Here is a 70,999-nt window from a genome sequence, read left to right as displayed (position 1 = left end):
GAGCCTACTTTTCCCTCTGGATCCATGCAGTGGCTCCTCCACCTGATTTGGGAATTCTGGCTGCCTTTTCCTCCCCTCTCTATGAAGCAAAGTGGGAAAAGTTAATGGCCTATTGCTTAACGAGCCTATATTACTTAATTATTTTGCTTGACTTCCCCATTAATGGGTGCACCCCACAGTCAGAGCTGTCCTTTTCCTGAAGACATGGCTCCTGGAAAATCCCTTCTCCCCTGCTGACCTGAGGTCCATAGGGTGGCTGGAGGACATCACTTTGAGGCTGGACTAGATGACTTTAAAGTTTCTTCAAACCCAAATCATTACTTTGGAGATATTTTGGAAGAAAAGATGGAAGAAATTGTAAATTTGCAGCCTTGGAAAGTGTTTTTCCTTCATGGCTTTGGCAAATGTGTGTTCCTCTACCCCTGTTTTAATTCTCCTCTCTTGCACCTTTCCTCTCTCCTCTTTCCTCCCTCTTGCTCTCTTAGCAAAATTACTCTTTTCCATGGACTGTGGACATCCAAAGGGACCTCAGGAGCTCTCTAATTCTACCTTCTTCCTCAAAGCAGGGCCAGACTCAGAGCTGGATCCCAAATTTTGGACGTGCTTACAAGCTCTGTGGTATAATGATGGGCACAGATGTGAGAGCAGGCTGTGTTTGGGGCAAACCACAAAAAATTTCCACAGCAGTTTTCCAGCACTAAATTCCCATTCATCCAAATTCATTTGACTTTGTGGGAGAATTTTGATTTTGAAGGAGTTGGACAGCAAAATCTTTAAGTTCACACCCAAAAGGTTTATTTCTTATTTTCCCTGTTGGTTATTCCACCCTTTCCTTGCATTCTGGATGCCCATTATTTGTATCACTTTTTCCTGGTGTTTACACTAAATTTTCTACTTCAGTCAGGTCACTCCCGTATTTCTGACTCCATTTCAAAAAAACTTCCACTTGGTGAAAAAACTTGGACTTTTCTTTCTCCCTCATCTGGAACAAAAGCAAACAGAAAACCATGAGGACATTTCATTCCATGAGACAAGAATTCCGCCTTTTTGGACAGCTTTGGTTGCTGTCAAGAAGAAGGGAAGGCTGGCTGAGACAGCTCACGAAAGCTTTGGAACTCCATCCAAAGGCTCCAAGCTGGCAGTGCATCCCCAAATCCTTGCATCCTCTGCCAGCATCGTGAGGATGGGATCTTTCAGGGTCCCCTCAAAGAACTGAGCATGCAGTTCCCAAAATGCCTGAGGTCTCTAATTCTCCTAGGCTCCTTTTGAAGAATCCCAGACTTTTTGTTTCCCCCCCCTTGTTTTTCATTCTGCTTCAGATAACCAGAGTGGGCCCCTTGCTCATTGTTCTCTGTGTCACCTCCCACCAAGAAAAGCGAAGGAGAGGGAGGGAAAAAAGCCACATGAAGATATTAAAACAAGCAACTGGAATGTCTACAAACTGGTGGGAGAGTTTATTCCTAATTCACATATCCCTATTTACTGTTGGAAACAGCTCTTTAGCTATTTATGGCATTCTGAGCAATCACTCCTGGTTCCTGCTCAGCCTCAGCTGGAGGATTGGCTCATGTGCCTCGTGCTGTACTTCAGTGGGGTGGAAAAAAAAAAAAGCCCTAAAAGTGAGTGTACAGGAGTGAGCAGAACTTTTGGGATGGGCACATCTGGTCCCCACGTGGCAGCCCAGCCTGGGGGAAAGGCTGCTGACAGAGAAAAGCAGCGTGCTGTGGTTATGGACAAGCTGCTCTCACTGGTATATTAAGGATATATAGGCACATCCATTATATATGTGTGTGTAAATATACACAGAGATTCCTCTTGGGCAAGAAAGAGCTTCCAGTGTTTTGTTTCCTGAAGCTTGCAGATCCCTGGGGAGCACTGATTTATCATGGAGCAGGAATGCTCTTCCCCATGTGTTGCTGCAGGGCAGAGAGGAACTCCAAAACCCCCTGGGTTTGTCAGGAAAGGTCCTGAAAGCAAAACCAGAATGACCTGGGATGGGAGGGACCTCAAAATTCATCCGTGCCATGGGCAGGGACACCTTCCACTGTCCCAGGGTGCTCCAAGCCTGGTCCAGCCTGGCCTTCCAGGGATCCAGGGGCAGTCACAGCTTCTCTGGCCAACCTGTGCCAGGGCCTCACTGCATTCACAGGGAGGAATTTCTTCCCAGTATCCCACCTAAACCTTCTCTGTGCCAGTGGGAGGACATTGCCCCTTGTCCTGTCACTCCATCCCTTGCAAAGAGTCTCTCTCCATCCTTCTTGTGGTTTCCCTTCAGACACTGGAAAACCCCAGAGCCTTCTCTTCTCCAGGCTGGGAAAAATGACACATTTGAAGTGATAGACACATTTAGGTGAGCTTTTTTTTCCCCTTTTGTCAATTTTCTGACCTTTCACACAGAGCACATATCCTGGTGAAGAGCAAGACAAACACTTTACCATCCAGGCAGTTCCCTGATGCCCAAACCCCAGAGCTGGTGCTGTCCTCTGGCCAGCAAAGTCTGCTCCCATGGAAAAGAGATGCTTGGAGGTGCCTCCCCTTAATTTCAAACTCATCCTCAGTCTTTTTGCACCTCCTTCCTTATCTCCAGACTTCCCAGGGACTCATATTCCAGGGACAGAGCAAATAAAGCTTTTGGGATGTTACAGCTGATCAAATGCTGTCTACAGACAACCACATGGGAAATAGGCTGAACTGAGAGTAAAGGAAGGGTTGGCAGCTGGAAAACAGTGGGGGAAGAAAAATTGTGGAATTGGTGGAAAATATTACAAAACAACACCCAGCTCCTTCCACAGCCTGTGCCCAGCCCTGGCCCTCTTGTTTCAATAAAGACATGGAGGGGCTGGAGCGTGTCCAGGGCAGGGAACGGAGCTGGGGAAGGGTCTGGAGCCCCAGGAGAGGCTGAGGGAGCTGGGAAAGGGACTGAGCCTGGAGAAAAGGAGGCTCAGGGGGGACCTTGTGGTTCTGTACAAGTCCCTGACAGGAGGGGACAGCCGGGGGGAGGTCGGGCTCTGCTCCCAGGGAACAGGGACAGGAGGAGAGGGAATGGCCTCAGGCTGGGCCAGGAGAGGTTTTCATTGGATATTTGAGAAAAATCTTCATGGAAAAGGTTGTCAGGCCTGGCACAGGCTGCCCAGGCAGTGGTGGAGTCCCCATCCCTGGAGGATTTAAAAGTCACATGGGTGAGGAGAGGCCTTGGCAGTGCTGAGAGAATTGTTGGACTTGAGGGTCTTAGAGGGCTTTTCCCACCTAAACAATTGTATGATTTACATAGATTTGTTATTTAAATAGGTTCTTAGTTTTATTTTTTTAAATAGGTTTTAGTTTTAATTTTAAAAGGTTTTAATTCCCCCCCTGCTTTTTCAAAGGACCTGAAAATGATCCCTCAATAAGGCCATGATCAATACCAAGGAGTCTCAAATATGTGCATTAGAAGCTGCCATTGGTTGTAGAAACAAGCAGGAAAAAAAATCTCAATACAAGCCCAAATCCTCTATTTTCCCCTAGCTAGCCCCAGAATGGTTTTCAACATTCTCTTAAAGTTTTACAAGTCAAATCATTTTAGTCCAAAACACCGTATTTCTGCAACATCTACTGATACTGAACATGCTATTCAAATAGTGAACAACACGGAATAATTAAGGCTGGAAAAGACCTCTAAGATCATCGGTTCCATGTACGATTTCCTGCTAGCTTTTTCCAGGGGCAAGAGAATGGTTCCATAAGGGCATTAAAGGAAACATTTCCCAAGTATTTGGGGGGGGTTTATACCACAAAACACCCAGTAAATGACAAAGACAACCTGTTGTTAAGAAGTTCCATAAGAATTGCATTTTCTTTTCCTTAGATCAGGCCATAACTCTTTAAACAGAGGGAAATTTCTTTGGCTGAAAATGAAAATAGGGACCAGGGTTTGACTAAAAGGTTCTTAATGCTGAGCCTTCATGGAATCCTTTGGGTTGGGAGGGATCCTAAAGCTCATCTTATCCCACCCCCTGCCATGGGCAGGGACACCTTCCACTACCCCAGGTTGCTCCAAGCCCTGTCCAGCCTGGCCTTGGACACTTCCAGGGATGCAAGGCTTTGTTCATATGGAAATTTCTTTCTATTTTCAAAGAACATGCAACTTTCCCACTTTTTTTTTTTTTCTAGCAGGATATTTGACCCAGCCTAAAGCAGAAGCAACTGGATTATACAGAAAGAACATAAGACTTGAAAAAATATCAGGTTTCCAACCCCCTGCTCTATGCTGTGCACAAATCTGGGAATCAGCAGTTTGCAAGATAGAGAAGCTCCTGGGGATCATCCAAAATAAAATCCGTTTTCCCATTGCAAGAGGGCTGAAAATAGAGCTGCAAATCCAACCCTTTTGGAAACTGGACTGCAGTCTGGATGAGACTCCCCAGATCTGGAGCTGTGGCCACCATTTTGATGTGGGAACCCAAACCAGACCCATTCCATAATGCTGCTTCAGATGTGGCTGGGAAACTGCTGCAAGTGACAGATTTTCCAATGTTTTCCTGATCCCAGAATGGCTGTGAGTCCTGGCTGGAGCCAAGGATCACAAGTCCCGCTAGCAAAATCTGTCAGCATCAAGTCTGGGACCATTTTTCAACACACTCACAAGCCTTTCTGAAACCCCATTCCCAACCAAACTACGCCATGGCAGTTTTCCATCGCTTTCTTGGAGACTGTTTGAAGCACAAAGCTTTGCATCCTTTTGGAAAATCTGGTTTTGGGGGGAAGTTTCCTGCAGTTGCTTGGCTCCCCTTCCAGTAACTGCTGTTAATGTCCCAGGCTGGTTTGAAAGACGCAAAATATTCCCATTTGCAAATGGGGCAGGTTTTAATTACTCCCAGAATTTGGCCTGGAAGGGAAGAGCCAAACTGAGAGATTTCAGTAAAATATTGGGAAGAAATTTCCCACTGTGAGGGTGGGCAGGCCCTGGCACAGGGTGCCCAGAAAAGCTGGATCCCTGGAAGTGTCCAAGGCCAGGTTGGACACTGAGGCTTGGAGCAACCTGGAATAGTGGAAGGTGTCCCTGCCCATGGCAGAGGGAGGAATGGGCTGAACTTTGAGGTCCCTACCAATCCAAACCATTCCTGCATTCATACTAATCAGATAAGAAAAGTAATGGGTTGAGGTACCCAAATACACAAACCAGGGTATGATGTCAAAAAATAAGCCTAAAGCACTGTTTGGATTATAGGACTGTGCTGCAAAACACAGGGAACTTTACTTGGGAGCCTCTTCTCCACCTTGGGTCTTTCCTCTCTTCCCTCCATGCCCAGCCTCTCTCTGCAAGCAGGACCTTTGCCAAAGAATACTTCCAGTCATATCTGAAGGACAAGGCCTGCAAAGCAACGGGGCATTCAAAAAAAGATTGGAAATCATTTCCTTGCAGGAAGGAGCTATCCCAGTTTGTCTTCCCTTCCTTTTGATTATACAGCTCACATCAGGGAGAGTCAGGAAATTATATCGTCTTAGGAAAAATAATAATAATACCAAAAAATTAAAAAGGAAGAGAAGAATATGAGGGAAAAGGAATTTTTTTCATTTCCTGCTAAAACCAATCCTAACAACTTCTTTGAGGTTTCAAAGGCTTGGTTACACTTTTTTTTTTTTTTTTTTTAATATGTTTTACCATGACAAATCCACTTTTCACATGCTCCTTGTTTTTAAACAAAACTTGGACCACTGTAAGAAGGAGGAATATTTCCATCCAGTTTAGTATTTTAATATTAAAAATGGGTGGATAGACACTGACAAGGCAAAAGCCAAAACCTGCCCCAGGATTAATCCTAAGGGCTGCTGAGAGGAGTGACTTGGCTCTGGGTATAAAATCATCGTGGAATGGTTTGGGTTTGGAAGGGACCTCAAAGCCCATCCAGTCCCACTCCCTGCCATGAACAGGGACACCTTCCACTATCCCAGGTTGCTCCAAGCCCCATCCTTTGCTCTGAGCATCCTCTGAGCCAAAGCCACCTTTTCTAGGTAATAAAACAGGAAAAAAGATGAAATGCCACAAAACACAGAATCCATGATTCCACAGTCATTGTTTGGTCAGGCAGCATGGACAATCCTATTGTCTTACCTCTGCTCCTGACAAAACTTGGTGGGGAGGAGGAAGAGAGCCAAGTTTCCTGCTGGATGGAGCTGAATTATTTCCTCTCTGTGTTACGTTAACCACACCAAGGAATGATAGCACCAGGTGGGTAAAGCACGTTCATCAAGATGATTCATGCCTGGCTTTTGTAAGGAGATATTCTCTGACAGGCTGTACCATGCTCAGCTTAACTCCTCCTGGACAGTCCTGGCACTGCTGATTTCCCACAGTTTACACAGAAATTGGATTTTTCTGTGGCAAAAGGCAAGTCAGGGTGTGCTGCATCCGTTTGTATTTTAGCAAAGACACAGAGACCTGACACAGAGCAGAAGGGAGCAGCCCCCCAGCTTTCTGACCATCCTTCCTTTTCACAGCTGTCCTGCACTTGAAAAACAGCCACACAAACCCTCTCATGCTGCTGATGCTGCTGCTGCCTTGCACTTTCCAAGGAGAGGGATGTGGTCTGAGCACCCCGTGGAAGAGGGATGCCCCATCTCAGAGCTTCCCTAAAACCCGTGGGCAATCTCCCTGGCTGTTGGTAATGGTCCTTGAGCGTTTCCCTGTAAAAGAAACAGGGAAGATTCTTTTTCCCTGTAAAAGAGTCCCAGCTGTGGGATTTATCATGGAATCAAGGGCTGGGCTTTGCTGGGTGGCCTGGGGTGAGACAGGCTGGGAGAGCTGGGCATGTTCAGCTGGGGAAGGGAAAGCTCCAGAGACCTCAGATCCTCTTCCAGTGCCCGAGGAGGATCCAAGAGAGCTGGAGAGGGGATTTTCACAAGGACTTTGGTGCTGTGACAGGCAGCGATGGCACAGCACAGCAGCCAAACAGTTCCCAGCCTTCCTCCCGTGCTCCTCTCCCAGCCCTGCTGCCCAGACAAGCTCCTGATTACTCATTTTTCACATCCCTCCCCTGGGAGTGCTCCTGAGATAGGAATCTTAGAGCAACAGCCGCCAAAGCCTCTGTGAGCTTTGCCCCGTGGGCTGGACAAAATCCATCCCTTATCCCCGATCTGAGGAGCATCCTCGGACTGAGGGGGAAGGAAAGCACCAGTTGTTTTCTTTTGCTGTTACTGAAGATTAAAGCAAAGCCGGGAGCACGACAGAGGGTCCCCCGTGTCAGCAGGAAAATGGAAAGGGGTGGAAGCAGCCTCATTAGCAGAACAAGGTACCACACGCCGGCTCCCACATCCAAAGCCTCTCTCACTCCCTCCATCGCCTCCAGGAGGAGCCTGCAGGAGTTTCAGCTCCATCCCGGAGCTGCAGGAGCCTCACCAGACCAGCATCCAGAACAATCACATCACCACTCTGCTGCTACATCCCAGCAAAGCAAATCCCTTCCATCAGGCATCCCAACGTGGCAAATGCTGGGGTAAATCAGTATGACTCTAAGTGGCAAAGGAACCACAGGGTGACACTGAATTGGTGACAAAGCTTGTCCCAAGCTCATTTGTCTCACACAGCAAATCAAACTATATCTTCTAGAGTGCAAACCACGGCTCCTCATCCATGTCTTTTTTCCAATGAGTTATTCAGGCAGGCAAAACTCCTAAACCATCTTTTAAAGGTTCAGCCTTTAATCCTAAAAACCTCAGCTGAATTTCCATATCCATTGAGAAATATTTCAGCTGCCTCTTGGGGCAAGGCAGAAGATCGTTCTGCAATCCCCTGTGGACCATGGAGAAATGTTGGTCCCGAAACCTGGACACCATCTGTCTTAACATCATCACTCAAGGACAGCTGGAGCACTGACATACTTGAAAACCCCCTCTTTTTTGTTGTTTGTTTTTTCTCCCCCTATTTTAAACATTTGATTTAATGCTATGTATTAATATATTTGATATTTAATTATATATTTATTATTTATAGCTTATATTTATATCTTAATATGTTTATTATTTAATATTTCACCCCTTCTTTCAGGTATCCTATAAGATGTAGGAGCTGGCAGACAGCAGTGGCTTCCCAGCCTTCTCTGCACCACTCACTGTCTCAAAAACCCTCTGTGGCATCCCTCACTCTTCTCCTTAGTAAATTAAACATCCCTGATCCGTTTAACCCCCTGTGGAAGACTTTCCAAGCTCCTCATCCTTCCTGCCTCTCTTTGCTGGCCCTGCTCCAGTCGTGTTTCCACCTGGCTTGGGGGCAGGAACGTTCCCCAAGGGGACAGTGTTGCTGTTGAGTTGTAGGACATCACTGAGATGCCCTCAGGGTTGCTCTCCAATCCTTAAAGCAGTCAAAGACCTCCTGGGATGGGAGATGGAGCATCTGGGAATAACCACTGCCAGGGTTGAAGGTGGAAATCATTCCAGGAAAGTGTAAAGCTGGAAATGCCTGCCATGGGAGGAAAAGGTGAAAGAGTCAAACCTGCCTGTGGGATGGTCCTTTTGGGAAAAAGGGTTAACTCTCCTATAGAGTTAAAGGGTGATGGGGGAATGACCACCTCCCCTACATCCTCTGCCAGAGATAGCAAATATCCCAGTTTCTGCCATTTTGGGTCTCTTTAAGATGGTGTTTATTGCAGCCCTATAGCTGAAATTGAAAATATTGTCTCTGGCACGGCAACAGCACAGCACCAATGCACTTGGCAGCATCCACCAGGTCCTGGCATTCCTGGTACATGGGCACATTCAGGGACTTCAGTTTCAGGAAAAGGATGGGTTTGGCAACCCCTCAGGATTGCCAAATCAAGAGTAATAAGATTAGTCTCAATCAAAAGTTTTTTGCCATGCAGCATCCCTACAGCTAGGGAGAATATTTTCCACTAATTTTATCAGGTTTTCCACTCAGAAAACAAACCATTTTTTAAGGAACAAAATGAAACCAAAAGCAAAACCACTCTGCTTTCCTCACAAATCTTCTTTCCCCTTTCTCTGGTGGGGAGGTGGAAAATTAGATGAGCATTGGGAGGAAAAAGTATTATTTAGGATAATAATTACTCCTCATGAAAAACTGGGAAAAAAAATAGCACAACTGAATCCAAAAGAGCTGAATTTCCATGCCTCTCCTGGGGTCACCTCCTCCTCTCAGCCTTCTGCCCTGCAGTGATCCAGATATTTGTGCTTTCCCACATCTCCACAATTTAAGGGCTTAAACCCAAATTTTGGATTTAAACCCAAAAGGCCGAAGTTGCAGGCAGAGGAACGGGAGGGAAGAGGGAATTGGATCCCTCCAAAGGGAACTCCTGCCTTGTGGAAACTGGGATGGCTGAGAGCCTCTCTCAGCTCATTGCTGCACAGCAGAGGAGCTCTGGTGGTCTCCATCCAAGGATGGGCAGATTTCCAACTTGGAGACCCTCCATTCCCGAGTGACGGCAGCTGCCGGGCGTGCTCCAGGCAGGGGGAACACCCAGGGATGGAACACCCGGAGATGGGACTCAAGCACATCCCTGGGGAGAGGCAAGTGGTGGCCAGGGCTATTCTGGCACTGCACAGTAGCCCACAGCACGATGGAGATGATCCCTGGATGAGATCCAGATGTTCCTGCTGGTTTTCTCTAAAGCTTCCCAAGAGAAGACCACACAAAAGAAATTAAGGAGGGAGTCCAAGCCCAAGCAGGATCTAACCAGTCCTGCTTAAATTCTGATGCAGTATCCAACTGGCCTTCATCCCAAGATGGGATGTGCAACTAAATCCGGCCAAACTCCAGGACACCCATGGGGTGGGCTGGGCTGTCCCTCCTCAGACAAGGTGATACTCCTAAGGTGAAAGTGACACCCCCAAAGTGAAGGTGACACCCCCAGCAGATGAAATCCTGCTGCCCAAGGCTCTGGGACAGCTGTTGTATCCATCCCTGGAAAACCAGAGGGATTTTCCTACCTGTCACCAATCCCTTTCTCGGGGTTTTCCATAACTCTCCACACATGTGGAAATTTTATTTTCCCTTTCTTTTTTCAATTACATGTCCCATTAACCACCTGCACTTCCTGTTTAGCTGAGATTCCCTGGCTGAAGAGGGAAATAAAGCAATGATCTTCATTGCAAAACTTCACCAGTTGTTTGTGAAATGCTTTCACTAGCAGGAAAAAAAAAAAAAAAAAAAAAAAAAAAAAAAAAAAAAAAAAAAAAAAAAAAACCACCCTGGGAAAAAAGCAATCCCTTGCTGAAGATAATTTCCACCCCATCACCTTCCTGATTTGCTTTCAAATAAATGCTTGGGGAAATGGAAGCCTTCAAAGTGTGTCCAGCTCTAAGCTCTCTGCTGGAGTTGGCTCCCAAACTCCTTCCAGCAGTGCCAGTGCTGCTGGTCATCCCCACTGGCCATCAGACTGCAGGGTCACTCTGCTGACCACACACAGCCCAAGTGCAGGAAGGACAAACCTCCCCTGGGGGCCAGGAGATCTCCCTGTGGTGGAACCTCAGCAAGATGTGGATATTTGAATCAGAGGCCTGAAGATGATCCCCTCAGGCCTGCCTTGGCTCCAGAAGTCCTTTCTAAATAAAATTAGTCAACACTGCTCAGGTGGGTTTTTTTAAGAGTTCATCAGCCCCATTCCTGGCAGGACCACTCCAGTGAGATTTGCTGACCTGATGGAATCCTGCCAGGAATGATGGCTCTCCGTGGTTACTCCTCAAAGAGATGGACAGCAGAACTCTGAGCAGGGCAGCCCCTTGCCGTTCACCTCTGCAGAACCACGTGAGGAGGGGCTTCACCAGATTCCATGAGGAATTTGGCTGGTCCCCCAGCCATAAAAACCTCTCCTCTCCCCAGCCCAGCCCACGTGAGTCGTGTGGGATGTCTCAGAGACCACCCAGCTCAAGCTGCAGAGCATTCAGTGACTGATCAAAACAACAATTGCTTTAAGTGAGCCCCTGCTCCTTGCCAGGAAGATTAGCAGTGAGAAAAATTCCTCCTGTAGGGAGTTCTGCAGCCAAGGGCTGGCCTTTGGGGTTCGTGACCGACCAGATGCCCTATGCTCACTTAACAGCTCTGGGGGAAATGTGGGAAGGATGGTGAGGCTGGGGACTTCCCTGAAATCTTGCTTTTGTCCTCCTCATTCCACAAAGGGAAGGTGATCGTGGCGGAATGGCCGGCACCCAGGATCGTTTATCAAAGATGTACCAAGGGAAGCATCTTCTCTCCCTCCAGCCCACTTGTTCCTAAAAACAAACCACCCAGAGGGTACTGGGGAAGGAGGAAGCATCACTTCATTTGTTTGTCAAACAGATTTCCACCAAGGACCCCCGAGGACGGGGCTCTATGTGCCGAGTGAAGAGTGAGGTGGACAATGAAGAGCCACGAGCCAAAACAGTGGATCACGGAGGGAAATGTTCCACGGAGGTGAAAGATGAACACCTCCAGTACTTTTGCTTTGCTGAAATGCAAAGAAAGGACATAAGAAGCTTGAGGCTCGTCCCTACACAACTTCCAAGTGTTCAAAATGCCCCGTGGAGCTTAAATGCTGTGTCCATCTTCCAAACCTTCCCAACATTTGCCCTCAAAATAATCCAGGAATGGTTTCATACATGTTTTTGCTGGAAAGAGCACTTCAGTGCTGGACCAAGAGAGAACTTTGTGCTTTATGCACAGAATTGCATTTTTCTGGCTGTATTTTCACTCTTGGAGTCTAATCAGAGGTTACTCAGACAATTTTATGGCATGAACAGAGCATTAATGTTAAATTAAAAAAGATTTGTCACATCAGAATCACAGCAAGAGCTTGCACAACCCCTGGCCCAAGATGCAGAAGCTGATGGATGCATCAGCTACTGAAGCCTTGTTTTGTTTTCTTCTATTCATAGACATTAAACTTCCCTTTCCTCATCTCCAGCCAGTTTCTAATCCCTCCTTAAGCAGCTGCCTTGACACCTGGTAAAAGAACAGTAAAGTGGTGGGACAGGAGAGCAGGCAACAGCAATAATTAATGATTAAAATAATTTCTCTTCACCTCAGACTCTTAGGAACCTGCCAGAAATTTTTCCAGGTTGGTTTGGAACCACATGGGATGACAACTGTGCACAGATAACCATGAGAAAAAAGGCATCAGAACACTTTTGAAATTAATTAATATGTTCAGCCACCATCAAGCCTTCTCCTAAGAGCCCCAGGGCCCAGTTTTCCTGCTTTTGATCCATTTTAATCACTAGCAAGCACCCCGAATTGCATTGTGCTTGGCCTCCTCTGGATCCCTCATGGGATTCAGGGATGGTGCCACCCAGCCAGATGTTTCCAGCACCTTTTGACAAGAAATACATATTTTTCTTTTATTGGACACCCTGGCCAGAGAACCCATGTGGAATGTAAACTCCGTGTGGAGACATATATATTTTCTCTCTCTGTTTATAAACACAGGGAGTCCAGTTCTTCCCCCACCAGGGTTGGATGAGCCCAGGATTTATCAATGTTGGAGAACATACTCCTTATTTACACGGCAGGAAGAGGAGAAATTGTTTGCAGGAGAAAACAAAAATTTTATTAGGCAATTCCCATTTGCATATGGATTTGAATACACATGCAGCACAATATTTAGATTCTCTGTAATAAACAGACTTGCCTCAACACCCACAAGAGCAAACCTGAAATCCAGAGGGGAAGTCAGGGAAAAATACTTTTGTATTCCCCAGAGGGAAGCAAGGCTGCTCAGAACTGGAAAATTCCCTTGGCAACACCTTCCTTTGGCAGCTGCTCTGGCACCCCTGAGCCAGCCCTCAAATTTTCTCTTGGAGTAACCTGGTCTCATGGAAGGTATTGGAATGAAATGGTCTTGAAATGGTCCCTTCCAACCCAAACCACTCTGGGATCTGTAATTCCAGGTTCCTTTCCCTTGCTGCTTCTCCTGCCTCACTCCTGGGTCTTGTTCTTCCCCACAGAGCTTGTCCCAAAAGTCACCAAAGGCAGATTTGCTGGGCTGGGCCCACCTTCTCCCACCCAGCTGCTCTGACACCTGCCAAAATCTCCGCGTGATTCCAACAGTGTCAGGCATGTGGCTTCTGGTCACGGGCTTAAAACCAAAGTGCATTAATTTGATAATTGGCCCTCATACAGATGAGGAAATAAGGATGGTTTGCATCAAGCATCCTTACATGACATCAGAGATGACACCAGTGTTTTGACATCCAGAAGATTATGGTATTTGTAGGGCTGAGCTCTCATAATGATGAATTTTAGGGCTGAGCTCTCACAGTGATGAATTTTCTGGTCCTGCTGTTATTGTTGAAATAACACAAATCCACTGGTAGCAGATTAAAACACTCTCCATATACATTTGTATGTACACATTTATAAACATGCAAACACAGAGAGGAAGGGAGAGATAAATATCTGCAGGTCACAAGTGGGCAGTTTTAGGAAGCTTTAGGACACAAGGAAGGATTTTGTTTAGAGTAGAATTTCCCCCTTTGTCCCTCCAGGATGAGATCTCCAACATCTGTCCCCTGTTGCCTTCCAGTGGAGCCAAAGGCTGCTTTGAGCACAAGCCCCTGCACAGAGGGGTGACCCTTTGGCAGGGAATTCACCTCATTTCAGATGGATGGGGAGCTCTAACTGAGCTCATCCCCTGCCTGATGGGGCTGCAAAGGTATGCCAGGGTGCTCTGCTCCTCTGTCATGTTGATTTAAAGGCCTGGGGATGAAAACTGGCCAGAGATAAAGTTCATCAGTGGTGCTGCATCCCCTTCCCTCCTTCCTCACTGTTTCACAACTTTTCACAACTGTATCTGGACATGGGGGGAGATGCCTCATTCCTTTAACCCATTTTTAATTCTCTTATGGAGGGAACCCGAGATCATCCAGCTTAATGAGGCTCAGCGTGTTTAGAAAAGCAGAGGAGGGCAGGAAAAGGATAAATGCACACACAATAAAGCCCCAGGAGAGGGAGGAAGCACAAAGCAGACACTGCTGGGAACAGGAGAAGACTAAAATATGGCAATCCCAAGCAATTGAGTCAGGAGAGCATCCCTCCAGGATCAGGCAGGAAAACCCAAAGGTTTTAACAGCAGAACCAGACTGAAATGGGTCCCAGGGGAGGACATGAGGGGTGGGGGGTGTCTCCATGGCCCAGGCTAAGCCTTTTCCCTCCAAAAAGCACTGCTGCCACACTCCTCACACACATCCATGTGGGTGATTCATCCTGGGACACCAACAGCCTGGAACATCTCAACATCTGGTGCCTTCAGGACAAGCAGGTGGCCCTCAGCCAGAGATTGGGAAAGGTGCCCCAGGAAGGGAAAGCTGTGGCAGCTCCACTTCAAGCCCAACCACTCTTTTGGGAGATTAGGATCTGCCAGCAGCAGGAAAAGATTGATATCGATCATCTTCCCTTGCTCTGGAATATTTCTTTGGGGAGGTAGTGCCAAGCCACATGGAAACACAACCTTCCTGCATGCCAAGCCTTCCTGCAGGCCAGCTCCGAAATCCCTGCTGGGTTTGAGCAGCAATCCCAGCCATGAATCACACAAATTCCTGTCATAAACGTCTGGCAGCCTGACTTCCACCCGAGCTTCTGAGGAATGACAAATGCCTGCCATGTTCCTGGGAATAAAGCACAAGAGCCCTCCTTCCTTCCATACTCCTTTTGAGGGGAGTTTGGGTTTCTCTCACTGCTCCAGACCGGCTGGAAGCAAAGATGGGACAAAGATGTGAGGATAAAAATCCCCAAACCACAACAGTATATCTATTTATGATACTCCTTTTCTTTTTGCAGCTGTCTCTTGATCCCAGCCCAAGCCCATTTTCCCCATTAGCACCAGAGAACAAGGAATCCACACTGGATGTTCAGTGACACCACAGACCAGAAGATGAGCTGGACAATCATGGCAGTTGCTGTCACAACACAAATTCTGTCTACAGGGTTGGTTGTTGTTACAGTTCTGGCTTCTTTTTTCTCTGCCAAGGTTGGGATGAATAATTCACAGGAAATGTAGATGTCAAGTTCAGACTTGGATGTTTATTGTTTCTTATCTATGTACAGTCTCACAAGGCAGGAGCTCCTAACTAGTAAGTTAGAAAATGAAGGCAAAATGGAGAGCTTCTAACTCTTTCCAAGGTTATTTAAATGATAATTCCCCCAATAATGAGATAACTCATATATTATTTATACTTTTGACCCAGCAATGACCACCCAAGGCCTGCAATTTCAATTACACAAAACCACCCAAACCCATGAAGAAGAAGGAAGAAAGACTCGGACAACACCCTAAATCCTCCATCTTGGCTCACACACATTACTGCATACTAAAACCTTAAATTCTAGGTTTTTCATCCTGTGAGAACACACAATACCATTCAAACTGCACACCCACAACCCCAGCGCCATCACTCAATTTCAGAAGCCCGTTCCACGGCCTCAGGTCAAATGTAGTGCTTGCCTGAGAGTCAGTGCCTTTTAGCCCAGAAAGCCTGAAATTTTCAGCCTCCAGGGTTCCAAAAGGTTGTCACCCAGCACCTTTGGATAGATCCTCCCCAGGGAAAGGCCAGATAAATTATCCCACAGGATTCCAGGATGTGCCATGAGTCCCTGGCATCCAGTCTGTGCACCAGGGACAGGGTGGATGTGCAGTCTGAGGGTTTTTCCACGGTTTTTTTTGCTTTCCTGAGAGAGCCAGGCTGACGTGAGGGACCAGGGGTGCAGGTCCCTGCAGTGACCCGAGCTGGGAGACAGTGCCAAGCATCCCCAGAGAGGTGGCAGCAGCAAACGTGCTGTGAAAGCCACTGGAAAGCCTCTGCAGGAAGAAGTTTTCCCGACTTAAGAAGCATAAAATCAAAATCCTTCCCTGGACAATGTCCCTTTTGTTTTAAGGAGGAAAGTAGTCCTGAAAAAAGCAAAGTTTTTCTGTTGCAAAACTTGAATAGGCGAGCCCTGGGAGCCTGCTGAACTCACTCTCCACAGCCATCAAGAGGAAGGTGAAGCTGAAATGCTCCATCCAGGAAAGGAAAACAAAACCTATTTGTTCCCTGCCGATTTTCCTGCTCTTTTTTTTTTTCCCCCCCTCGGGAGGAGGGGACCCTCCTGCTGCAGTCATCCACATGGGGAGCAGGGCCTTTTCCTACTGGGCTCCACCTGCCTCCAGTTCAGCCACCCTTTCCCTGCCAATGTGGGTCTGCACCATCCAGCCCTGTTTGTGTCCCAGACACCTTTTCCCTGGAAAAGCCTCCCAACAGAGACCACAAAACACAGCAAACCAACCTTTCCCAGTGTAATGAACACAACCCTCCTGATTCAAACCCTCTGACCACGCCAGGAGAAAGGGGAGAAGAGCCAGAACAACAGGCTGGATTCCCTCATCCCAAATTAAAGCACAGGTACCCAGCTGCTGGAGATATGCTGGGAACCAAGGATGCAAAGCCTAAGGGTAGTTTTTCCACTGGGTAAAATGAACTGCACTACCCAAAAAAGTTAGCTGGAGATAAATAAATGAATAAATAAATAGAATCTCTTTCCAGACCAGCCCAAGGTGAAACTAGAGGTGTTCCTCTCCCAGTGAAAACAGGGAATGTTGGGGAAGAACCTGCATTCTTGTGAAGCTAAGCACCACACAAATCTCTCACCTGCACATCACAAACACCCCCAAGGCCAAGGCTGCTCCCAGAGCAGGTGGGCTCCTCACTCCTCCATCCCCAAAAAACAGGTACACAGGAATGGGTGCCATGAGAAGGAAGGGAGCAGAGCAAGGGACAGGAGCAGGGACCACCATGAACCCACAACGACTTTCCCTACCAAAGCTCCTATTCAGCAAATGGACCAGGACTGAACAATATTTGGGTAATATTTGTAGATTTGGGACAGCCAAAGGGCTCACATCCTGAGTCCACTCTCTTGGGAGGCCAGCAGGACTTTTACCAACACCACTAGCAGCAGCAAACTCTAGAGCTGGGCTCCTCATCCAGCCACATGGAGCTGTTTTAACTCAGACACAGCAGGAAAAAAGAATAAAAGAAATAAAAATCATTTGCTGTTTTTGTTGGGTCTCTTTTTTGCCAGGTTAGTGAGTTAAATCAGGGGCTGACAAGTGCTGAAGCCAGCACTAGATAAACAGGGAGAGCAGGATTAGGGCAAGGGTGATAAAAAAAGGGAAATCTCCACCTCTTTTTTAAAGACATTGCATTGTTAGATTGCTTCCAGCTGCCTTCCCCAACCCAAACCCTGGGAGCCAGGATGGCAAAAAACAGCTACCAAAGCCACCAGCCAGGAAACACAGAGATTAAGAAAGAAAATAATCAGAGCCAAACACAACCTGCCCGAGGATCAAACTCTGGGCTGGGCAGCCTGAGAGCTTGATAAAACCATGAAGAAGAGATAACCCACTTAAAAGCAGAAAGGGGTTGTCTGGAACCATTGCCTTTGGCCTCAAAATCCAAATTCCAGCCCCAAACTCTCCCCTGTGGGAGGAAGGAAGCAGCTGGCCAGGAGCAGAGGGTGGAAGGCTCTTCACATTTTTCAGTCTGACCCTCAGAAAGACAACCTGGGAAACCCAAGAATTCTCCTCTTGATGCATCCCCAGACACCTCCTCAGATGACAGGGAGGTGACACCTGATGGTGATGGAGACAGCCTTGCACAGGCTCCTGGAGCAAAAAGGGAACACAGAATCCAACAGTTATCCCTCTTCTAGGTTCTGGCACCCACATGTGTGACAGATAAGAGTGAAATAAGTCTTCTCCAGGGGGCTGGAGACAAGAGGCTCTCCTGGAGTGCTTCTTCCCACAGACAGGATTGCTCAGCTGGACTCAAAGCAGCAGCAGTGACATTTGGGGTGGGTGGAACAGGAGAGAAAATAAAAATTACTGAGAAATGGTGGAACACCTTCAAAAATAAAGCAGAAGAAAATAATTCTTCTGGAGCAGATGGAGGACTCCCTGACTCCTTCCAGCTTCACTGGCTGCACCCACTGAGGAAGGACAGGCCCACAGCTGCCTCCACTTTACAAAATCCCTTTTCCCTTCTCCAGACCAAGCAACTCCAACATTCTCATTTCTAACTGTGCCTTTGATCCTTCCACCTGTACCAACCTCCATCAGGCTCCTCCTCAGAAGCTTAGGGGGCTGTGAGTGTTGGAACCCCTGGTCACTGGGAATTCCAGACTTTCTGTGCTGACAGGCACTGGCCCCCAAGAAAACACTGCATTTGACCTGAGGCCATGGAAAAGGCTTCCAAAATTGACTGATAAAATTGGGATTATGGGTGTGTAATTTGAATAGAAGTGTGTGATATCACATGGTAGAAAACTTAGTGTTTAAGGGTTTAGAATATAGTAACATATATGAAGCAAGATGGTGGATTTAGGGTGTAGGGTGGGTCCTTCTTTTTCACCTTCTTCTTCATGGGTTTGGGTGGTGTTTTGTAATTAGATAGAAAAGTCTGCATTGCAGGCCATGGGTGGTTGGTTATTGGGTTAAAAATAAAATAATTTAGGTGTAATTTCTTAATTGGACAGTTTATCTTTTAAAGGCCTGGTAGAGAGAGAGAGATACAGCTCCAATTTTAGTTGTTAAATAGAAGTGCTGTAGCACTCACAGTTTGTGAGGCTGTAATATAAATAAGAATTAATAAACATCTGAGTCTGAACAAGAAACACTGTCCCAGACATTTAATCCTGACCCTGGCAAAAAAAGAAGATAAAACATGACAGGGAGCACCAAGGTTTTATTTATTGGCAGAAGGAACCCTCACCACAGGTTCCCATCACAGGTCTAAAAGCACCTGGTCCCCACACCTGAGGTCCCACTTCTGCTACTACTGTGCATCCCTTGGACCAGCCCCACCTGAGGTGGATCTTGGACACCGAATGCCCAAAGGGATCTTCTCTGGGGGGTTTTATGACTGGACAGGTTCTTCTTATCCCTAGAAGATCCTGAATTCCTAGCACAGGTCCCCCAGATTGTTATTCCATCCCCCTTTGTCCTGGGGAGGAAGTTGCTGCCAGCCTGGGCCAGGCTGGAAGATGCCCTGGAGCCCAAGAGCAGCCACATCATCCTTCCTCACCCTGGAAATAATCTCCCTGTTGCGTCTCCAGGGATGAACTGCCAGCGATTCCCATCTCATCTGGGAGAAAAGTGAAGAGCTGAACATCTTCTCCCTTGGTAGAGAGATACAGAGTTTATAAAACTGCAATCAGTGCAAGCACAAATTATGTAGAATCAGTCAAGAGTGGGAAATTGCCGTCAGAATTTCTCTCTTTTCTTTTTTTCTTTTTTAAATTTAAAAAAAAAAAGGCAATTTAAACCCACCGTGGCTGCTGAGCTTTCATAAAAGCTTTCCAAGCCTTAATTTCTGTGTTGTGTGTCACCACAGAAGACACACGAGATGCAGTGAATCCCCCTGAGTTAATTTGAATTATGCCACAAAACAGATGTGTGCTCTGGTGCACGGAGAACCTTTTTTCCCTCTTCCATTTCCAAACGACTCCTGCCTCATCCCATTAGCTCTTCTTATCCCACTGCACCCCCTGATGTGACATAACGAGTCCTGACACCCTCATATATCATCAGGCAGCAGCTCCACATGACTTGGGAAGAGCAGGAGTGGTGCTGCAGGTTTGATGGGAAGCTGGGGCTACCGTCTTAAATTTGGGAAAGGAGGAGATTCCCCTTCCTGAGCCAATTAAGGTTTTGCAATCAGGCAGATTGCAGGAATGAAGGTGGAATTGATGGGTGATGGGTGAATCGTGTGGAATTTCACCCTCCGGGCTCGGCTCCCAGTTTGTGGGGAGAGACACAGATGGAAGCAGAAGCTTTGCAAGCAGGTTGAAATTATTCCAAACACCCAGCCTGGCCTCCTGTGTTGGGGTGGAAATTCCCCCACCAAGCCCAACAAGGAGGAATCTGCCACTGCAGCATGGATATACACTCAGGCCAGAGCTGAGATAAATGCACAGGGTCCTTTGGAGACACCTCTTCCAATGGTTAAACCCTCCTTATCTTGGGAAAGCAGTAATTTGATGCCAATTTCCTGACTTCAGTGCCTGGCTGGGCCACAGAATCCCAGGAAGGCTTGGTTTGGAGGAATTCTTGGGGCTCATTCCGCCCCCTGCCATGAGCAGGAACACCTTCCACTAGACCAGGTGTCTCCAAGCCCCATCCTGGAACATTTCCAGGGATGGGCATGGGCTGAGGACACCTCTGCATGGAGCTTTTCCTTCCCACTCCTGCCATGCTGAGCACAATTGACCATGGTCATGGAAAAGACACCCTTGGGCACAACCTGATGTTGATTTTCCTCAGTTCTCCTCCACTGGAACATGTAAATCCTCCAGCTCAGCCCATCTCTCTCCATTCCTGTTGTTGTCATGGCTCAAACTGACCCCAACACACAACAGTACATTTGCACACAGCCTCTCTTGTGGGGCAGCCCACTCAGGGCCACATTTGATGTCCCCTTTAGGAAAGCTGCTCTGAGAAGAGCTCAGTGTAAGGTGAATTTTCCAGATGTGAGTCACTCTGCATCACATACGAGGGGGAAAAAAAATAGCCCAATTTTACAGCATTTCTGGAAAAGGAATGCAGGGAATGTGTCGTAAACTCTCCCCCCACCAAGTAGGGGGTAAACTGAGCCCTGAGTGTTTGAAACACTGGATTTGGGAAAACTGGTGGCAATTTTTGGGAGGGTGGGGGATGGAGCCTCCTTCTCAAATTTTTGTTCTTCCCATTCCTGGATTTTTTTTTTTTTTAATTGCATTTGACATGACCAGGGAGGTTTTTCTCTGCCTGACTCTGTTGCTGTACCCCAGAATGGGTAAGCAAGGAAAATCCTGTAGCTGTGTATTTATTGTCACTGGCTCCCAGAAAATCCCAGCCCAAACCATTCCCAACGGCCACTCTGCAGAGCACCTTTCTGCCTGTCACATGGAAGGTGAGTGTTTTCCCACTTTGGGAAGATCTTTCCCCACCCCCTAAAAAAAAAAAAAAAAAAAAAAAAAAAAAAAAAAAAAAAAAAAAAAGAGACAAACAAACAAAGCACCCAGCAATTTCTCCTCCCCTCAGTGAAAATATTTTAACGATCCCAGATAAAAGAGCCAAGCCTGACAGGGCACATTACATGTGCTTTTCATGGCTTTGGTTTCTGGGCTGAGTGAAGGAATGCACTTAGAATGCTGCTTTCCCTGCACAAAAACACTGAATTAGCAGTTCTCCCTGTGCAGTATTGCTACATGCAGGACACTACAGGCTAAGCAAAATCCCGTACAGAATGTTCCTATAAAACTGCACAGCTCTTGGTTTTCTCTCCTCAATCCCCTGAGTCCATCAGTTGCTCCATGTGCTGATAGGAACAAGGCTCTCCTCCACAGAGCCCTTTGACAAAAACCTCTGCTCTGCAAGATCCAAGTGGAATCAGGGGCCATTGGCCAGCTGAAAACAATGATCCCAAAGAGAATCTGGAGATACTCCAAGGCCAGGTTGGGCAGGGCTTGGAACAGCCTGGTCTAAGGGAAGGTGTCCCTGTCCATGGCAGGGGGTGGAATGAGACAATCTTTAGGTGCTTTCCATCCCAAACCACTCTGGGATTCTGTGACTGCCTGGTGATCCAATTTTTTTGATCATTTTCCTTAAGACTAGCTTTAAAGTGCAGCAGGAACAAGGAGGGTTAACAAGGTGAGGCATTTTGTCCAGATGAGTATTACCAGAATGACCCGGAGCAAGGGTTGTATTAAAAAAGTGCCTTAATTAAAAAATACAGGTCAGAACTGGTTTTAGCTCCCGACCCCTGGTTATATTCCTTAATTAGAAGGCTTGGGCACATCCCTCAGAGTGATGGATGAGCCCTGGCTGCCTTGTGGTACCACACAGAGAGACAGGACACGGCTCCCCAGGCTCAGGGTCACACCAGTTTGCTTCATTCCAATTCTCCTCTCTTTTCCTCTTCCCCAGGAATTAACGGGCTGCAGGCATTCAGGAACGAGGAATCATCCACACAGCTGCCCTCACCAAAACTGCCAAGCACAGTCTGGGGCCCCATGAACACCCCACACCCCAATTCCAGCACCTTTCAACAGGTGGTTTCAGGTGAAATCAAACCCCCTCTTACCCCAACACCATCACAATTCCCTGCTGGAGGAGATGAACCATCCCCCTGAACATCAGCAGAGCAGTCCTGCTGGAAACATTCACCTGACAATTGGGGAAAAGTGCTTTTCCACTCAAAGAAACACCCCAAAAAAACCCAAAACAAACAAAAAAAACTACAAACAAACAAAAACACACACACACACACAAAAACAAAAAAGCAACCAAAAAAAACCCAAAAAGGCAACCAAAAAACCCCCAACCAACACCCTCCTTCCCCCCCCCCCCCCCCCAACCCTTCCCCAATCCCCCTCAAATCTTCTACAAAAGAATTGGAGAAGAGCATGAGGAAGTGTCAGGAAATAGGGTGAGGAGCTGTGTCTCAGCTCTGGATGAATAAAGGACCTTCAGCACTGGAAAGGAGGGAAAACAATTCTTTTACATTACAGTTTGGATGCCAGAAAACAGATTGCACCCTCAGTAAAAGTTTAAACCCTCCACCAAAAAAGCCCAAGCCACCAAACAAACAAACAAAAAACAACCCCAAAACCAAATAAATCCTTTAAAATTTTATTTTTATACATTATTTTATTTCAGTATAACCCATTGCACATTCAAATAATTTACATATTTAATTTATCTACTGCCCTAAGTAGAGGTGATGGGGAAAGCCACAAACAGGAGAAGCATTTCCTTCAAAACAAAACTACTTGGCTGTTCCAGTGTGCAGGAAAATTTAGGGGCTGCTCAATGGGTATTTTGGATAAAATGGAACAGGGATGGTCTCAGTGACCCAAAACCCACAAAGATTAACTTATCTATAAAATTCTGTGTGTTAGTATGGGCTTATTATTTCACTTCCTCTGAGCTTGGTCTAGTCACATCTGTTATACACTGAGGTGATGGGGCCAGACTCTGTGCCCTTGCAGAGAGTTAGAAAAGGCTCCAGAATTTATTCGCTTTCTTGTTGCTTATGAAATGGAGGATGTTCTTTTAGATATTCTATTGGCTGGTTTGTTTGGGATTCGCTTTGCCGTGCTCTGTGCGGGTCTCCATTAAAGGCCATTATTGCCTCATTTGCACAATGAAAACAGAGGCGTTCAGGGCCCCGGGAGAGGCACCTCACTCCCTTCCATGCTGGAGAAAGAGGGAGAGGTTCTCTCCATCCCCGGGTAAACCACCCTGGACTGACAGCAGCACATCCCTGTCGGGATCAGCATCGGGGGGCAGCGGCCGGATTCATCCTGCCCCCATTCACAACCATTTGAGGGAGTTTTTTCTCTGCCTGCCTCTCCTGCTGCCCCCAGAATGGGTAAATCAGGACAGTCCTGTGGCTGTGTATTTATTGTCGCTGGCTCCAGGATGGCCTCGCTCCAGGGAATCCCGGGGACCCCGGCACCCCCGGGCAGGGAACATCTCCATGGGGAGCAATTTGTGCGGCCCTAATCGCTGATCAGAGCCCCGCTCGGCCAGATCCCGCCTTTCCCTGTAATCCCCCTCCCTTTGTAATCCCCGCCGGCCCCGGCCCGCGCCTGCGAGCTCCACAAGGGACAACTCAGGCGTGACCGAGGGACAAAAGGGCTCTGGGGAGAGGGGCCGGCAGCTCACTGTGCTCACGGACCTCCGGGCCAGCGGCATCCTCCAGCCAGCAGCCCCAAAAACACCACCATCCCAAAAAAAAAAAAAACAACGAACAAAAAAAAAAAAAAAAAAAAAAAAAAAAAAAAAAAAAAAAAACCAACCATGGAGGAGAAAGCAACGAGGAGGCAGCACCTCCCTTTGGAGAGCATCACCCCAAGTCAGTGGCATCCTCCAGCCAACAGCCCCAAAAATACCAGTTTACTCTCCCCCCAAAAAACAGGGTGGGAAAGCAATGAAGAGGCAGCATCTCCTTTGGGAGACCATCACCCTGGTGTTTGCAGGGATCAGGGCAGGTTTTCCTATTTAATCACCTCAAATCCCACTCCCTGCCCGTACATCCTATCAGCTCCAGCAGGATGGTGGCACACAGGGTGAGGATGGTGAGGACAAACCATGGAGAGCTGAGGAATCCCAAATGGCACATCAGAGCACCCTGTGCGATGAGGGAGAGGGGGAGAAGAGCTGAGAGCAGAGCACTGAGGCCTTTAATTCAAAACTATGCTTTGGTGCCTGTGTCTCGAAACTTTCTGTTCTTGCGTTGTGGGTGACAAGCTCTGTTGAAGGAGGGGGGAATAAACTTTCCAAACTGCCTCTTTAAAAGCCAGGAACTGAAAAGGAAGAACCCAAACACATTAATATTTTAAATCCTGGAATTTTAAACACTGCTCCTGCACTAAGGGAGACCAGGATAATGCCCCAAGGGGAAGCTGATTCAGCTGGCTCAGCTTGGGCATTCTGCAAATTAAAATAAATTAAATAAAATTATATGAAAATAATGCTGAACCCAAAAGGGAATTTCCAAGAGCTTCACTGGACTGTTTTGCACTCCAAGTGCCACCCAAGGGAGCGGCAGGATTGAGATCCCCAGGATTTACCCCACAACACCAGCTCTTCCCCAGGCAGAAGATCCTCCAGCTTTTCCCCTCTCTCCTGCCTTGCTTCTCCTCACCTCACACTCTGGCTTTCCTGGGCCTGGAATGTGGCACACCAGGTTTGTTTGGATAAAGCAAGAAGGGAGGGGATTACCCTGAGCTTCCTGATGGAAAATGGCACCGCTGCCGGCTCCGAGATCGGTTCTGTAAGGAAAAACTGGAAATAGGAGAGATGAAAACTCAGATTCCCCAAAAGGATCAAAGCACTGATGCTCCAGGAGTGGTGATTAGGCAGGGTGCCAATCCACAGCTGTGTGTCCAAAAATAACTGAGTAAAAGTTATTTTAAATATCAGGAATTTCCCTCCATGTCCTCCAACACCCATATAGGAGCCAACAGAGCAGAGCCTGGAGTGATGGTGGCACTTGTGTCCCTGACTCTGGTGGCCCTGGGAGCCATCCCCAAGGAGCATGGCCTGTGTCACAGCCCAAAAAATCCAGCCTTTACTCGTTGCCCTTCTACAAATGTTCTTCCTGCTGGTGAAGAGCAAACCAAGGGAGAGAAAAGCTTTGAAAGGCACTAGAGGTTAAGTTCTGCAAATATTCTTCCTGCTGGTGAAGAGCAAACCAAGGGAGAGAAAAGCTTTGAAAGGCACTAGAGGTTAAGTTCAGCTTGCTGGTGCATCCCCTGACCCCACAAGCCAGGCCCTGAGCATGCCAACAGGGAAAACAGCTGGAGAGGGATAAATCCTCATCCACCAAACCCCACACACAGGCTCTTTGTGCTGACAAATGCTGTTCTCCACCAATAGTAGTTTTAGGTTGTTGTGCTGCCTCACAAGTGGAAGTGGAAGGACAGCTCCCATCTCTGCTCCCTGTGACACTGAAAGGACCCAGGCAACAGCTAGAGCTGTGTCAGGGTAGGGTTAGAATGGATATCAGGAAAAGGTTCTTCCCCCCAGAGGGTGCTGGGCTGCTGGAGCTCCAGGATTGTTTGGACACTGCCAGGGATACACAAGGTGGGATTTTTGGGGTGTCAGTGCAGGACCAGGAGCTGGATCAATGATCCTTGTGAGTCTCTTCCAGCTCAGGATATTAAATAATCTATGATATCTCTCTCCACAGGATCATTGCTTGCTCTGCCAGCAGAGGGAAAAAAGGTAAAGAAATCCAACTGCGAAACTACTCTTGAAACCCACCAGAGACAAGCAGAGCTGGAAAAACACTTCCTATTCCTTAACCCTCCTTGGGGTTCCAGTGCCATCTCCATCTGGGAGATGCCAGAGGTCCAGAGGCGAGGAAACAGGAGTGGATGCTGCAGCTGTTCCTACAGATGTGCACAGCCTCAGTCAGGGTGAAAAACCTGGGGAGGTTTCCTTCATGAGAATCACTGCTGTGGAGGTTTTCCTCCTCTGCCTGCAGCCTGTTCCTGCTGCCCCACATCTGTCTGTGCATTTAGGTAGCAGCATTTGTGGAAAATCCCAAAGACGGTACATTTTCCGTGGTGCATTTGGATTTGTGGAAAATCCCAAGGATTGTACATTTTCTGTGGTGCAGCAGGCACAGCGCAGGCAACTGGGGCAAAACAAGATCTGTGATGTGCCACATTTAAAATTTGTCTGACTCTGCTCAGCCCTTTTTAGCTGAGGTAAAACCCAGGATATAAAGTGACTCCAGTTTGGTTTTCTTGCTTGGAGATGCAGTGTCATCCATGTGGAAACACTTGCAAGGCTCAGTGCTTTCCCTGAACAGCCCCAGGAGGAGAGCCCAGCCATCAAACCGAGGCTTCAGCACAATTCCCATGGAAATCTTGCTCTTCCAGTGGTAGGGTTTTATTTCTTGAGGTGATAACCCATAATCTCATTAGCTTGGCTCCTTCAGTGATGCAAAATATCTGATTGGCAAAGGAGGCAGGGATCCAGGAAGCGAGACTGCATCCTCATTAAACACGGGCAGTGTTTTTTCCAGCCTTCTCCTGTTTCAACAAGACATCAGTATGTACAACGTGTGCTCTGGAACTGGTTTGCTCTAATCCTCCTTTTTGTTTGCCTTTCAGCTTTTAAACCAGTCTGGGATAAGCCCTGCTGAGGAAAATGCCAGGCTGGCATATGCCAAGTGAGTAATAAGAGCCACAGGCTTTGGTTATGTGTGACAGCAGTACCAGAAACAAATCCTGTACAGAGCCAGGTCCAGGAGAAGAACTCCGGGATGAGTTTCCATCACCAGTAGCAGGTTTCCATCACCAGAGACAGATTTCCATCACCAGTGACAAGACAGGTTGGAGAGAACCAACAAGAAGTCAGGATAAATAAGCCCCTTTCCAGAGCCATGATTATTTTTAATTAAGCATCAAGAAAAAAAAGGGGAAAAAAAAAAGTTGGCATTTTTCTCAGACATTTCACAGCTTTCAAAGCATCAATTTTTCCAAGTCAAGTTGTCCAAAAGTCTCATTATCAATAACTTCAAGTTTCTGCTTTAAAAAAACAAAAAGCAGTTAAAATTTACTTTGACATTAACACAGACAAAAAACACTTTTAAAATTACACCTATTTTACCTTGGGGAAAAGCCCTAAACTCTGCGTTTTGAAGGCACATTTGAATTCAATTTATTCTCCTTTTCATGGGTAGGAAATACTGGTGATTGACACCAGAGTGATTGAAACCAGAGTTTCAAATGAGTCTTTTATCAGGTGAAGTGCAGACAAAGAAAAATCGAGTTTTAGAAAAGATTATTTTTAACAGATAAAAACAACACCATAAAATAGGTGTCACAACATGCAACTAGCAAAGTGAGTTCTGAATGACATAAAATAGTGAGGCAGAGCTCAGAAGACATAAAAAGAGAGCTCTCATTTGTCTGGAAAATCAGGGTATCTGTTACCAAGCACCTGTTTTGTCTTAGTAACTCTGGGGAGTTACCCAAGTTCAGGTCACTGCTGTGCCATGGGAGTGCAGAGCAGAGTCACCACAGAATAATTTCCTCAGCTCAGCTGCAGAGAGCAGAAACATACAAATTCCCTCTCTCCTGACAAGCTCTGCTGGGATACTCAGCCTGGAGTGAAGCTGTGTCAGTAAAATCAGGAGTGGGAAGGGAATCCAGCATCTGGCAGGTGCCACAGGGTTTGCCATCCCATCCTCACTTGTTCACACCAGGGAACGCCGGGGGCATTCCCAGAGCACCACAGAAAACACTCTGGTTTAGGGGTTGATTCAATGTTTTCCTCCCCAGCAAACTGTGCAGACTTTCTGTCTCTTTGCAGCCTCTAAAATCTGGCCTCCTGGGAAGGAGTCAAAGGCGAGGCAGAGCTGTTCATTAAGGTGGGCTGGTGGCACCAAAGGAGATGCAAATCAGCCTCAGGGAGTGCCAGGAATTGCTGGCCAGGCCCTCTGGGTTGGCTCTGGGAGCTCCCAGCCCCTGTCCAGCCAACAAGGAGCCCTGGGTTCACGGAGGGGGTTGCCAAGTGGGCAGAGACCCAAGGGCTGTCGTGGCTTCCAGCTGCAGGAGCTGCTGCTGGCCCCACCATGGAGCTGATTCCCTGCGGCTCCATCGCTGCTTTGTCCTGCCAAAATGTGATGGCAGGGAGAGGGAGCCTTCAGATGTCCTCAGATCACGCAGAGCAGACAAAAAGCACAGACAGGCTCTCAGGGAATTTAGAAGCACTCAGTGGGTTTGGAAGGGACCTTGGAGCTGATCCAGTGCCAACCCTGCCATGGGCAGGGACACCTTCCACTATCCCAGGCTGCTCCAAGCCCCAAAGTCCAACCTGGCCTTGGACAATTCCAGGGATCCAGGGGCAGCCACAGCTTCTCTGGGCACCCTGTGCCAGGGCCTCCCCACTCCCACAGGGAAGAATTTCCTCCCAATATCCCATCTAACTCTGCCCTCTGGCACTTTGAAGCCATTCCCCCTTATCCTGACACTCTAGGATTTTGTCTAAATTTGCTGGGCAGCTTTTGGAAAAATTTTTACTGTGGGGAAGGGAAAAAAAAAAAAAAAGAAGAGAGAGAGAAAATTACTACAGATACTACAGGTGCAACATTCCAGGTCCTGTACTAAGTCACAGATCTGTGCCCACTTTTGTGTTTCACTCTATTTCTTCAGCTTTGGGCTGTGTGGCACACCCAGCAGCAGAGATGAGAGCTGCTCCATTAGCCCTGCATGGAAGTTGTTTGCCTTTCAGAAAACCACAAAAGAGTCCAAAGCAACTATTGGCACCAGATGTCTTTTGGGCTGAAGGGCTAGACTCCCCAGAGCTGGGGTAGGGGAGGGGACTGTACATGACACTAAGCAGATTCCCGGGTCTCAGACATCTTCTGCTGGGTTTTGAAAGTCAAGTCTCCACCCAGCAGGATCCCAGCACAATTCCAGAGGTGCTGCATCCCCAGCTGGCACAAACCAGAGCTCTGCTCAAGTCAGTGGCATTGCAACCACTCTCTTCAACCACAGGATCTGCCCCCCACCACCAAATTTCCAGCTGTGCATCCTGTGATCCTGACGGAACTCTGCTGACTCCAAGGCAATGCAAGTCTTGGCAGGAATGCTCCTCTGTTTAAGTGGAAACATTCCTAATGTTGTGATTTTCCATCTCCAATTACCAGGAGATTAAATTCTGCTGTGGATGAGGGTGATTGCTGCCTTCAGACATCCTGAGGTGCTCTCAGAGACAGGGAGAGGGAAGACCAGGGAAAGGAGAGGAGGAAGGAGCTGCTGCAGACACAGAATCGTGGAATTATTTAGGTTGGAAAAGATCTTTAGGATCATCAAGTCCAACCATCCATGCAGCACCATGTTCCAAAGTGTCACATCCACACGTTTTTTGAACCCTTTCAGGGACGGTGAGTCCACCAATGCCTGACCACTCTTTCCATGAGGAATTTTCCCCAATATCCCCCTCCCCAGTGCTCAGCTAGCACAAGGCAGCACCATTTTCCTCAGGGATCCAGCCTGCCCAATAGACCTAGAAATGGTCCAGATGCTTCTGTTTCAGCAGCCCAGTGGGAAAATTCACAAGTGAATTGTTCCTCATTGTCCTGCCCTCCACTTCCAACAAGTGCTCATAAAGGCACATGGGCTGGAGTTTTCCTTCCCATTCTCCCACCCTGAGTGCAGCAGAACATCCTCCAAGGATGAGTTTAAGCCTCCAGCCTAAGCTCTGAGGCAAATCATGGCTATTTACCAATTTATTTTGTTTTTTTTTTTATCTCTCTTGCTGATAGCTCTGTGTATTGGGGTGTGACTTAGAGCCAGCAGCAATAATGAGCTCACAGAATAACACCCCTGGGGAGAGAGCGGGGGAATTTGGGATACAGAAGCCCTCCTCAGGCAGGGGGGAGGTTTGCTGATGAAGGGGTTTGCAGCAAGGGACAGTTTGGATTCAAGCAGATCAACACACCAAGCCTTTCACATCCCATACATTTTATTTTTTTCCCCCATGCTTTCTATAGGCAATTCCTGCCAGGATTTTTTTGACTTTTAATCAGCACTCATCCTCTTTAAGGGGCTGTCTCTGAGGGAGCAGATTCAGCAGAGTGATAATTTTGGCTGCTTAATCAGGGTTGATTAATTTTAACAGTCTGCTTAACAATAGATACCATGTGGCCATGGCCAGAGGAGTTTCATGGCCTCCACCGAGATTTAAAGGAGGTGTGAGACACTTTAAAAATGTGTTATTGCTGCAGGAGAGGTAAAAGCTTCATTGCCCTAACGAGGGAATGGACTGGCCTGGGGTTCCAGAGGGATTATTGCCCTTCTCTGAAAGGTCACTCAGTGTCACCAGGTTTCTTCTAGAAGGTACAGAGGAAAGGACAAGGTGATCTGAGAGGTTTTGCATCTGTTTTCTGAACTTCTGCACTGCCTTAAGGAGAGGAAATTTATGTCCTTCTCTCAGCCTCAGTGCACAACCTCTGTGAGGTGTTCAGCTAAAGGGGTTACCAAACTCTGAGACAGAGAGAGAGAGCTCTTAATCAGAGACTTCCAGACTGGTTTGGGTTGGAAGAGATCTTGAAATTCATCTTATTCCACCCCTGCCATGGGCAGGGACACTTTCCACTATCCCAGGCTGCTCCAAGCCCCATCCAACCTGGCCTTGGACACTTCCAGGGATGGGGAATCCACACTGCTTGTGATGTTCCAATGTTTCGGAGAAAAACAACCCCATGGAATGTCTTACCTCACACTGTAGGACATGACAAGGGCGTTTCTGGAACACATTTTGTGATTTGGAATTGCAGACGGCCAAGGAAAAAGGTTTTGAGATGAGATAGTAACAAAATCATTTTGCATTCCTAAATCAACGCGCGTGCAGGTTTTAAATTACATGTTTTGGAAGTGATCTTTACTCCAACAGTACAGTGGATTATTTACAAGTAACTGAGGGTCCAAGACAAGAGCTGGCTCAGGTGTTGAGTCTTCAAGCCACAGTAATGGAAACATTTTCGGAAAACAATGTCATATTTTGTCCAGCTAAAAAGTGAAGAATTCCAGAACTGAACTCACATGTAGGAATTTGGTTTTGAGACAATACTGATTTTTTCCACATTGAGCAACCTGGTCTAGTGGGGGTAGGGGGTAGAATGAGATGGTTTTTATAGTGCCTTCCAACCCAAACCACTCTTGGATTTACTGGAGCATTTTCAAGTTTTTTTTCACAGCACTCTTTAGATCTAAACACCAAACAGAGCGGGACTTGAAATCCCTGGTGCTCAACCACCTACACTCATCCAAGTTTTATACATAATATTTTTTATATATATTTTATACATAAAATCATTATAGCTCCAAAGGCATGAGGCAGGTCAGCCTCTTTCTGCCAAGGGATTTGTTCCAGTCCAACCTCCCCATTGTGCTTCTGTAAGAAAGAAATAATAAGAAATTATTTTCCATAATTTCTTAGAAAACATGGGCAGAGCATGTGTGTCAGGAGAGGAAAGCAGGATAAAGGAATGGAAGAAGCCCATCTCCAAGAAATCGCCGATTAAAATTGCTCCCAAGTTCCTGTTCCCTCCACAAACAAAACAGCCTGCGAAAGTCCAGGCCGGGGTGGATAAAATATCAGCCACGTGCCTGACTTACAGCACTGGGACTGAGGTTTGGGCACCATTTCAAGGCTTTCCCCTAGGAGTCTATCCAAACCCTCATTGCTTCTGATGTGGAATAATTTGGAAGTGTTTTTAGGCTGCCGGCTGGGATAACACAAGGGCTATTGTAAACACACACGCAGCTGATCAGCACCAAACCCACACAAATATGGGCTGCACACACATAAATAACCGGCAAGAAAAAAAATTAATCAAAAGGCTGAATTAAAGGAAAAGATGGAATCGTTGAGCAGGTCCTGAAAAAACCAAATATTGTTTATGGGAAGAGTTATGTTTCATCCAATTTTAATAAATGAAACCTATTTAAATGCAGGCCACTAGATTTAAAGAGCTCCAGCCAGAGCCAGCTGTCATCCAAGTGTGGGCAGTGAAGCAAGACCATAATTTCCGTGGATGCTGTTTCAAAAACACTGCTGCCAGCCAAAAAAAGTTGGGAAATTTAAGAGAGCGTAACCAGAGCAGGGAGAATAACCTGCTGGAGATCCAGGGCCCAGCCTGGAGCTCCAACCCTGCTGCTTCCCCATCTCTGATTTGAGTGGGAAATGAGAGGATTGCTCATTTGGAGTCACAGTTCTCTGGGATAATTTGGGGTTCTCCTCTATGGTAGCCAGGAAGAAATCCCTCTCACCTGTGAGACTTTTTCCAGCTGGTTTCAGTGTGGAGTGGTGCTTTGGACCTGCCCAGCTTTCAGGGGAGGCTGATGGGAGCCTGAAAACGGGTGTGTTCAAGGGAAGTCACAGCCAGATGTTGGCATCATTCACACTCTGGGATGGAGAGGCCCTTTCCCGGGATTTCCAGGTAGCTCTGGCCTGCCTCGTGGCATTACATCCTTTGTTATTTCTTCCAAGTTTTTTGGCAAGTGGATGAAACAACTCATGCCAGTGGGTGAGCAAAGAAGCCAGAGGCACCTGCAGCAAGTCACCCCCTGCTGGAATGCTGAACATTTTCCCATCTCCTCTGAGAGGTGAGATGGGACAGAGGATACAACCTCACACCAAGGCGGTTATCCACCATGGCATCTGCTTTTCCTGTAAGGAATGGAGTCTCTCCTTATCTGACCCCTAAAGGACTCAAGATCTCCAGGCCTTTCTGTCCTTCCTCCCAAGCCCAGGCTGGGATTTAAAGGAAACAACAGCAAACCAGCCTGTCAGGGTTATGAGTGTGGAGTTTTTACATCTTGGCACTGGATGGATCCTGAGCAGAACCATTCCATGCGAGAACCTTGCTCCCAAAACGAGACAGCAGAAAGGTTTTCCCGGCAGCAATAAATCCATCTGGATAATAACAGAGTGGTACATGATGGTTTTGTGACTGCACCATCTGCAAACAATATTTCCTTGAGTAAAATAGGAAGTAGCTGGAAAATGAAGTAACATTCCATGTGGAGAGGCTCAGGTTCTTCTCTCTTCCACCACTGGCGCTACTTTGACCAGGCTCATACTCAAAGAAATGCTTAAAATAAATAACAGGAATTGTCCAGGCCTTACATGGGCCTTTGGTATCCCCTGTAATCACAGAGCTCCTGGGCTGGGTCCCACTAACAGGCCAGAAGGACTGATTAGAGCCCTCTGGATGTGATCCCTGCTCCAGGCCAGGCTGATTTTCAGGAAATAGCAGCACGTTGACACCGTCTCCTTAGAACAGAGTTGATCCAAAGCCTGTTGGAGTCTAATCACAGATTTCCCCTGCTGCTGCAGCCTCTGGGCAGAGCAATGTCATCAACTCCTTCTGGCCCATTCCCAGGGGCATTTCCCGAAGGAGAAGACTGGTGCCAAGATTACTCCAGTCAAAAATCCATCACCAACTATTACAGAAAGGAAAACAAAGTTCCTGATGTTCAGCACATCTAAGGCAAAGTGTGGAAAAGGGTGTAAAACAGTTAAACGCCTGATAAAGCAGAGAGGGATGGAGAGCATGAATTGTATGTGAGTTTATCATGTACAAGGCTTAATTTAATCAAGATAGCAACCAAAGTGTGACCCTCCACGGGAAAGTCCTCACATCTTTGTCCTTGGCCTTGTCTGAAAGGCTTTGCTTAAGCCTTGGAGACTGTGGGCTGAGACTAAAGAGAGTCTGAATCACCCTTTGGTTGGTGACCTGCCCTGATAACCTTGTCAGATGATGTCAAGCACTACTTTTATCCAGAATAAATTTATAGGCTTGGCATGGAACAATCAGGATCTTGCCTTTAGTCCTCCCCAGATTCTCTGCTACACAGGAAACCCTCTAACCTGGACTGGGAGCAGGTTCAAATTTAAGCTTCCTTTAAAGCTGAGATGCTGTCCAAACTCAAGTTGGAGCAGGCTTCACAGAGAAGCTGTGGCTGCCCCTGGATCCCTGGAAGTGTCCAAGGCCAGGTTGGATATTGAGGCTTGGAGCAGCCTGGGCTAGTGGAAGGTGTCCCTGTCCATTGAAGGGATTGGATGGGCTTCAAGTCCCTTCCAACCCAAAATTGCAAAGGAACATACAGGCTGGAGCTGGGATCATTTCAGGAAGCAGTGATCTCCCCAGGGCCTATAAACAGAAACATTAAGAGACTCTCTCCAGACTCCAGTGACTTCTTTATTTTTCATGTGAGAAACGTTAGGAATACATGGGCTGCAAAGTCATTATCATCATCCACAGGAAGATAAGGAACACTGATTCAGCTCAAGGCTCAGGGAATTGGGGAATTAGACAAGCGTCTTTCACCAAACCAAGGTTTAGAGGCAGTGGAAGCTGGGGATGAGGGTTCATGCACCTCTTTTGAAGGGGGGTGATTATAAGAAGAGCCTAAGAATATTCCCAAAGCTGGAATTAATTAAGACACACATTTTCCTGGGATGCCCTGTAACTTGATGGCATCCAAAGTGCTAAGAAAAGCAAGGTCCTGCCAAGATGGCATCTCTGGGGAGTTTAGACTGGAAATCAGGAAAAAATATCTTGAAAGGGTTGTCCAGCCATGGCATAGGCTGCCCAGGGCAGTGGTGGAAGGATTTAAAATCCATGTTGATGTGGCACCTGGGGACAAGGGTTGGTGGTGGCCTTGGTAGTGCTGGGGGAATGGTTGGACTCGATGACCTCAGAGGGCTTTTCCAAACTTAATGATTCTGTGATTTCATGAAATTCCAGCAAGAGAGTAACCACCTCACCTCAGCCAGGAGTCGGCACAGAGGAGGAACTGAGAGAAGCTTTCAGGATCACAAGATGTAAAAACATATTTGTGATTCCTTTCAGAGCTCTCTGGTTGTGACACAGAGCAGCAGAGAGGACAGTTGGATTCCTACTATTCCCATTAGCCATCCAGCTGAAAAATCACAGACAGGAGGCAGGAATGGATGTGGTTCCAGTCTCATTTTCCTGTGATGACCACTCTGCATGGTCCCAGCTCCATTTCCCCCTAGTTCAATTTCTGCTGGTGAGGGCACAAAAAACACTGACCCTGCTTCCATGAAGCCAAGCTCTGGCTGAGGTCAATCCCAGCTGGAACAAGCAATCCCATAACACCAGATGTGTGTCTAAGGAAAAGAAAAGCAGCACTCCTGCTCCTCACCCTTCCAAAATGCCTAGTGGGACCTTGGGAATGTCACTTAGAGGGGAATGTGGCACAGGCAGGTTAGGTGTATGCCAAAAGGGGTTTGAAAAGGTTGGTTGGGGTTTTTTTGTTGTGGTGTTTTGTTTCTTTTAAACTCTCTTCTTTTTTTTTGGCAAAAATTAACATTCTTTCAACACACTTTCCTCTGGAAAATTCAACCTGCATATCAACATTGGGAAATGCCTGGTCAGGTCTAATTAGCATTATAATTCCAAGACTTGGATTTCAAAGGGGCTTGGCTCCATGGACCTCAGCACATGTGCTTTCACATTGGACACCACTTCCTCTGAAACACTCAGAAATTCCCTCTGCCCTTTTCCAGCATCTTCCTTGTGATCTTCTTTGGATCATGAGACTTGAGGCCAGCTGTGGACTACAAGTCCTGACCCCACTGCCAGGTCTTTGCACAGCATGAAAAGGATGAAGCTCAACCAGTAGGAATTTAGTGAAAAAACTTATGCTTGAGGAGAAAAATTGGAAAAAGGGAAAAGGGATAAAGCACATGGTTTGCTGCAGGGTGAAGAGCACATATGTTCAAGCTGCCATTGTGTATTTTTCACTGCAAAGTGAAATACATATCCCAGGAAGCAAGAAATTCTTCCCTATGAGGAGGGTGAGGCCCTGGCACAGGTTTCCCAGGGAAGCTGTGGCTGCCCCTGGATCCCTGGAAGTGTCCAAGGCCAGGCTAGAGCAACCTGGGATAGTGGAGGGTGTCCCTGCTGATGGCAGAGGTAGAACTGTATGGGGTTTAAGGTCCCCCCTGATGCTAAGCCCACCAATTTGAGCCCAGGCTGCTCAGAAACACCTACCTGAAGGCCCTGGGCTGCTCAGCCAGCTTTCCCCACACTGTGACGACAGCACAAGCCATTCCCAGTGCTGGCAGCCCTCCAGGGTCATTAGCAGTTAATAATAAGCATTTCTGTGCTCAATACCACAGTATCTGAGGGCCTTTCAAGAGTTCAGAAGTGTTTAAGAGTTTGGTTTGCTTTGGCTCTGGAGAGTCCAAGCTGGAAACCTGTGTGGCTTGATCCCAGACACTCCTTGTAGGGAGAGAGGGATGGTGCTGGGTGATGAAGAGGCAGAACCTGAGACAATTTTAATGGCTCCAAGATCAAGCAGGTCGAGTAGATGTGGGAGGCAAGCAGGGGGGCCTGGACAGTTTCCAGTTTTGGACTTTGGATCCTCATTTTGTGAAGTGTCTCCAGGGAGGATCTGTGCTGAACCACTGCATCTTGCAGGGAGTTCACTGGAGCCTCTACTTTCATGGAATCATAGAATTGTTAATGTTGGAAAAACCCTCTGAGATCATGAACCCTTAACCCAGCACTGCCAAGGCCATGTCCCCAAGTGCCACATCCACATGGCTTTTAAATCCCTCCAGGAATGGAGACACCTGAACACTTCTGAGCAGCCTGTGCCAGGGCTGATTAACCCTTTCAGTGAAGACATTTTCCCAAATATCCAATCTAAACCTCTCCTGGCCCAGCCTGAGGCTGGTCCCTCTCCTCCTGTCCCTATTCCCTGGGAGCAGAGCCCGATCCCCCGGCTGTCCCCTCCTGTCAGGGAGTTGTGCAGAGCCACAAGGTCCCCCCTGAGCCTCCTTTTCTCCAGGCTCAGCCCCTTTCCCAGCTCCCTCAGCCTCTCCTGGGGCTCCAGACCCTTCCCAGCTCTGTTCCCTTCCCTGGACACGCTCCAGCCCCTCAAGGTCCCTCTGCCTGGAGGGCCCAGAGCTGGTCACAGCCCTGAAGGGGCCCAGCAGGGCCAGCCCAGGGGCCATTGGCCTTCTTGGCCACCTGGGAACATCACTTTGATGGTGGTTTCACCTGCCCACAGCTCAGTGGTTGCCTGTCAGCTGTCCCAGTTCCAAAGGGGTGTCATCAGCTGTACCTGAGGGTCTCCTGTGCCACATCAAAGCCTCATCCCCTTTCCCTTTCTGCCAGAACCAGAGCTGAGCACCAGCACCACTCATAACACTCATCTCCATCCCAGTGATGGTCCCAGAGCTCCTGCACATCTGGAAAAGCACAAAACACCCCATGAAAGAACTGCCCTGGAGTCAGATGCCTTCGACCTGAGTCATCAAGCGGGACGAAGAGGAAAAGGCGAAGGGCATTATTCCAAGGAATTTTGCAATGAGGAAAACAAACCCAAAGCAAAACCAAATCACACCCACCGGGGAAGCTGCCTGTCTGGAGGAACCCCATGAGTCAGAACCGCCCACGACAGCTCAGCTGTCTCTCAGCATCCCTGCAAAGGCAGAGCCAAGACATCCGAGCACACTTGGACCTCCTGGAAGAAGTTCCAGGGCTCGGTGGTGAATTAAAGTCATGTCCTAACACACTTTTACCTCCACACCTCCAAAGCAGCTCACAGTGCTCTCCTGTTGGCTTCCCAGTGGGACACATGAGTCTCAGAGGCTTGGGAATGGAATGGCAGTGCAGCCCTTCCAAAGGTGGCCATCATCCCACGTCAAGGGGAGAAGCTGCCATCACTTGGACAGTATTTCTCCCAGTTGCCCCCCAAAATCTTTCAAAAGGATAAGCTGAAATAGCTTTTTAATTTTTTTTTTTTATTTTTATTTCTAAGTTGGTCCAGCCAACAAACAAACAGTTCAACTGTCTACTTTGACTTTCTTGAATCCCCTTTTTTTTTGGCACAGCTGCATGGTCCTCAAGCAGGCATCCTACAGATACCCAGTTGCTGTGCTCTGCAGCCTGGCCACCTTTGAATCCTCAGTATTAACAATCTTTGTCAGACACTATCTGCTTTTGCTGGATATTGCCCTCAGCGCAAAGGGACTCTTCCCTTTGAATCTGGCAGCACAAGTCCTGCTGCCTGTAGATTTATATGGAGGTACATCAAGTTCTCCTTCCAGTAAATAGGACTGGATAATCAATTCCGAATGAAGGTTTGGGAAAAAAACGTTCTCAGACAGTCCCTCTCAGGGAAGAGTTTTTAAACTTCTTCCAAGTTGCTAATCAAAAAAAAAAAAAAAAAAAAAAAAAAAAAAAAAAAAAAAAAAAAAAAAAAATTTAAAGGAAATAATGATGTGCTAACAGCGCTTCCAATACTTGGTGTCTTCCCAAAGCCACAGCTCACGAGGGTTAACACGCCAACCCGAGAAGCCGTGGGAGCTCCTGAGCCTCCTGTTTGAAGAAAAAAGAACATTTCAGCAGTCTCAGAAACAGGTCAAACAAACATTTCCCAAGAATCACACAGGTATTTCTGGGCTTGCCTTGGAATGACAGGAATCTGCTGGAAGAGGTCTCCAGTGCCTATTCCAGGACTATTTCCTCCAATTCTTTTTAAGTCAGTGCTTCCAACAGTTAAAACCCCACTGGTTTTAGCCAAGCTCTCATTTTATTTAAGGCATGAAGGGAATAATATTTATCATTCAAAGGATCCAATTCTGTTTCGTCCCTGCTCCTGTTTTTATCCTCTGCCTCTAGACAGGAGTGTCCCTTCCCTGTGCTAATTAATGGGGGGATAAAGGCACACCTTAGGGTTGAGAGCTTTATGGAAATTTTAATTACAGATCCTGACTTTTTAATTACCAGGCGAGACTCTCACATTATCTGCCACAGGATCCCCGCAGGCTTTACCTGGCTGAAAGAAACAGGAGATGACTTTAAAGGCTGGAGTGGAAGCTGATCTCTAGACAAAGTGTAAGACATAGGAAGGGCCACCAAAAACCTCCATAATGATGGCAGCAGGGGGGACATCACCAGGTCAGGAGGAGAGAGAAACCCTGAGAGGTCACAGACATCATAGTGGTCTTGCCAGAATTGAAGGGAGTGGAGGCTAAGACCATAAGGAGATAACAAACCTGCAGCATTTTCAAACACAAGTTCAGCTGGGCACCTCTAAGTCCATTAACAGGCTGAGACTAATTAGAAGGAGATGCAAGACCAGAGCAGAAGGAAAACACTCCTTAGAAAAGCTGAAAATGCTCCTGTGCAAACCACGGTGCACGTTCTCTGCTCCGTCCTTGGAGCTGGGAACACAGAATGGCTTTAGGATGATCAAGACCACTTGCGCACTTCCATCTCTGACCTGCGAGCACTTACATACTCACTCTGGTATGTGCTGAGCTGGTGCCTCATGCTCCCCATTCCATAAATCCTCTTCCCTTCCAGCCTCAAGTGATGGAAAACGCTCTCTGAGCAGACAACAAGCTCGCTGAAGTCAGAGGAGTCTGTCTTTACACAAAGTACACAAGAGGAGTCAGCGCAGATGGAGAGACACAGCACAAAGCCGCAGCCCAGGGGATACAAAGGACTCCTCAGTTATAAACTCAAATTTTAATAACCAGAAGCTCCCCACAGAACGTCCCAGTGGCACTGTGCACCTGGGATGCATGACTGGATTCCATGGGTTTTTCCAGCACAGCTCCCAGTTTAAAGAGGAACCATTCATTAATGATGCACCAGTCCACTGTAGGAGTCGTATTTCTCAACGCATTCAAGGCTTTGCCAGCCAGCTCCATAAATCAACTTGTTGGAAAAGTTGCCTTAAAAAAAAAAGAAAGAAAAAAATGCAATTAAATGTTGTGTCAGCAACACAACCATGCAAACAGGAATTCCTCACCTCATGTACTCTCAGGGCATTTTATAGCCCATATTACAGAGGCACTGTGCTCTGCTCCTTGAAAATTGTCTTTAAAAATGCCCAATGAGATTAAAAAAAAAAAAAAAAAAAAAAAAAAAAATCCCTGAGTGACTGTCACAGGGAAACAAAGCAAGAAAAGGGGAGGAAATGGAGAGTTGTGGGCCACTGTTGGTGGGCACTTGAATGGGAGCCCCATGCTTGACACCAGCGTGACTCTGAACAAAACCAGAGCCAAGAGCTATTTGTCAAGGGGCACCAATGCACACAAGTGGTGAGAACCTGGCCCTGCTGTAAAAACGTGTCAGGGACTTTTCTGTGGGGCCGTGCTGAGCCCCCTGATGGATCGCTGTGCTGGGGGGGCCGCATTGTGAGCCGCAAGAATGAGACATCTGCTCCCCTCTCCCTCTCCTGAAAGGAGCTTCAGGCTCGGCCGAGGCCGCGTGAGCAGCGCCTCGTACACAGCACGGACACGGGGGTCCTGTGGCCACTGATCCACAGAGCCGGGCTGGGCTCCTTCACCATCCCTGAGGGCTCAATGATCCACAGACCTGGGCCTGGCCTCCCTCACACCATTCCTGAGGGCTGAATGATCCCCAGAGCCCATCCCGGCCTCCCTCATACCATCCCTGAGGGCTCAGCCCTGGGATTCAGGATCTGGGATGTGCAGCCTCTGCTCCTCTCCATCTATTGCAACACTTGGGGATCCCTCTGCATCCCCCCTTCATGAGGTCTCCATGCTCAGGACACCTTGTCTGAGCTCATACACAAGTTCACACAGCACATCCTCTTGTCCTGAAATCCACTCTGTGGACACAGTGTGTGGAATGCTGCACACAGTGTCATGGAGTGGTTTGGTTTGGGTTGGAAGGGACCTTGAAGACCATCCAGTTCCACCCCCTGCCATCGGCAGGGTCCCCTTCCACTATCCCAGGCTGCTCCAAGCCCTGTCCAGGCTGGCCTTGGACACTTCCAGGGATAAGGCAACCACATTTTCTCTGGCAACTACTGCCTCATTTTTCCCAAATTTTCCCTCATTTTTCCCAATACCCCATCTAACCCTGCTCCCTGTCAAACTGAATCCACTGCCCCTTGTCCTGAACATCCACTTGCCAAAAGGAGCCCCAATCATCTCCTCAGCCAGAGAGGGAAGGATATGCAGCAGGACGTGAGGATTTTGAGGATTTTATGGAGCTGTCAGTGCAAGCAGGCTCCCTATTCACAGGTAAGCCAGCAGCTCCTGTGGAGCCATCCCCTTTCCTTCCCATGCAAGGCAGGACCCAAGGCTCACAGACACAGCCTCAGGGAAGCAGGCATAAATTATAAAGCCTGATTTATGGAAAAAGCAGCAAGTTTCTATAGAGAGTTTCAGTTCTGAGCTCATTTTACCTCCAAGGAAATGGAAAATAACAGGATTTAACACACCAGACAACCCTCCAGCAGCCCTCTCCTGACACCCTACACCCTACAGGTGACAGGGGGAGCTGAGAGCTGCCTGGGAATGGACTCGAGACATAAAGAAAATACGGGAAATAGAAGCAAAGAAAAGAACAGCAAAGCGGAAGAAGCAGAAAGAAGGACGTCTGTGTGCTTCAAATATCTCAAAACAGAGGCCCCACTTTGCAAACGCTGCTTTGCTGGGGGAGGGAGGGGGGAAGGCTGGTTTCCATTTCATTTTCACTTTGAAAACACCATTTTTCCGCGCAGCCACTGAAGTGCAAATTTCCTCGGAAGCCATCTGAAGAGCGAGCGTGCCTCAGCTGAAGTTTTCTAAACCACATCTGCCGGGATTTACAAAGGCCTGGCGGAGGGAGCCCCGGCAGCCGTGAGCGGCATTTCCCAGGCACAACATCCCCGCTGTCCCCAACACCCAGCCAGGCCCTGCGGGTGGGCACAGCAGCCAAAGGTGACACAGACAGGTTTCTCCAGCTCCAGCCTCCGGCAGGATGCTGGGAACAGAGATAAAGGAGTGGCTGCTGGGTGTACAGGGGGTGATAAAAACGGCCATGCAGCTGCTGGGGCATCCCGAGAGCTGCCCATCTTCCCAGCCTTCTGTGAGGGGCTGAGCAGCGCGGCCAGCCACAGGCAGGCTGTGGGGGATGGTATTGAGGGAGAAGGGTATCACCCATGGCCGTGTGTTTCCAGCTCCACCACGCTCCCCACAGAACCCAGCTCGGTCCTGGGCCGGGCAGATGGTTTGTACAAACAGCTCACGGGGGAGAGAGTCTGGAAACCTCTCCAAATTCCCACTAGCACAGCAACAGCCTCCCCCTTCCCAGCTGGCACTGACAGCACTGCCTGCCCCCGGAGCCTTTGCAGGGCAGGGAGGGAAGGGACACGGCCCCAGGCGCGGGGACAGTCCCCAGGCTGGCAGCTGCAGTTGATGGCAGGGGGGAAGCAGGTGTCCCTTCCCAAGGGCTGGGTGGGAATGCTGGCACCCAGGGCTGGCGGGCCCTTTGCAGAGGGGTGACGCCCTGGCTGGGTGCCCAGGGACAGCGTTTGATGTGACAAAGGAGCTGTGCAGCCCCAGTGGCACCAGCTGGGGGAACTCAGCTCTGGGCTGCCCCATCAGACTCCTCCACCCATCCCGAGCCAGAAGGAGGGACACAAAGCATCGCCCCAAATCTGCTCCTACAGAAGGAGGCGTGCCAGGCACTGAGCTGTTCCCTGCCACTGCACAGCCCTGCCCTACACCCTGCATCCTCCTCTTTCTGAAATCTGTCTGTAACAAGACAAGGATATGCACACCATCCCAATTTCCCCTCCTACTCCACATCCCACCTTCCCACATCATTCCCATCATCAGCTGTGGAGATCTCCTTCCCAAGGCCATCCCAACTTATAAACCCATGTATTTAGGGTAAGACAGAGCCCAGCTCAGTGCCATAGGAGCTACTCCTTTCCTGGAAATGTTGAGGTCTGTGGGTTCTGCAGTGCAAAGGAGTCCTTTGGCATTCAGTTGAATATGTTTAATCCAGCCTGTGGAGCAAACAGACCATGGTTAATGCATCCAGAATGGCTGACGACTCTCGACTGGGCAGACGTGAAGAGGGCAGTAATTCATCCCACTCCACTCTGCTGTGCACATTCCCACTGTTCCAAGGAAGAGGTCATGCCCTCTTTTTCCTTCTCACCAGCACCCTGTGCCTCTGGTCTCCCTCTCTGCTCTTTGCCAGGTGCCAGGAATGGCCCACTAACCGTTTTTGCTTTATTTTTTCCTCCCAAAGCTCCCTGCAGCTGCTGCACTGCAAACTCACCACACTGGGCTGAGCAATCCACAGCTCCCCTACCCCGTGCCCTTGAAAACAGATGGCAGGCCCAAGATTTCCCTGACAAGCAAAGGAATCAGAACTGACAAGATTGGAAAAAGCAGGCTCAATTCCTCTTGGCAGGATATTAATTTAGAAATCTCTGGTGTCGTTGCCCCGGTTCACAATGAATTTGAATCCGAGCTCTCCCAGTACCAGACGACGCAGAGGTTTGACAGAGAAGGTAATTGGAGGAAATAGCTTCGTAATCCAGCTATTGTGCTGGCAAGATCCAGCTCTCCTCAATAACAAGGTTCACTTCCTGGCATGGCTGATTCAGCAGCATTTATTTGTCCCCAGTGCCTCTTGGCTTTCCCCTGCCTACCAGGGGTAGCAGGGACCCTTCAAGGCAGTGCCAGAGGTATGCTGGGCATCCAGGCTTGCTCCAGTCTGGGGAGAGGCAGGAATGGGGTGGTGAAACCTGCAGGGTCAATCATTTTAAGTGTCTAAGTGGCAGGGAGAAGAGCAGGACTGAGCAAGCCTCGAGTTCCACACACCCTTGGGCAGAACATGCATCAGACATCACCTGTGGTGGGTGCTTGTGCTGTGCCAGAACCAGGAACAAGGATGGGGAAGGTTCATGTGGGAGCAATCCTACCTGGAGAGCCCCACAGCCTCCATCTACTCCACATAAATCACTGGGTAGGTGGGAAAATCACTGGATTTGGAGCAGAGTTTGGAGCAAAGCTTGTAATCACATCCTTAGTGACATCCCAAGCAGCACATCCCTCAGGAAAATCCTGTGGAGTTACCTGCCATCATCAGAGAATCACAGAATTATTTGTGTTGGAAGGGACCCTAAAAACCTCATTCCAATCCTCTGCCCTGGGCAGGGACACCTTCCACTATACCAGGTTGCTCCAAGCCCCATCCATTCTTCTCCTTCAGAAAAAGACACTGTAAAAACACCCAAAAAACTGCATTAGGTGAAGGGAAAGCAGCATCAAAAGGCCAAAGAGTCTGCCCCGGTCCCACACGGAAAAAGGGAGAAAGAAAAGGGGGAAACAGGTCCAAAAGACACTGTGAGCTGAGCAGCACTTGCCTAGAAATGCTCATGCATGATTCTATACACACAGTTCCTGGACCATCACAGGCAGCATTTTCCCAGTGCTCTAACAGTGACCATTAATATTAACAATAACAATTTAGCTGACCTGTGTGCTCGTGCTATTGCAGCAATCACTGTTTACCCAGCTGCCCCTATCTGCACTGGAAGGTGAGGTGCTCAGGCTGGATGTCAGATCCACTCCTGGGCTGAGCTGGGATCATCTGGCAGTTGGGGCAGCGTGAAACCCTATCCCTGCTGGCTCTATCAACCCCACTGCTGCCCTGACAGCCCCTCTGGGAACCCTGGAGAAATGAACCCTCCAGAAGGCTCCTCTATATTTAAATAAACAGCTTGGAGGTGGAGCATAGCAGCACTGAGGTACCCCAGGAGCTGAATATATCCTTTAGCTCCATGGCCTGATTCCCTGAGTGCACACCAAGCTGATTTTGTGGAGGAGAAGGAAGTGAAAAGCTCATTTCTTTTCTCTTAATCTGCTAACAAAAAAATATTGGGATAGTAAACAGGCAGCAATCACTCAGGAATGCCTGGAGAGCTCCTACCTACCGGCATGCAGAGCTCTCATCTGGAATTCATTTATCCCCATTCACTATTGATGCTGCTCAGCAACAGAGGTGGCTGGGGAAGGGCAGATTCAAGGGACTTGAAGTTCCTGAAGAGGCCATTGTCAGCTCTGGGAATAACGAATCCTGGGGGTCTCTCAAACTCCTGGAGGAGAGACTGCACAGAAAATTAGTATATATTGGGGGAAAAATGTTGTTTGTGAGGGTGCTGAAGGCCTGGCACAGGTTGCCCAGAGAAGCTGTAGTTGCCCCTGGACTCCTGGAAGTGTTCAAGGCCAGGCTGGACAGGGCTTGGAGCAACCTGGGATAGTGGAAAGTGTCCCTGCCCATGGCAGGAGGTGGAATAAGATGATCTCTAAGGTTCCTTCCAACCCAAATCATCCTGTGATTATCTGATTCTATATTCACTCTATGGATTTTTATTGTGCATCCCATCTTGCTGCTAATTCCCTCAGAAAGCTCTCCTAGTGCCAAGTATGCTTGCATCTAGTTTAATTACATCCAGCAACCCCAACTGCTGGAGCAAAGCCACTTTAGGTATAACCATTTTGAGTTCTGAAGAAATCCCACGGCCTGGTGAAAAATGTAGATTTAATTTGTATATTCTCCTTAAGTGCTGACTTACACACCTTGCAATGACCCATCTATAGGTTTACACAGTCCTTCCCTTTGCTTATCCTGAACATGGGTCCTACAGGGTCAGAAAATCACAAGATGTGCTGCCTAACCTCTGTTTTGGGGGGGAAATCCAGGAGGAAGACAGATGCCTCCCAGGAGCCTCTCCATCACAGCTTTCCACAGGCAGCCTCGCGTTCAGCCTTCCTCTGGGAAGGGACCACACAGGCTCAGGTTGGAGGGAAAAAAAAGCACATGAAGATCATGGAAGTCTCAGGGCAAGTAAATTACTGTTAATTGTGAGATATTTGATTGCAAGAAGCACCAGATGGCCAGCCATCTGGTTTTTATTATAAAATTAAACAAGATTAACCCAAACAGGATTTCCTTAGCATTCTTCTCTGACTGGCTCACAAATACATCTTTAACACCTATGCTACAGATAAAGCACAATCAGAAGCCCTTCCTGCCTTTCCTTAATCTGCTTGGGCTAAATACTCTGCTGAGCAGTGCCCCTTGCACCTAAATATTTCCAGCAGGATTGAAAAGAAGCAGGCGATGGAGTAATCGAGAGAGGAGGGAAATGTCAGCTCCAAGAGAAGTAACCCCAGCAGAAGCCCTTCCTTTCACACTGGTTAAAAGGACACAAGCACCGGGGCAGGAGTGTTGCCAAGGGCAACAGGTTGCCAGAGGCAACGACAGCTGGGGTACCAAACTCTCCTGGTCAGCGCTGGGATGGGAAGGGATAAAACAGCAAAACTGGGAAGAGTGGCCAGACCCCCAACCTCTGGCTATCTCCTCTGGAAGGCAGCAGTCAAAACCACCTCTCACTTTGCAGGAATTTTCTTTGCCTTTTTACACCTTTGCCTAAATCCTCAGGAAGTTTGTTCCTGGTCTTGGCACTCCCTGCATCGCCCAAACACCACCCCTGCCTCTGTCCCTGCAAGGGCAGCACTGCAGAAGCTCATTTTACTGTGCATGGTCAGTGATAACAATGCCTTGCACAGGTTTTGGCCATTCTTTGCCCCAAAACATAAATGCTGAGGCCAAGCCCTGCAGAATCAGCTCAGATTTTGTTGAGCAGAGCTTGCTGGACGAGTTAATCCAGCGAGTTTTCCACCCTCAGCTCCCAAAGCTGCTCTGGGAGCCCCTCGGCTACCTCTGCTGCTCTCCCTGGAAGCTGGGCTGCCACCAAGGTGGCCTTCCTGAGCCCACCCAGCCACCCCAGCAGGCAGGGAATGGAGCGGGATCCTGCAGCTGGAGCCCCCGGCCCTCTCTGATCCGAGCTTTTCTCATGCAGATCACACCCGTCCTCATTTGTTCGCAGCAAATCGCTCATGAATTGAACATAAAGGGTGTTCCAGGGTAGATGTCCCCTTGCATCACTCCCCGGAGCAAATCTCTGGGATATGATGCATCCAGAAACTGTCCATAATACCCCACTCACACCCTCCTGTCTTATCTGGTGTGGGCAGAAATCTTGGTGGGAGATTTCAGCTGAAAAACAACAGGCTGGAGGTTTTAGCTCATGAAAGCATGATTTTTTTGTTGTTGTTGTTTAGTTTTGAATATCTTCACTTTCAGAGCTACCCTGAAGAGAAAAAACCCACAGATTCCTTTCTGGGAGAGCAGCCAGGCAGCTCCTGAACCCCAGGCTGTTTGTGCCCTGTGTCACTGCTTCCAGAGGCTGGGGAACAGCACACAATTCCCTCTGACACCCATTTGCAATGTGACAGGGTGACAGGCTCCTCAGCAGAATATTCCCACAGCTGTGCCCCTTTGGCACATTCTGCAGGCCCCAGGCTGGAGGTGGCCCAAAAGTCCAAGGTGCCCACCACCTACAGAACTGGGATGCTCCTTTCCCAGCAGCCACAGCAGCTGCCCACTGGTGCTGGTCCTTGCCAGGCTGCCACCACTGGGGGTCCTGCCCTTCGAGTGGGCAACTCCACGTCCTGCTGGTTTTATGACCACAGGATCATTTAGGTTCAAAAAGACCTCCAAGATCATCGAGTCCAACCTTCAGCTGTTACCCAGAGCACTGAGTGCCACATCCAGTTGTTCCCTGGACAACTCCAGGGATAAGGATTCCAAACCTCCCTCAGAAGCCCCTTCGCAAGGGCTGACAACCCTTTCCATGGGGAAATTCCTCCTGGTGTCCAACCTGCCCTTCCCCTGGCCCAGCCTGAGGCTGTTCCCTCTGCTCCTGTCCCTGTTCCCTGGGAGCAGAGCCCGACCCCCCCGGCTGTCCCCTCCTGTCAGGGACTCACCCCTGAGACTCCTTTTCTCCAGGCTGAGTCCCTTTCCCAGCTCCCTCAGCCTCTCCTGGTGCTCCAGCCCCTTGCCCAGCTCCATTCCCTTCCTTGGATAGACTCCAGCCCCTCAGGATCCTTCTTGTGGAACTGGAGACAAAACTTGATGATGATTTTAGGTGTGCCCAAGGGACACCTCAGTGTGATTAATTAATCCAGATTTTAACATGTTCTGGAAACCACATAACTTCTTCCAGTTGGGATATGTTCTGTCTTTAAAAAGAAACTAAACTGTATTAAAAATGGTCTTAAATTTGATAAAAGCATGAACTGCAAACTGCTCGTGTTTCCAGCCAGCTCAGTGCCCCTTTTCATCCCACTGGAAGCCACCAAATGGAGATAAAGCTCCCTCAAGGACAGGCTACTCAACTTCTTGTGGCCAAAGCCCTCAGGCTTGCATAAACTAAGGACAGCTCAGAGGAAAGATCAAACATGGCCCAGGTACAGGCATACTCAGGGAATCAGCTAATACAGCCTCTCTTCTTTCCCCTTTGCCTTTTCCACAAGATCCACACTTGCATTAGCCTGCAAAATTATTTGGTTTTCCACAATTTTATTCTCAGGAGTGGCTGTTCCACTCTGAGCTGGTGTTTCTCCAGAAGAAATAGGTCCAAGGCAGACACCTCAGCTGGAAAACTCCAGTCCCAACAGGCAAAGGTATTTGGATCTGAGAGGACATCATATCCTATTTTTAGAAGGAGCAGGGAATTACAAGATCAGTAATATGCTGTACTAAACATTTACAAAGCACAGCTCAATAAGCTGGGTTTTAAACAAAGGCAACAGATGCTCTGACAAGAACCCTGCACAAAATATTGCCTTTGCCAAGTGAGTAAAGGAAATCTATTTTTTTTTCCTGAAGAATCAGCTTTTAAAGGCAATCCCTAGTAAATGAGGTATAAAACTGAATTCAGAACATTCCCACTACAGAGCATCCTTTGGGCTAGGCTTTCACTGCCAGCCAGCTGGGGACATGCCCCCAAGGTGGAAGCATACACACAAGAAAAAATAAGGCAGTTTAACAAGCAGTTAAATTTTGCAAGCTTTTTAAACATGATTTATCCATGCTGGGTACTTCTCTATCTCACCAGATGCTTCCAAGTGTCTGGCACTGCAGAAAAAGCTATAACTTTATTCCATGACATATTACTAACCTGTATTAGACTTGCACAAAAACAACTGGCTGCTGGTGCTGGAGGAATAAAGTCAGCGGATTTCACTGTAAACCAAAAGAGACTTAAATTATTTTGGAGGGGTTTCACAGGAAGCTGGTTCAGTCTGTCAAGCATGAATTGGAAGAGGCTGTGGGCAACCTCTCCCTCAGGAGCCACAAGGAAAAGGCACTTCCAGGGGTGACAGCCAAGAGAAGAGACCTCCACATCTTTGTGAACAGCTGGATATGGATGGGAAGCTCTCACCTGGGCTGGGATCACCTACCAAGGGGCTTCCAGACAGAGGGAGTAGGAATTGGACTCAGCAGCTCAAGGCTTGCTGCCAGAGCAGGCACATCCCTCCGGGAACGCTGAGGAGCACATGGCTTTTATCAGGACGTGAGGCACAGACACCACTGGAAAAACCAGCACGGACACAACTGCACAACAAACGGGGGAAAACAGACCTGCTTTTACCCTGAGGAGTGGCTTTTCTGGTTTTTCCCAAATCTATTGGATAATCTAACAGGAGCTATTGCTTCTCACAAAGCCACACTGCTGGCAGCGGGACCACCAGTGCAGCAGGGGAGGCTGAGGCACTCAGCAGCTCCAAAATGGCTTTTACAAAGCATCACCCCTTGTCATGTGCATCAAGGGCCCCAGAGAAACATCCCTCAGCAGGAAAGGACCTGGAAAGGATGAGCAGAGAGCTTGGTGCTCATTCCAGCCCTGCTGGATTCCAGGAGCCAGCTCGCCCAGAGCCTGCAGCACCAGATAGGACAGGGCCCTGCTCCTGGCTGTAAGGCAGAGATAAGGCTCCTGGAGTTGGAGGCAAAAGAGCTTTCCCAGCCTCAGGTTTGCAGGAGGAGGACAAGAAGAGCACAGGAGGCAGAGAACAGTGAAGCAATCCAGAAAAACACCTGATCAGTTTTTCCATCCCGATGAATACAGTGCTGGCTATCGAGCAGATGCTGCTGCTAAAAACAGCCCTCCACTTCAATGTGGGCTTCTTGGCTCTCCCAAATCCAAGCTCTCACCTTCATTCCTTGCAAATGAACAACAGGAGCACCCAGAGAGGCTGCACACTATGATAAAGCTCAAACAACACCTCAGCTGACTCAAAATCAGAACTGAATGTGTTTCTGGTTAAGAGGGCAGCTTAATTTATATCTTAGAGCAGCAAAGGGGAAAAAAACCTTCCTTAGCTATGAACCACAGGTCCTGGAAACAGTCAAACAGCTTTGCTCTTCCCCCAGCTGTTGTCTCCATCCCTCTCCTATGAGGAATGGGTTGATGGGTTACCTCAGAGCCTTGTTTTGAACTGTTCTTCTTTATAATCTTCCTCTAATGCACAACTCCAGCTGTCAGTGGAAGAGGAAAGGTGATTAAATCAGCTCAGGATGACTCCCTGCAGGAAGGTATAGCGTGTGCAACATGTGTAACACAAACCCGCAGTTCATTTAAAGTTCCCTTTTCCATTACCCTGCAAGCTGAGACAGCTTTAGCTCCTCAGCGACATGGACGTATTCCAACTGCTTGGAAAGTGGAAAGGGTTGGTCACTTACCAAGGGAAAGGAGAAGGGATTTGTGAGATCCCAAGTAATATTTCTGGTGCTGTACATTGCTTCCTTTTACAGCCTGTGGGACAACAATTCATCTTTGGGGTGGTACCACCTCCAAAGGTGTCTTTTTCTGGGTAGACATTCCTTGGCACGAATGGGAAACAGCCTCTCCTTCCTAACAGGCAACAAGCCGTGGTCTCTCAGAGCAGGGGGGAAACAAGAAACTTCCTAGGAAGAAATCCAGGCTGAGAGGTGTCTTGGAATTTATCACTGACCTCAGGGAAAAGAGACTGTCACCAGATCTATGGGCGGCTCAGGGAGAAGGCCACGTATACAGGAGCACTTACCCACCCTGCAAGTAAATCCCCTTCACTTCCCCAAACTGCCTGGACCAGAGTTTCTAGACACATAAAGGAGTATAAGACACGGATGCCAGCAGACACTGGAAATTTTACACCTGGAGACATTCCTAACTCTTATACAAACAGCACCTGGAAGGGAATGAAGCGTGAAAAATGGATTTCCAGCTCTCCAAGAGCAAACCTACCTGAGGAAAGCAAGAGACTGCTGCAAGCCCACGATTTCAGAGCTGCCATGTTCAGAGCTGAACCTGTCTCAGGATCTGGTTTTTGTTCCTTATTAATCACTTTCATGGGCCTTTTCACTTTTGGATTCCAGCCTGACTGGAAGCAGCAGACACTGGAAAGCTCAGAAAGCTTTTCAAAGTGTGAACATCCCCCACTCCCCACTCTTGGAGAAGGTTTAATGCACTTCAGGTTTGCATCCAGACTTCCAGGGGCTGAGCCAAGCAGTCACCTCCTCTCAGACACACTGGGTGTTCACCTGTCTGGGAGTTTCCAACCTGAAGTTGTTCCGCAATCCCGAGAGAAAACACAAGCCAACAGAGTGTCAGTTTATGCGGTGCTTTATTCAGGACCCTGGGGACCTGAGAACTAGCGTCTCAAAGTCAGTGTCCCAAGTTGGTTACAAAGATGCTCATCTTTTATACCTTTGTTACAAGTCTTACTTCATCAGCCTACGTGCAGTCTCCTACGTACTTTACTTTAAACATTCACATTCATCTTCCAGGTAACCTTTCTAACGGCTATAAATTTTGCACGTTTGCTTTAGCTAAAATAAAGGTTAATTTTCTAAGCTTAACTCCCACCATAGAAAACATTTTATTGGTAACCATGTAATCATATTTCACAAGTAATTTGTATACCTATATGTACTACATGCTCTACTAAGTCCTTTAAACATTGTTCCTTGTATCTGCAGATTCTCAGGCCTCATTTCTCAGGTTTGGTTCCCATGGGCCTGCACAGGAACCAACTCCTTAGCTTAACTACTGCTAACGGAGGCCTTATGGCAACAAAGTCCAGGCTTTCAACCTGAAATATCTTTGGCAGAAGCAGGACCAGGAGACCATCAAATGCAAAGGAGCTGAGATAGTGCCCAGGGAAGACAGCAAACTACCAGAGCTGCTGATGGAAAAAAATCCACTTTCCATCACTTCCCAGGGATTTCCTAGGCTCCATCACCCTCATCCCACAATTAGATTGAGCAAAGAATGCCTGGCATTTGCTCCACAGACAGACAGAACTCAGGCAAGGTTTAGAAAGCCTCGAATAATGCCAAAAATCAAACGTGGGTGAGCGAGGCTGCCTCTCAGCCAAGGGAGCCACAGCGTGCACCGGGAAGAGTCTCCTTCTCCCTCTCCTGTTTTTTCTCCAGGAGTACAATGAGGGCTATTCTCTCCTGGAAGCAGGAATCCCAAACACTCTGGTGTTTTATAGATGGAGGGCAAAGGGAAGTATGGATTCTCCTCTGCCAGCCAACTTCCCATAAAGCAGCCATGAGGAAGCACTGGAGCTGAACTGAGGGGAAGCTGCAGGATCGCCTTTCCAACTGACTGCTTCCCTTGCTCTCTCAGACCCCTCAACCAAAACGTGGCATTCACCAGGCCAGACAGGATGGGAAATGGGAAGAAAACCTCTCTCTCCACCACCACTCCTCTTTAGAAAGCTACCACCCACCAAAGGCACGACCTTGAGATTCCAGCATGCCCTGGAACAGGGTGGCTGAGTTGGGAACAAGAGCTCCAGATTGTGTCATCAAGGGCTCAGCCTCCTCCACACAGTGCAGCATTCCCACATCTTGGATCCGGCCACAAGGGAAAAGAGAGCCAGGAGGGAGCAGGGCCATGCCACAGAGGGCTCCTGGGCTGCTCTGTGAAGTCACATCCTGCATTTAGGTGGTCTGGTCTCAGTTATGTTAACAGGAGGCAAAAATTATTAAAACACTCTCTAGAGTAACTCCATACAGTTGTCATGGATAATCCTGAGCCAAACAGTCTTTGCCCAGGACAGTGAGTGACAAGGCTGTGATGGGATTCCTGGAAGAAGGGAGAAGCCAGCTTGCTGCTTGGGAGACCAGAGATGTGCCTTTCCTTCCCTCTCACACCTTCTGGCCACTCTGTGGTGATGAGTGACAGGAGGGAATGCCATGGAGCTGTATCAGGACAGGTTCAGGCTGGATTGGGAACAGCTTCTTCCCCAGAGGGTGCTGGGCACTGCCCAGGCTCCCCAGGGAATGGGCACAGCCCTGAGGCTGCCAGAGCTCCAGGAGGCTTGGGACAATGCTCCCAGGGATGCACGGGGGGGAGGCACAGTCCTGCCCTGCGGCTTCACTCCCTTGGGACTCCTGGAACCCAAGCCCCAAACAATGAGGACACTGGGGTGTTGTGCGCCCGTTGGATCAAGATCCAGGGAGTGACCCCGATGGACATGGAGCTGATGGGAAAAGATCCTGGTGAGCTGGTGATGATGGGAGCTGCAGAAAGACCCACCCTGATGCACAACCATGACTTTGCCTTATTGTGCATCAATTCCCCACTGCAGGAGACACAAATGTGCCTGTAGGTGGCCCAAAAAGACTGGCTTATTAAAAAGAAAAAGGGAGGGGAAAAAAAACCCCAGAATGAATGCAGCGTCTGTCACCCTTTTGCAGAATTGTTATGTTTTTTGTGTGTAGTTGGTGCTTGTTTTCCAAAGATTTACATTTTTATGTGTGTGTCATTCGCTTTTCATGCATTTGGAGACCTCGGAGCTTAGAAATTCAAAACACTTGTCAGTCACGTCAATCCTTTTGGACAAAACAGAGCTGCCACTTGGATGGATTTAAAAAACCTCACAACAAAACAACAAACAAAACACACTTTTCTCTCAAGCTGTGACTCGGTCACCCTGCTCAATGCGGGCAAGACAATGTTCAGAGAAAGCAAAAAAGAAAGATCTGAGTTTTCATACTCATCGGTGGAACTAAATTGATTAAGGTCATTTCCTAGGTAGGTTTGAAATCTTCTGCAACAATTTTTTTTCTTTTTTGAAAAGAAACAGAAAAGCGTCCCCCCCCCAAAAAAAAAAAAAAAAAATAAAAGGGAAAAGTCACCACTGCAAAAACATTAAATCTGCTTGGGTAACTCAGAATATATGTTGGCAAGGCAACATATCTCAGCTTGAACAGTAAACCTGCTATGTCAGAGGCTCTGCCACATATGAAAGAGGCCTGGGTTTCAATATCTCATGCTGAATTTACTTCTTTTCAGCCTTTCATGGCCAAGTATTTGATGTCTCTCCTTTCACTGCTGCAATCGATAGGGTGACCTTACGTAAAAGTTTCCTGACCTTTGCTGTTGTCAGTATTGTTCTGTTAAAATGTAATTTAACTCTTTTTCTTTAGTCTGGAAATAGCACTGTACAGACAGCAAACACGAGAGGAGCTTGAGGTTCTTTTTCCTCCCTTAACCTAAAGGCAAGAGGCACCATCCATCATCAGAGCTGGCTTCAAACCAGAAGATGACAAGAAGCATCATCTGCAGAGGGTCTGGTTGGTTTCCCAGTGTTTTCTTGTACCTGTTTAGTAAGTTAAAACCTCCCAAAAGCCTTACTGTGATGCTCACTCCAGTGCCATCCTGCTCAATGTTTTAGGATTGAGGGGTCTCCCTGGATTCACATCACTGGGATGTTGGTGTCTCCTTGGCATTATGAAGTTACAGCATTTCATTTAGCTAAGGTCTTGCATGTATTTCCCACAATAAACCCAAAGAGATCAAGACTTCTATTAAAAAAAAATGCTTTCAAACAGCAACTTCCAGAATGGAAGGAGGCTGTTTTTTCTCATGACAGTGGGTGTTGGAAAGCCAGCCACATGTTTTAGAGTTACAGCTGCCTTATCCATGCCAGGATCTTTGGGAGCCTGGTTTGAATCCCATTATAACCCTGTAATGCAAGTACTTTTGTGGGAGCAAACTGCCATGGTTATCCGGTGCTGTGCTGCTGTGATTTCACCTCTGAGCTCTGGCTGGACAAGGGTATTACTCTGCATTAGCCATGCAGATGCACACATCACCACTCACACCCATGCATTTGCACAGGATTATGGCTGAAATTCCTGATCCTGCTTATAAAAAGCCCTATAAATCCCAGAGAGCTCCTTTTAAATCGGCAGCAATATCTTACTGTAAATCCAGGGTGTAAGTTGGAGCAGACTGTGGCTCAGATGCTCTTCAGCCACACATCCTAATGGAGCAGAAAGGCTAAAAGCAAACCCTGGGCTCTGCACACACCAATTCCCCCCAAAACCCATCCCCATCACATCATGCCCTGCTCAGCCCCACACCACTTCACTTTTTAAAGTGCCAGCTGCACTCTTCTCATGGAGAAACTCTCAGAATTAAGAGCTGGGCTCTGGCAGCACTGCCCCCGCCCCCACATGCTTCAATATTGCTCACAGCTGAGTTATTTCTTCCTTCTTTGGAATTTTAACTGGCTTTTATGCTCAGTGAACTCGTGAAAGGAGAGTACCTAAAGTCACTGAAACCATGAATTAGCACAAGGAGAAAGGGGCCAGTTGGGTGTTTCTTACAGTATATTATCTGTGTAACGCCAGAGGAGCTGATTTAAAGTCACTGTGCTGCACCTGAACGTCGCTTATGGCTCATAAAAAGGAAAGCTGTGTTTAAGGAACAATAAAGCAGCACTGCACTTTCCATGGAAGAAGAGAAATAAAGGCTTTCTCATGGAGCAGGTGTATTTTTATTTGCTCAGTGCCTGCCTCTGAGGCACGTGGAGATGCTTTCACCAGAAAGCCCAAGAGTTAAGCAGGAGGACTCGCTCAAGATTATGGATTATGTTTGATTTGTACACATTTTTCCAGCCAAACCTTAACACAGTGAATTTGACCCCCTGAAAAAGGTAAGACCTGAATCCCTATGGACATCTGCAGGTGTCAGAGGAACAAGGCAGGTCCCCAGGCACGGGAAGCCACAAAGCCACAGCAGGAAGAAGCAGGGACCATTCATAAAATAGAATCACAGGATCATTCTGATGGTCTGGGAGGTCTTTTCTAGCCAAGACCAACCTGTGAATTAATCCCCACCTCGTCACCAAGCCCAGAGCACTGAGTGCCACCCCCAGCCTTTCCTTGAACACCTCCAGGGATGGGGACTCCGTCACTCCCTTGGGCACCCCCTTCCAATGCTTAACATCTTTTTCCATGAAGAAATTCTTCCTGAAGACCCCAAGTTCCAGGCTCAGGACGCTTGGCCAAAGTGACAGCAGCCACCACATCAATCCCTCTAAGTCACAGTCACATCACAGAAGACACCCGTTTTCACTCACCTGCTATGTGCTGATAAATTCCCTCATTTCAGCCTCCAAGGAGTCCAGATCCACACTTTGGTCTCAGTGCAAACAGCAGCTGGGGTATGGTGTCACAGGAGAAAAGCTTCCTAGAACGCAGAGAAGTTTTTAGTTATTGCACCTCTGCCAGCTTGATTTTTGAGGCTTTTTAGCATGAAACCAAAGTCCTAATGAGAAATAAACAACAATTACAAACTCCATCCCTCATATTGCATTGTTCTGCCCTCCACCCATTTCCCATCCTCTGCCCACTCCCCACCTTCCTACAGTCATGACCACCTCGGGGTCACTCAGCAGTGCCAATCCCTGGAGACAACAGAAGTTCCCACTTCCCAAATTGGTGGTGTGGAAGGTGCTGCCTCCAGCTCCACTTGTCCTTTCAAGGGGCAAGGTGAGTCCTCGGCTCCAGGTTTTCCCATCAAGGAGCTGGAAAGGATCCATGTGTGCACAGTATTGACAGCAAGGGTCACGGTCCTGACCTTTCCCTGCTCCCTGTCTGACCCTGCTTTTGGAAAAGGCACCATCACACCATGATTCACCTCCCCAAGGAAGAGGCCTGGAGACTTTATCAGTGTGGTTTAAGCAGCAGCTCTGCAGGATCTCCCCAACACTCAGCACCACCCGGGCTGTGTGCAGGGCTGACGCCGCTCTGCGAATACCAAACTGCAGAGGGAGAGAAAAAAATTTCTGTGAGTTTCTGCCAGTGTAAAGCTACAGCACCATGTGAGAACAGCCCACTGCCTGAAAGGAAACCTGAACTGAAACAGTTCAGCTGCTCTAAAATGAGCAACACTCCACAGGTGGATGGGAGCAGGATGCCAGAGCCATGTCCAGCTCTTTTGGGGTGGACACACAGCTGCACACTGGGATGCTGAGGAAAGGGAAGCAATGACCAACTAAAGCAGGGGATTAATTTATCAGCGTTAACCAAGTTCAAGTGTCAGCACAAGGGAGAACTCTTGCAGTCTGGCAGAATCTTGAGGTTTACAGGAAGCTCAGAATATCCACAGTGTACAAGGAGCATCAGCACAAAAACGCCTGCACTCCACCCTGACAGAAATCTTTTTCTTTTGGGATTTCTCCCCATTTGGGAATGGACTGTTGCTTTTTTAGCAACACCAGCATGAGAAGGGATAGCAGACTTAACATCTGTTTTTAGAGGATGACCTGTGAGGAGGCAGTAATGTGTAGAAAGAAACAAAATAGTCATTCCCAAATAGTTTGGCTGTTGGGATTGCAGAAGGATGAGGGCATGCTTGGATTGAACAGGAATTTAAATGGAGCAGCAAACACGGCTGGGAGACATCATTGATTTGACATTAAATACCTTGTCCTGAGGTGAACACCACCATGATTCAAGTCCTCTGCTGCCTTAAAGCTCCACTTCAGGCATTCCACAGCGCCTGGATCCTGCCCTACACTCGGACACTACGGCCCTGCAAATCCACAACAAAGGGAAGAAGAGATAAAAAGGGATTTAGTGCTGTCAGAACCGCTAACCCCCCAATTCCATCGCCAGCAAAAACCACAGAGGGCTGAACCTGGATTAGTCCAAATATCCGCTCCATCTGCACACTTCCGTATTTTCCTTCCCTCTGTTTATTTCTAAGCTACAAACACAGCTTTTCATCATTCCTAGCAGCTTTTACCCTATAAATCCATCAGTTTTACTTCCCCACCAGCACAGATCCACTCCTCCCACCCCTTCCCTGCTCACCAATGCTCCAGTGCCATCTCCCATTCCTCCATAAATTCTTTCTGGCCACCAAACACCAGAAAAACTCTGACTGACCTGTCTGCTCCTGCACCAAAGGACAGAGATTGAGATTGCCTTGAGATACCTCTTTTTTGGCTATTTTTTTTTTTTCCTGAGGAGAATGACAAGTCAAACCACTGGTAGACACAGGTTTTGGGGTTTTTTCTCAGATCTTTATTTTACAAAAATAACTTACAAATAAAGACAACTCTCAGCAGTAGGATCACTCACTCTGTGCAGGAGGATATAGCCTGGTGAAGCAGGGGTGTAGGAGTTAAGGACTCTGACAATACTGTTAATTTTAACATGATGGCAGCTATACTACACTACATATATTTCATGCTCCAGCATGTGGGTGTGACACCACATAAAGCCATGGTCTGTGAAGTGTGCCAGCCAGGGAGGATGCTCCCAAGAGATCATTTCCATCCTATTTATCAGCATCCTCTTGGAGCCAAACGGCCACCTAGCACACAGACTACAGCACTCTGGATACACTCATCAGCAATATACTTCAAATACATGATAAAAATATATTTAACTTTCAAATACACTTGTATAAGATACACCAAGAGGCAGAAAATAAAGTCTCGAGCTTTTAAATACAACACACACTATATATATAAACATACACAAGGAGACAAGACGTGGAAGGAGAAGCTTATCCATGTTATCTATGGTAGACAATGGCTTTGTCTGCTAGGAAGTAATTTCCATTTGCATAGCATTGTTGAGAAGTCCACACTGGGCTAGGAGGAGAAAAGGTTTTCATTTTGGTACCACTTCGCAACTGATCCTACTCTTAAATTACACTTTGTCCTCTCTCTTTTGTAGGCTGGAATTCATGCCCCGTTCATAACAAGCACACTGAAAGGAAGGGGTGAAAAACAAAAATAAACAACAAACCGTAACACAAAAAAAACCACATCAGGTCAGAGAGTCAAGGAAGTTTCTTTCTGGGGCTGCAGTCATTTGGCATTTTGCTCTAGAGCTGAGTATTCTGCTTCTGACACTCTGGAGGCGTCAATGAGTTTAGTGAGGCCAGTTTTGGCAGAGTACTTGAAAATGAAGGCCTTCATGAGCTCGTATCTGTAGTTGCGGTTGATGAAGCTGTACAGGATGGGGTTGACGCAGCAGTGGACCAGGGAGAAACACTGAGTGATGTGGAGGGTGGCGTAGAGGAAGTTCTCCATCTGGCAGCTGATGGGGATGAAATGCAGGCTGTAGAAGATGTCCAGCAGGACGGCCACGTGGTAGGGCAGCCAGCATACCAGGAACACCACGACGTAGGAGAAGATGATCTTCCCGTTGCTCTTGCGCTCCTGGTCACTGGAGGCAGAGATGCTCTTGGCCAGGAGGAAATAAAACACGGCGATGACAGGAAAGGGGATGAGGAAGCCCAGCACCACGGAGATGAGCTCCATGCCAATCAACCACTCCTTGAAGCTGTCTTCAGGGTAAACAGGCCTGCAGTAGGTCTCATTGCTGGAGGAGACAGTCTTGAGGAAATAGGTATCCGGGAGGGAGGCGGAGAAGGCCAGGAGCCACACCAGGATGCAGATGCAGCGGCGGATGATCTTCTTCTTGCGGCTGCTGGAGTTGGTGAAATAGGCAACCGAGAGATAGCGGTCCACGCTCATGCACGCCAGGAAGAAGATGCTGCTGTACAAGTTGATGGAAAATATCAGGTGCGTTATCTTGCAGGTGATTTCGCCCATGTGCCACTGGTTGTGCTGGACCAGCGAGACGACCCACACGGGCAGGGTGATCACGACGCACAGGTCAGCGATGGCCAGGTTGAAGATGTACAGGTGGGTTTCATAGCCCGTCATTTTGGCCTGCAGGTTGACCCACACCACCACCGAGTTGGCCACCAGGCCTATGACGAAGATGAAGATGTAGAAGAAGGACAGGGTGTAGAGCAGGGCGCTCTTGTTGAGTGTGCCAGGGCATGTTGTCGCGTCCACCGTGATGCACTCGCCGTTGTTGCACGTCCAGTTGATCTCTGTCAAGTTGGCTGTCTCCAGGAAATCCAGGATGGAAGTCAAGTCAAGCGCGCTCATGGTTGCTCAGATTGGACTTCAAACGACCTAAAGGCAAAACAAGATGGAAAGAAATGACGTAAATTACGGAGCTATTTCTGCTGCTGTGTCACACTGGGACATGCCGCTTTGGTAACATCCCACTCCTGCCAGGCACCTTCCATTAAAGCACTCCATGGAGTAAAACAACCAAGACACTCAGCACAGCTCATCTGATTGGCTAAAGAGGAGCAGCACCAGATTTTGCGTGATTTCTCCTTCTCTTCCAGCTCACATCTGACATCATCAGGTTGGCTATCGTCCCCGGGTGTGAAATCTGCAAAGTACATCGTGGCCAAATAAATGTCAGGCGACTAAATCCGTCTCCTCTGGCATAAATGATGGTCCTATCGCTTTCAGCAGGGGAATCTTTAAGGCATTTTATCTGCACTCCCTCAAGCACGGTAGAATTGATCTGGCTGATACGCAGCACTGTAAAACATTTACCACAGGCTCTGGTCAGCATCTTGTCAAGCCCAGCTACAGCTGCATTAAGTAGAAGTGGGGAACTAAGGGGCTTTGTACCCCTATCCAAACTTAAATTGAAATTCTGTTCCGTCCTCCCTTCCCCCCTTCTCTCCAATCCTATTTTACAAAGCATCCCCTGCATTTAACAATTATTACACAGCGTTGAGTAAAGAAAAAAAGTCCAAACTTGACTGCTGTGTAGATCTGCTGAGCCTAAGTTTTCTTTTTAGAAGAGTGGTTTGATTTCAAAACACTACCCCATCATGGTTGGCTCCACAACTGCCTCCTTTCCACCCTTTCGCTGTTCTACATCTACTTTTGCTGCCTCTTCAGAGCTTTCTTCTACCTGCAGGCAGTGGACAAAGCAACTTGTTAACTTCCTCACCAGCAGAAAGAAAAGGCCCATCAGACCTCAAAGGCTCACACAAAACCCCAAGTGGGGCTACTAATTGCCTTTCTGCTTTTGGGGTGGCATAAAAATGCTATCCCACTGCCCGGGACCCTCAGTACCACCCCCAGCCACAGGCCTGTGCCCTCCACACTTCAGCCAGGCCAGTTTTGGAGAGCAGGATCCAGCCTGGGACCGGATGCCAAAATAAAGCTGCAGAGGTGGGTTTCCAAGGGAGGGATCCTTGTTCCCTCATGGCTTTACCTGAGCTGGACCACCAGGTCAGCCAGCCCACCCATGGACACATCCAGCATCCCCAACATGGGCCACCTTGCTGTGCCCCATGACCACAGCTCCAGAAGGAGAGGGACCAGCCTGAGACAAAGCCAGTGAGGCCAAGTGACCAGAAAGCAATAGGGGATCTCCAAATATCCCTGAGCCCACCACAGGATCTCTTGGCAGGGTTTCCAGGAGCACAGAGGAGAGGTAAGCAGGGAAGAGTTCAGATGTGTTGAACATCCTCTTCTCAGCCCCTCTCCCAAAAAAGGGACCTTGGTTGACACAGCACCTCTCCTTCTCCATCTGCATAATTGGCTCTTCCCAAAGCTCCCACCCTCCTGCCTGTCAGGAACAGAGGCTACGGAAGAGAAGGGAGATAAGGGGGGAGATTACCGGAGAGGACTCAAGGCACTATTGTCCCAGCAGAGGGGAAGCTGGTGGCACTAACAATGAGGGGGGCCATGCACACATTCAGGGGAGATCAAATCTCTCCACAAACAGGCCCAAATTGGCCCTGTGAGGAGATTCGGCCTATGGCTTTCATCCTGCTGCCCTGATGAAAGACGGAGCCGAGAGTCAAACCAAATTAAGCACGGATTTTGCTAAAACACTGGCTAAGGAGGGAGCTGAGACAGTGGCAGCTCTCCATCCTGCATTAGCCGATCCTCGGGAAAGCAGAGAGTGATTTAACCCACTCCATGCAGGGCAGAAGGGCTGATCCTCCCACCTTGAGACACAGGCCCCCCTAGAGCTGCCAGTACCACTCTGGTGCTACAGGCAGCAGGGCTGGATGCATCCCCTGGATGCTCACTTCATCCCAGGGCTGCAAGTGGGACAGAGGGATGGGGCTCCTGCCAGACCTCACCCAGGGTCCCACTGCATCCCCAGCACAAACACCTTCCAAGTGTCTCACGCTCAGGGAGAAGCGGCACCATTCCCAAGTCCCTGAACCTCAAAACTCTGCAGCAATTAAGGCAAACTCCCTAAAAGCCACAAAACTTCCAGCTCCATGGCACAGGCCCCCAGCTCCTGCTGGGATTTGGGGGCAGCAAGAGGAGCACAGAAGGAGGAACACCCGACTACCCCTGACACCCCAAAAAAGTAGCATGGGTGGGCCTGGGCTTCTCTGGAAGGCACATGGTCTTAAACAAGAGGAACAGGCTCACTCCACATCCCAACAGCCCAGTTCAGGACAGGACTGTGACCACACAGCACCAGCATGCCTCCAGCACATATCTCATAGAGAAGAAACTCAAACCTGGCTGAGGGGTGTCAGATTCCGACAGAGAGGCAGCGACAGGGCAGCAGAGAGCCCCTGAGGCTGGGGCTCACACCAATGCTGGGGACACCACAACCCAGCTGCGGCCTCAGAGCCACCCTGGGGAGGTTAGGGAGCACGAAGGATGCTCGGCCCGATCCCAGCCCGCCTGCACTCCGAGAGCACGGCTGCTGCACACACGTGCATCCATCTGCCTGCGCCTTTCGCATCCCCAGCGCGGCAATAAAAACCCGAAACCCAGCCGGCCTCCCAGGCTCCAGGTCCCGCCGGGGAGGGCTGCGCTCACAGATTACAGCCCCACAAACCGGGCTGTAGTCTGAGATTAGCTGCTGTAACCCGAGCTCCGACTCCCACCCAGATTAGCTGGGAGGTACGGGGCGGGGGGGAACCCACCAGACAAACTCAATAAAGCCACTCCGTGCTCCTAAACAAAATACCTTCAGCGCTCTCTGCAGACAGCACAGCATCCGAAATACTCGTGAAGGAAGCCGGGACTGTAATTTGTGTCCAAGACACTGCAAAACTCCTGCAGCCCATCACCCCTTCACCTGGCAGGCACGTGTGCCGAGTCCAGCCGCTGCTAGTTTACAGGAGTTAGGACACGAAGGAAAGGAAACGCACCCCAGTTCCTGCTCCAGACACCCAGAGCTGTCCCTGGAGCTGAGGCAGCCTGCAGGATTGCACCTTCCCTCCCCACCGCACCTCCTGCCCAGGACCCGCTGCAGGCTGTCACAAAGTAAACAGGCACCAGCATCCCTGCCTAGGAGGGCAGCCCGGCAAGGCACGGCACTGCCCAAGCCCTCGACTATTTGGGGAGCTTCCCAGAGCATCCCACAGGCCGGTCCTGCCCGCACTCAGACCTGCCTCCTGACTGCTCGGGGGTGGGGGCAAGCCGGGCTTTGCCCTACCCGAAGGGAGAAGGAAATGAACCACGCCAGGAGAAGTCAGGATTGCCGGGCCGGCTGTCACTCGCACCTTTCCCGTGCCCCGGCTCCCCAGCATGAGGGGGTGGCCACCACAAGAGGACACCCACGCCCGCAAGGGGCTTTGCGAGACCGAGCCCGGCACATTCAAACTCACCCGCAGTTCCGAGCTGAAGAAACAAACAAGAACCGCGGGGGAAGGAGCGGAGAGGAGGATGGCACCGAGGCATGCGGGGGCACCCACAGGGCAACTGTGACCTCTCCAGGCTCCCCCAGATCCTCCCGCCACGGCAAATCCAGGTGCGGGCCAGAAGAGGCTCCCCCCGCCCAGGGAGAGCCCAGAGGGACGCGACGGAGCCGGGGGAGGCTGCGAGACCAAAGGGAAGGGGCCGGGCGCCCTGTGGCTCCCCACGGGTCCCGCAGCCCCGGCGGGGCTCCCCCGACGTCGCCCTTACCTCGGGGCCTGGCGGCAGCGCAGCAAAGCGGCCGAGCGCCGCCGCCTTTATAGCAGCCGTGAGGGGAGCCCGCCTCCGGGGCGGCTCCGGCGGCCCGGCCCCAAACCCCTCGGCCCGGCCCCGGTACAGCCCTAAACCTCCTCAGCCCGGCCCCGGTACAGCCCCAGATCCCCTCAGCCCATCCCCGGCCCGGCCCCAAACCTCCTTGGCCCGGCCCCGGCACGGCCGGAGATCAGTTGAACCCAGCCCTGGATCGGCCACAAACCAGCTGAGCGCAGCCCCGGCTCGGATGGGCCGGGCCCGGCGGGTCCCCGAGGGGTGCGGGCACCCGGGGTAGGAGAAGAGGTGATACCGGGACAGGGGGAGCGATAAGGAGGGGAGAAAATATGGGGAAAGGGAGGAGAAAGAGAGAGGGGAAAGCGAGGAAAATAGAGAGATGGAAGCGAGGGAAAGAGAGAAAATGAGAGGGAGAGAAAAAGAGAGAAAGAGAGGAAGGAAACAGGAGATAAAAGGAGGGAAAATGAGAGAAAAAGCAGAAGAATATAAAGGAGAAAAAGAGAAATAAAGGGAGGGAAAATGAGAGGAAAAGAGGGGAAATAAGAGAAAAAGCGGGGGGAAATGAGAGAAAAAGCAGAAGAGGGAAAAGAAAAAAGAGAAAAAGAAATAGAGGGTGGCAAAAGGAGAGAAAAAAGAGGCAAAGGGAAGGAAAAGGCAGAAGAAAAGAGGGGGGGGGAGGAGAAAAAGAGAAATTGAGGGAGAGAAAAGGAGGGAAAAGGAGAGAAATAGCAGAAGAAAAGAGGAAAAAGAAAAAGGAGAAAACGAGAAATAGAGAGAGGAAAAAAGGAGACAAAAAGAAGAAAAGAGAAGAAGAGAGAAAAATTGAGAAAAGAAGCGATAAAAAGAAAAATGGAAAAAAGAGGACAGAAATAGTAGAGAAGAAAAAGAGAAAAGTAGAGAAAAGAGAAAGCAGGAAAAGGGGGGCAAAGAGAGAAAAAGCGAAAAAAGAGGAAAAGGAAAAGTGGAAAAAGAGAAAAAATGACAAAAGAGGGAAAAGAGGAAAAAGAGAAAAAGAAGAAGGAGAGAAAAAACAGAAGAAGACAAAAAAAATTAAAGGAAACGGGGAGAGAAAAATATTTTTAAAAGTGAAAAAGCAGAAAACAGATGTAAGGAAAAAAAAATTAAACAGCATGTCTCTAGTTGTTTTCTATTTTGATTTGTTTTTCCCCTGCCATAATAAAATATTGAGGTAGACAAGGCAAGGAGAAGCAGCAGATCCTTCCCTCTGCTCCCTCCCTAGCGGCAAGAAAAAGTAACACCAAGGAAAAGCAACAAGAAGCCAGGGAGTCAGTGACTCAAAGTGAAAATCCCCTTCCTTGCACGGCTCCTGAGCACGGGGAAGGTGAGGGAAAGGGGGGTCATCAGTCAGATCTGGCCCAGGGAAATGCTGGGATCAGAGGTCCATCCACCTGCCGAGCCCTGCCAGCTCCCAGGGATCTCCACCAGGCTGTTCCCAAAACACCAGGTGAGCCAGAGCAGGGCTTGGCCCCCAAACCCTCCCCGTGAGCCCAAACCCACCTACAGCTCCTCAATCACTTCAGCATGGCTGAGCCACTGCCCAGCCAGCACACACACCTTAGCTGACACCTTTGAACCACAACTTTTTGGAAGATACAGGGCTAAAGTTTAGCCCTTGAACCTGCCCCCAGAAAGCACATATTTTGTTTCCCAAAAGACACATAATCCTATATCCACAGGCAGTTCAAGGGGGAATGGCTTCAAACTGAAAGAGAGTAAATTTAGATGGGATATTGGGGGAAAAAATCTTCCCTGGGAGGGTGATGAAGCCCTGGCACAGAGAAGTTGTGGCTGCTCCATCCCTGGAAGCGTTCCAGACCAGGTTGGATGGGGCTTGGAGCAGCCTGGGATAGTGGAAAGTGTCCCTGCCCATGGCAGGGGGTGGCATTGGATGGGCTTTGGGGTCCTTTCTGGTTTGGTTGCCAGGGAACAAGAACAGAGGGATGAGTCTCCCACCATCCCATGGATGGGCAGGGTGGGATGTAAGGTGCCTCATCTCCCTTCCTGACCTCCACTCTCCCTGGATGAGGTCCTCCCAACTCCACAGCTGTCAGTGAGCATCCACTTGAATTCTGAGTGCTTGCCCAAGTCCACGGATGTTGGTGGGATTGAAGCATGGTGATGTCAGAGAGCAACAGGATTAAGTTTAAAAATAAGCATGGGCTGAAGAACTTAGCTAAATCAGGCTCTGAAAATCCTAGGGAAAAACAAACAAACAAAAAACTAAAACCAAACAAAACTAAAGGCACTCTAGTGGCACTCTGGGTCACTTGACCAAAAAAACAAGTGGAGTGGTTTTGCCTTACCTCGTGTGCCAGAAAATAACACCAAAATGTGCAAAGTCTTCCACAGCTCTCCAACCACAAAGCTGCTGGATGTCCAGGAGTCACAGGCAACCTCCCCTCTCCTGCATTTTGCCAAGGGCAGAGCCCTTGCTGCCCTCTCCAGGTTCCTCCTTTCAGGTATCATTTTAAAGGGAGCAGGTTCCTCACAGGAGAGCCAGGGCCAATTCCCTCTTCATTACAAAAACTAGATTTTGCTTAGTGTTCAGGCATTAAAAATCTGCATGATACAAAACCACCTCCCTAGAACAGAGCAAGCAGAGCTGGGAACCTCAGATAAAATCAGCAGAAGGTCCAGATGCTGCCTGCTTGCCATGATTAATTGGTATCTGCCACCAATCCAAGCAGGTGATCCAGGAGATGTGATTGCAGATTGCAGTTGCTGTGGCCAGCAACTCCTTGGAGATGCAGGTGTCCAGGTGATCCATCACTCACTGAAATGAGACAGGCTGGGAGAACTGGGATTGTTCAGCCTGGAAAACAGAATGTTCTGGGGGGACCCTGAAGTGCCTTCCAGTGCCTGAAGAGGTTCAAAGAGAGCTGAAGAGGGGCTTTGGATAAGGGGAAATAGCTTCCCACTACCAGAGGGCAGGGTTAGATGAGATATTGGGAAGGAAACCTTCCCTGTGAGGTTGGGAAAGCCCTGGCACAGGGTGCCCAGAGAAGCTGTGGCTGCCCCTGGATCCCTGGAAGTGTTCAAGGTTAGGCTGGATGGGACTTGGAGCAACCTGGGATAGTGGAAAGTGTCCTTGCCCATGGCAGGGGTGGAATGGGATGATCTCTAAGGTCCCTTCCAACCCAAACCATTTTATGATTTAGGAATGCAAAGCTCTGCAGTTTTCACCCTGTTACAGAGAAGTCTCTGTTGGGCAAAATGCATCACTGAAAGCCAGATCATTATTTAACTGCTTAGGCTTGCATTTATATTTTGTTTAATAACAAAATTTAGTTTCCCTAAACTACAGCAATGTACTCTTTTTTTTTTTTTTTTTCTTTTTTTTTTTTTTTTTTTTTTTTTTTTTTTCCTCAAAAACCACAAGTTTTTACTAATGGGGGTAGGGTAGAGAAAAAATCCTGAATTTCTCCCAGTCCTCACAGGCTTCCCACATTCATTTTGGGAACACAGGCTGGAAGCTGTGTTCTTTTAAGGCTTCCCTTTCCAGCTGGGAGGCAGATGGAAGCTGACACCCAGCCCCGCTTTACTCAAATCAACAGAGAAATTAAAAATAAAAAGTAAAAACTCAAGTTGGCAGCTTCGAGTGCTGTGAGGACACAGGTTTGGGAGTGAGAGAGAAGGCCAAGAAGGCAAAGTGCAGATTGTGTTGGGTGGGGGAGCATTTTGATTGCACAGCAAGCAATAGTATGGGACAAAGGGAAATATTTCTCCAATTGCACAAGGGAGGCTTTGCGTGCAGCCTCACGCACAGACAGAGAGCGGTGCCAGGAGCACGAACAGCCACTCGGCCGAGACAAAGCTCGGGACAGCCCTGGAGGAAGGCAGGCTGTGATCCATGAGGGGTCCGAAGGTGAAGCCGAACTTCCTGCGGGATGAAGGCGCAGCGCCCGCTTCCTCCCTCTGCCAAGACAGCCAGTCCTCTGTCCTCTCCCGGTCACGTCCCTCGCTGGGATGATGGATGGATGGATAGATGGAGGAACGAGCCCCTGCGCTAACAAAAGGAATAAATAGATGACTGCATCAGGAGTCACCTCTGAAACGGCAGCAGAAAGGAAACGAGCGGCGCATTTCCAACAGGCAGTGCTGCCCGGCTTCACTTCCCCTACCAGCAGGGAACAATCAGGTCATCTAATGCCAAACCCTGCCTCCAGCAGCGTCAGCAGCCTCAGGGAAGCCCCAGGGCTGCTCTCCTGTGCAGCTCCGTCCTGTCCGGTCTGCAACAGACGCACGACGAGGAAAGCAGGGAGAAGAGAGCAGGGAGAAGCAGCCTACTCCCAGTGCAGGGCAGGAAAGGTGCTTGTGCTCATGGGCAGCTCCAGGAAACCAGAGTCCTCCTCTGCACAAGGATGGAGCGAGCCAGAGGTGCCCCAAGCTGAGGAAGCTGCTCAGGGGCTGGGAAAGCCAGCGCTAGAGAAACTGTGGCAGAAATAAGCTGACCTCTTAAAAGTGGAGAAAAAAGAAAGAGAAATGCATAGAGAGGCTGCCAGGGCAACCACAACCCATCCTAGGGCAAGGCTCCTGCTTCCCCTAGCCTAGCCTAAACCACTAAACCAAGCAATAAAAGAGAAATTACATCTCAGGACTTCCCTTCCTCCTCCACACCACCCACCTGTTAGTTCAAAGGTTCATGAGATATTATATTTTTATTGCAAAAAGCTGTTCGGGGGCTTTTTCCCTCTCTGCTGCAGCTCCAAGGCTGCATTTTCAGCTTCAGCACCACAACAATAAGGACCAAATTGAGGAGGAAGATTTTCCAGCACAAAGCTGTGCTTCTTGGGCTGTCACAGGCCTCCAGCATCTGTGGTTTGAGGCAGCACAGGCTGAAAGCTTTGTGAAAAGCTGCCGGGAGAGATCTGTGTTTTCCAGGCCCTGTCCAGCCCGGGGACACTGCCGCCAGCTCTCGCCTCCTGACAAGTGAGGGTGAGCAGTTCTGATTCAGAGAGACAACTCAAAGCACATGGGGCTTCACATGGCCTTCTTCAGCTGGGCCACCCAGGCTTTTAACTGTTCTCTGGCTTTGTCCACCCAAAGACACAATCACAGAATCGTTTAGGTTGGAAAACGCATCTGAGTTCATCAAGTCCAACCTGTGACCAATCCCCACTTTGTCACCCAGCCCAGAGCATGGAGTGCCACATCCAAGCATTCCCTGGACACTCCCAGGGATGAAGGAGAGAGAGACACAGCAGGAAAAAGGTTTAAGGTCTTGTCCACCTGCACAGAAGGGCATTTTCTGTCAATCCCAGCAAGCTTTCCCAAAGCCAAGCAATAATACAGCAACAATTCCAGCAGGATCTGCTGAGGAAAGGGCTGGCAGAGCAATCAATTTGTTATTTTCAATGCAATGAGAGCTTTGAGGAGAAATCAATTGGTGGTGGAATTAGGAATATGACCTGTGTAGCCAGTAATTATAGAAGATGGGTCTCCCCTTCACAGTTCATTTCCATCTTACCCTTTCCACTAAATAAAGGTGTTACCAATGGATGTTATTTGCTGCTTCATAATCTGCTGTCAGAGGCATTACTGCCATTTATTTGAGAGTGTGCCAGAATGTGACCATGAGGAGGATAACGTCAAACCCTGAGCTAGAAATCCTGCCTGAAGCAGCTAAGCAGGAAGCAGAGAAGATTTTTTCAGAGACATTGATTTGTACATAAACATTATTCAAAAATCTTCTCTTGTCCTCACAGCGCACTCTCAGATTAGCAGTGAGACGTGAGCATGGCAAGGGTAGGTTTTGACAGGAGCCATGCTATGGAAATCTGCATCAGCAGCAAGTGGCAGGCTGGGGACAGAGAGAGGAAAGCTGGAATTAGGATGATGGGATCCCCCCCTCCTTTGCTTGCTTCCATGGGAAAGAGCCCTGCTAGGTGTAAAACAACTAAATGTTACAGGCCGGTAAGAAATAAAAAATTCATTAAATCATAAATCTTTTGGAAAGGGGATCTACTGGGGAGATTATATTCACTTCTCATGAACATATTAATTCAACAGTGGCATATCATATTGTTCTCTGCAGGGGAAAAAAGACATATTGTTTTAAAGTCTGATATTTAGAGCAGTCCTTGAGGAAGGAAAGCAAATATAATCTTGGCAAAGAAAACCGAGTCCATGAGCACCGAGGAAGGGACATTAAACGCAGGGCCCAAGTCCCAGCTGCTGAAAGTCAGCATGGTTTGACTGCAGCTCTTGGAGCTAAGCCCATGCATAGGAGCTGAGAGTGAAGGTCACTTCCATTTAGCTACAACTCCTTGAAAATGCTAAGTAAGTGAACACAAAGGGTAATTTTTTAACAGTGAGCAGTCACTGTTTGCCCACCAGCAAACCGGTGAGGAGACAAAGACATTACAGCTGCTTTCATTTGATGTTTGGTGGTTGGGAACTGTCTGGTCATCTCCTTCTGGATTGCTTCTGGCTCAGCAGTGAGAATTGCCGAGTTCTCCTGGCTCTCAGTCCAGCCAGACACTCAGGATTTGGGGAGGAATCAGTAACCATCCACAAAACGTGTGCTCTCCAAAGCCCTGCTCCAGCTACTTTCCAGCCTAGGCTCCCTACATGCCTGGTCTCCATTCTCCAGGAGGCTCCAGTGGCACGTTCCAGATGCTCCTGCTGCAGATCCAGCCCTATCTCCTGCCTAAATTGCATCATATGGAGGCAAATAAAGCCCTGCCTCCCTCAAGAGACCTTTCCTGGCAGACACCTTGCACACAGCAAGGTCTCCTCATAAAGGCAGCTTCCAGGGTGTGGGGTGGGACAGGCTGCTGGCCCCTTTCCACAGGCATGGTTGCACTCCACCTTTGGCTTCCCACCTGTCTCCTGACCACACAAATCTTTAAAGAGGAGCATCCCTGCTCCCTTTTTTCCTTCCCACCTGTCTCCTGGAGCGTATCTTTCCTCAGGAAAAACCAGCGGATTGTAGAAAAAACTTCACAAAATAGCTACAGGAAAGTTTTCAGCAAACACACAACTCAGTGTCCAGTAACTGCTTGTGCCCATGGCCTTCCCCTGTGCTAACTCACCATCCAAAGGAGTTTATTCCAGAGGAACAAGGGGAGAGGACAGCTTAAGCTCTCAGCACAAGATAACAGGGACTGCTGAGTGGCTCTTGCACCATAAAACAATCGATGCCTGTTTGACCCCGTCACACTCTCAGCCAGCTCGGGCACAGATAACCC

At 48.6% G+C, this 70,999-nt stretch overlaps 1 protein-coding gene and 1 long non-coding RNA gene across 4 annotated transcripts; both read right to left on the bottom strand.

Annotated features, from left to right (window-relative positions):
- Positions 1 to 39,566: 39,566 nt before the first annotated feature.
- LOC310911262 lies at positions 39,567 to 57,600 on the bottom strand. The gene is made up of 3 exons (XR_014590477.1): positions 57,430 to 57,600; positions 56,082 to 56,191; positions 39,567 to 39,728 (listed from the first exon to the last, which is right to left on the bottom strand). It is a non-coding gene; the product is annotated as an uncharacterized lncRNA (long non-coding RNA).
- Positions 57,601 to 58,019: 419 nt separating this feature from the next.
- Positions 58,020 to 63,777, bottom strand: ACKR3 (atypical chemokine receptor 3). Of its 3 annotated transcripts, none has more exons than XM_083864856.1 (2): positions 63,732 to 63,777; positions 58,020 to 59,948 (listed from the first exon to the last, which is right to left on the bottom strand). In XM_083864856.1, the coding sequence occupies exon 2, from the start codon at positions 59,919 to 59,921 to the stop codon at positions 58,827 to 58,829; it is 1,095 nt and encodes a 364-aa protein (XP_083720982.1). In that variant the 5' UTR covers positions 59,922 to 59,948; positions 63,732 to 63,777; the 3' UTR covers positions 58,020 to 58,826. The 3 variants fall into 3 exon arrangements, with proteins under 3 accessions (XP_083720982.1, XP_083720983.1, XP_083720984.1); XM_083864857.1 differs by lacking the exon at positions 63,732 to 63,777 and adding an exon at positions 63,434 to 63,612; XM_083864858.1 differs by lacking the exon at positions 63,732 to 63,777 and adding an exon at positions 62,791 to 63,035.
- Positions 63,778 to 70,999: the final 7,222 nt, after the last annotated feature.

Source organism: Zosterops lateralis (genome assembly GCF_965231275.1).
Source record: "Zosterops lateralis genome assembly, chromosome: 7".
In the NCBI taxonomy this organism is placed as follows: domain Eukaryota; kingdom Metazoa; phylum Chordata; class Aves; order Passeriformes; family Zosteropidae; genus Zosterops; species Zosterops lateralis.
This window is presented reverse-complemented; position numbering and strand designations above follow the sequence as displayed.

Bases quoted from the DNA above. Each gene is read 5' to 3' on its own strand.
- ACKR3 (XM_083864856.1), bottom strand. From the start codon at position 59,921: ATGAGCGCGCTTGACTTGACTTCCATCCTGGATTTCCTGGAGACAGCC.